This window comes from Podarcis gaigeae, assembly GCF_964106915.1.
Source record: "Podarcis gaigeae genome assembly, chromosome: 10".
In the NCBI taxonomy this organism is placed as follows: domain Eukaryota; kingdom Metazoa; phylum Chordata; class Lepidosauria; order Squamata; family Lacertidae; genus Podarcis; species Podarcis gaigeae.
Genome location: NC_139686.1, coordinates 29,365,536 through 29,433,762, shown reverse-complemented (window position 1 = coordinate 29,433,762; position 68,227 = coordinate 29,365,536). Strand labels below are relative to the sequence as shown.

Genomic DNA, 68,227 nt, shown 5'->3' with positions numbered 1-68,227 from the left:
GAAGGGATTTTAGCCCACAATTCTATATAAAGGATGACTGGCTGCAACCAATGTCAGGGCTCCAGGACCTTTAGTTGTTGTGGGGGGTGTGGAGAGAATCTCAACAGGCAGAGCATAACTATTAAAGGTATAGCAGCCTTGCTCTGTACTGCATCTGCCACAAGCCCTGTTGGTTCCAAAAAAAAACCTTCCTGGGACAGAATTGCTGAGACTGGTTTACTGCAGATTTCTTTAAAAATCAAAATCTGTATCTCACCTATCAGCACAAAAGCTGCTAAGCTGGCTGTCACAAACTTTTGGGTTTTTAAAATATATTTTTAAGGAAAATTCAAAACAAACTACAAAACAGAAATACAATAAAGAAGGCAATAACTCAGCGCTTGCAAAATGTCCCAGGATCAATTCCTGACCTCTCCAGCAGGACTCACCACTAACACTTTCCCTCCCACTCCCCTCTCATTAAACCAGACTTCCTCAACCTGGTTGTTATTTTTTTTCTATTCCACTTTTCATCCAAATCCCAAAGCGGCTTACAATCAATAAACAACAATAACATGATAGAACATCACAAATACGGCACAAATTGTATAGAATAATTAACAAATATTCTGTGAATCGATAACAATCTATTTTTTAAAAAGTAAAGGTAAAGGACCACTGGAAGGTTAAGTCCAGTCAAAGGTGACTATGGGATTGTGGCAATGGAGTTGTTTGTCCACCGACAGCTTTCCGAGTCAAACTGCTAGGTTGGCAGGAGCTGGGACAGAGCAATGGGAGCTCAACCCGTTGCGGGGATTTGAACCACCAATGAAACACTGTTAACAAAGGAACAACAAAAAATAAGCAAAACAACACAATTAAAGCAGAAGTCATATTATATGATTAACCAATCAATTAAGCATTTATAACCTATAAAACAATACTAACGAAACAGCAACCAAAAAAAATAAACTGAGCACGACCACATTCATACACACACTCTCCACCCTCCTCATGACTCAGATCACCCTCTGCACAGCCTGGAAACAGATAAGAGGGCTGCAAAACTCAGCAGCGCATGGGGTAAGATAGCCAAACTTCCTTCAGTAGCCCCTGCCTTAAGATTGCAGCCTCAGTATATAGGTAAAGTAAAGGGACCCCTGACCATTAGGTCCAGTTGCGGACAACTCTGGGGTTGCGGCGCTCATCTCGCTTTACTGGCCAAGGGAGCCGGTGTACAGCTTCCGGGTCATGTGGCCAGCATGACTAGGCTGCTTCTGCCGAACCAGAGCAGCGCACGGAAACGCCGTTTACCTTCCCGCTGGAGTGATACCTATTTATCTACTTGCACTTTGACATGCTTTCGAACTGCTAGGTTGGCAGGAGCAGAGACCGAGCAACGGGAGCTCACCCCGTCATGGGGATTCAAACCGCCAACCTTCTGATCAGCAAGTCCTAGGCTCTGTGGTTTAACCCACAGCGCCACCCGCGTCCCTCAGTATATAAAAGGGGCTTAATTCTGCACAGGATGAAACTGGACCCTTTCTAGGTGTTGTCAGGTTGGAGGTAACGGAAAGGCTCCAAGATCTGTCCTCTTGACCCCAAAGGACAGTATGGGAAGCCTGAATGCAGCTAAATGATTATTTACTTATTTACTTTGGATTGGGCAGGTGTGTGTGGGGGGGGGATGATCTGCAAGTGAACCACTTGCAGAAAGCAATTTCCTTCCTTCTCCCATCCTGCGTACATCAGCTACTACAGTGAAGAGAGGCCCTTTGTTTAACTGATGCCTCGTCCCAGCCCGGCCAGTTTGTTTAGCTGGCCAGGACAAGCTGTCCCTTCTGCGGAAACCCCTTGCATAAGAATTAAATCTAAGCTGGGTTGAGAATGATGCTGGGCTAATCCACTGGAGCATGCTGGGAAGGCACATTTCAAAGCCATCCTTTCTCCCTCTCCTCTCGCCTATATGCGTATCGCTGCTGCTGCTCTTCCCACAGAAGGATGTGAGCTTGTCTCCTCCCTGAACTGGCTGGTTTCGTAACAGCATGTGCTGCCCCATCCAATCCACATGGGGGCAGCCATGCCCACAGAAGTCCCCTAAAGCCCAGTGCCTGGCCTACTCACTGATGAGAAACAAACAAACAAACAAGCCACCACCCTGAAGCTGCCCGCCCACGCACAGCACACATGTGCTGCTGCTGTTGCTCGCTAGTCAGTAAATCCGCATTCTCGCACAGATGCTCATTGTTAAAACGTGCACCCCCCCTGCTCGCCGCTTCACAAATGTGCTGCGCACGTGAATCACATGTGCATCCCATACTCCTTTCAAAGCTGCAGCGGCTTGCTCTGAATTCAGGACATGGACACATGATGCTCACGGCCCTAGCATTAGGCCGAGGCGGATGACAAAGGGTGGAGAGTGGCAGCAAGGAATGGAAAGCGTAGAGCTGTGTGCCACATGGTCTGCCCTGTTAGCCTGCTGCCCCAGGAGCAGGAGATGTAGCTCAGAGGTTAAGCATCTGTACCGCATGCAGAACTCCCTAGGTTCAATCCCCTGCATCTTCAGTAGGGCTGGGAGAGACTCCCTTTCTGCAACCCTGGAGAGCCATTGCCTGCCAGCGCAGATAATAGATAGACCAATGGTCTCACTCAGTATGAGTCAGCTTCCTATGTTCATATGAGGACACTGTCCTCTTCATCAGGCAGTGTGACTTAAGAGTCAGTTCCCAATGGAATTCGCTTCTGTGTATGGAAAAGACTGGGAGGCCCCCATATCGCCTTTCAACTGAAGCAGTAAAATGTGTCGGGCTTTATGCACAGTCCTCCCAGTACGATTTGCTTTAATATTTGTATGCCACTTTTCCGGCAGGAAAAAACAACCACTCTGTGCCCAAATCAGCTTGCAGCAACAAAATCAGCTTGCAGCAACAGCAGCTACATCAAATAGCATTCCAGTCCAAGCAGCAAAAGCTGTAATGAAACATATCAAAGCCACAAAGGAAATATTTCTGAAATGGTAAGAATGTAAGGAGAGCCTGCTGGATGAGGCCAATGGCCCACCTAGTCCAGCATTCTGTTCTCACAGTGGCCAACCTGTGGGAATCCTGCTAGCATCGTTTAGTCGCATAGTAATAACAGCCACGGCTAACTAATGCCAATGGAATTGCTTTACAATTAGCAATAATATTTATCAGCCTTTGGATCGTGAAAGCAGGGTGTGAACCTCAGGCACAAAAGCGTGACTCACTGGCGTGATTGCAGGATGCTTTATCTGTCAGCTGATTCCCCAAAAGGCTGCTGACACTCTGAGCATTTGGAACTCAGCACATGTGCTGTCCATAAAGAAGCGCTCCTGGGGTAGGGGGTGAGGAGGTGATGCCCATACTTAGTCAAATTTCCCCTTTGTTGTTTCTTGTGTTGGTTCCCCAGACTGCTTCTTAAACAGCAGTTTGGAGATTGGTTGAAAGAAGCTACTAACAAGAAAGTGCTTATCAAAATAACATCAGAACATAGTGAATCTCATTCTTGGCACATACACAACGCTATCTATAGAGTGCGGCTGGCCAAGGGGAAGGTATGCCTGAAGGCAGTAAAAATCAGACTTAGCAGTTGCATCTTCCAGAAGGGAGAAGCCTCTTTAGCTGGTGTTACAAGCCTCTCTGCTTTGACTTTCCCCATCACACAGCTGCAATTCCCAGCACCCATAAACTACAGTTCCCTGGATTCCTTGGAGGCAAAGGAGGAAAGCAGGGGATAAGAGGTTGGAACAGAATATCCTGGAAGGGGAATAAATCCTTAACAGAAGGACTTTACATGGCACCATTTTGTTGCAAATGCAGCTTGCTAAACAGGAAGCTAAAATATCTGCAATATCCTCTGAAGCCAAAGTATTTTGATTAAGATTAATGGATGTTTAATGCCCTTTTGGTGTAATAAGCATCAACGGCTAGGGGTGGGTGAGGGTTCCTCCAGCATATGGGGGAGGGATGATGAACTGCAGCCCCTCACGCCTGGAGAGACTGGGGCCTTCTTGCCACATCTTTGAGGGGCAAGATTTGATCCTCTCACCCTTATTATGCCCAAAGGGATTTGCCATGTATGCGAAAAACGCATGAAATCTCCCAGCTCATTGGTACAGCTGGGCTGGTTGCTATTTCTAGTCGGCGCTAACACACACAGCCTGGTGGATCAAGGCTTAAACTGACAGAGTTAGTGCCTTAATCATCTTTGCCCACAGAGGGCAAAGGGAAAGGAGAGGTGGGGGGAGAGGAAGGCCGTGGTGGAAACAATGACAGCCCAGTATGCAAAAGACATCGGTGTCACACTCACACAGTACATTTAAATCACTCCTGTTCCACTTTCACAGTCATGGCTTCCCAAAAGAATCATGGGAACTGTAGTTCATTACAGATAGTGGGCTCGTAGGTACAATTCCTAGCACCCTTAACAGTTTCCAGGATTCCCCACATCTCTTAAAGTGGTATTGTTGCAGGAATTTATGTATAGGTTGGGGGGTTGCCCCTCCAGCAGATATCATGCACATGCAGCCCACTACCAAAATCAGCACATTCACTTTTGTGACTTTTGTGATTTGTCCCCACAAAACACTTCATCAGAGTTTCTTCCTATCTATTCAAAGGGCCTTTGCTGCACGATACCAAATGTAACAATGCACTGATAAATGTATCTATGTACTGACTGACTGGGAAAACTTCAGAAATTCATATAGACATGTGAGCTCAGCTACTCAGCAGCCCCTCTGCCTGAGTGATAATTCCTGGCATCCTGATACCTGAGTGCCAGACAGGTAGCCATTCCAGAAATAACAAACCCAGATGAAGACAAAAGGGTGTGATTAACTTGGCTGGGAAACAGGGAAATGTAAATATCTCTTTTCTTACACTTGATGGGTGTTTGGTGGAGGGCAATGAGAACTATGGGGCAGGATCCAGGATGCTCAGATTACTGCCACCAGACCTCTGCTTTCATAATGTAACCATGATGTATTAGTGATGTAGTTTGGGGGGGTGTAACATGGGGATTATAGGGACGCGGGTGGCGCTGTGGGTAAAAGCCTCAGCGCCTAGGGCTTGCCGATCGAAAGGTCGGTGGTTCAAATCCCCGCGGCGGGGTGCGCTCCCGTTGCTCGGTCCCAGCGCCTGCCAACCTAGCAGTTCGAAAGCACCCCCGGGGGCAAGTAGATAAATAGGGACCGCTTACTAGCGGGAAGGTAAACAGCGTTTCCGTGTGCAGCTCTGGCTCGCCAGAGCAGCGATGTCACGCTGGCCACGTGACCCAGAAGTGTCTCCGGACAGCGCTGGCCCCCGGCCTCTTAAGTGAGATGGGCGCACAACCCCAGAGTCTGTCAAGACTGGCCCATACGGGCAGGGGTACCTTTACCTTTACCTTAACATGGGGATTAGCAGCTAATAAAAGTTTGGGGCTTCCATCTTGTTCCACCTTGTGGCAGGTGGGAGTCCTGTCACGACAGTCTTCAACAAAGACCAAGCCTACTGGCTGCTGTTTTGCTCTGGTATTCCTGGCTGCTGCCCTTGTTTTTTGTCCAAGGGAGCCCTCAGATTTCTCCGTTAACAGTATAAGAAACTGAAACCGCTATATGTCTGGTGTGATGGAACCCCCTCCCGCTTCCCTCCCCCTTGTTGTTTCTACTGCCACCCACTAACTTACACAATTTCAGACAAATCACTTAGGTTTTTTTCTGTATGAGGGGGCTGGTTTGTAACAGCAGCTCTCCCACCCCACAATTTAAATCCCAAGGGAACTGATAGCGTGAGCAGAGTGGGGTGATATCACAGCTTTGCTACATTCAAGCATGAATTCAGCTGCAGTGCTTGAGCAAGGGCTTTGCAGTCCCCAGGAGGATTTCATGAGGAGACTTGGCGCCAGCCTTGAATCCCCAGAGCAGCACTAAATGGAATTGTTGTCCCCAAGACCCATCAGCGCACTGCTTTTGAACAGCAAAGGTGCACAGACAAGTGTTATTGGTGGTTGTGGTCCCAGTGGCACAAGTCTACTTGGCATAGTGCTGCAGGGAGGTAATTTTGGTCCCCGAAATTCATGATTTTACAGCCCCTTACTCTTCTGCTTTGGACAACCCTGTGGATGCACAGTGGTGAATTAACATTCCCTTTTGGCTTGCCGATCAGAAGGTCAGTGGTTCGAATCCCCGCGACGGGGTGAGCTCCCGTTGCTCGGTCCTTGCTCCTGCCAACCTAGCAGTTCAAAAGCACGTCAAAGTGCAAGTAGATAAATAGGTACCGCTCCGGCGGGAAGGTAAACAGCGTTTCCATGCGCTGCTCTGGTTCACCAGAAGCGGCTTAGTCATGCTGGCACATGACCTGGAAGCTGTATGCCAGCTCCCTCAGCCAATAAAGCGAGATGAGCGCTGCAACCCCAGAGGTCCGCAACTGGACCTAATGGTCAGGGGTCCCTCTACCCCTTTACCCTTTGTTCCCTTCCCACCACCATTATATTCTTTTGTAATTGGACCATTTCTACATTCCTGATACCTCAGAGTAACAAATAAGAACTATTTGCCAAACCTGACCAAAAAAAGAAAACAAAACAAACACTCTCAGCACATATAGTTTTGCACTACTGTCTCACTTAAATCATAACAGCATCGCGACTGTAGGAATAAAATGGGTCTTTCGTCTACTGTCCTGCTGCTACACAGTGACATTATGGAACACTCTCCATGTCAACAACAACAAAAAAACACACCATATGCTACAATTAGTAGACTTTGCAGATATTTGAAGTCCCTTCCCTAAATTCTCACCTTCCATTATAATTATTTTTAAAAGCAAGTCTTCATTTTGTTTACTTAAGAAGACATGGGGGGGGGGGGAGACATGCCTGTCTTAATTGGACCCAGCTGCTGAAAAGGCAGTAGAGTCTTCTTCCTGCTTATAACATTCTGGCCAGTCTGAAATGTAACATGAGTGACATTCCAAGGGTGGCATTATATTTTCATAAATACTTTCACGTTCTATTATCAGGAGCTCCTAGGAATGACAACGGAGACACTCCAGCTGGCACCTAAGAAGTCATGGCCTACACCAAATCTTGAATGTGAGAGACCCCATCAGGGAGAGTTATATACTGTTACAGAAGCCAGGTGCCAGACCCTTTCTCTGCCAAGCAGTGGCAAGAGCCCATGAGGTCCAAGGACACACACAGGGTCTGTGTCCCTTTGGAGAACAGAAGACACGGTGGAGACGGCCGTGCTTTAAGAAATATGGTGTATTCACCTATTTACACCTTCATTCTGCATGTAGGAAGTCCAGCTCTTACAGCATAACAACCTTCCCCCTTTAAGATGGATCTCAGCTTTTTCATCCTCCTACTTCCTCCCAGAAACCCTTGCTCAAAAATACACCCCATCACCTTGGCTACCCTTCAAACCCCTGTCTTCACACCTCAGGGCAGGGGTAAGTTCTCTTCCATTGGCAATGATACTCAACAGCCTTCTATTGTTCCCTTAATGGTCCTAGCTTGGCCAGGCTGGTTTGCATAAACCAGCCCAGGAATTCCTGGAATTCCCTGTCTGGCACACTTGTGCACTTAAATCCATATCCCAATTAATAAAAACCCTGGCATTTATTAATTTCTAGGGTTTACCCCAAATCTATAACAAGACATTAGACTCTTAGTGGTTACATGCTGGCTGGCCTGATATCCTAAATGCCTCACACCTGTTCCAGAAGCCATTATTGGGATGTTGTGAAGGATGTTACATCACCTGCAAGGTGAGATAGGCCAATAGACAGGAGCCAGCAAAGTTAATTAATCCTGCAGGTGTACTGCTGACAAGCACTCAAACTTCATCCTGCCAGCACTTATCCTTGAAGCCCAAACAGAATCAAGACAATAAATCAAACTGAAAACCCTTCAAAGTCCTAAAGGGTCTAACATCATGGCTGGTGTATACTGTTTCCCCTTCCCATTTTTGTCTATACCTTATTTCAGAAGTGAAGATTCATGAGATGTATCCCCTCCCAACACAATTTTTTGATATTAGTTGGTAGAATTATAAAAATTCACTAGAAGAGTCCCAAGAGTCCCTTTTATGGGATATAGCTCTGAAATTGCCAAGGTGCTTATTTATCAGTGGACGTGATGACCCAGTTACATAATTTTGTGTGCATTTCTTTTAAAGGAAGGATTTAGGAGGATGGCAGAAATTATATTCACATGTTCCTAGGAGCAGGTACCCTCAAATAATCCAGGCATGCACATATTATCAACTGTGAACAAGTGGGGGGACATGACAGAGGTGTATAAAAGTATTCATGAAATGAAGAAAGTTATAAGGATAAGTTTTTCTCTCTTCCATTAATCCTAGAACTTGGGGTCATCCAACCAAGCTGAATGTTGAGAGATTCAGGAGAGACGTACTTTTTCACATAATGTATAGTTAAACAATGGAACTCAATTCCACAAGAAGTTGTGACAATCACTACTTACTTGCATGGACTTGTGTGCTGGATCAGTAGCACTTGCCTGACCTCCTGACGGTTGAGTTGCTGCTGCTTACCAGGGTGAGGAAGAACAAGATGGCAGGGAAGATCAGCGCGGTGCAAATGCACCAGCAGGAGCAACAGGTTGGCTCCACCAATGTGTTCACACCATGCCAGCCTCCCCACTGCCTTGTATTTGCCTTGTCCCTTCCTGGTAAGCAGCAGTGACTCAGCTGTCAGGAGGTCAGGTAAGTGCCATTGCCCCACTATATTGTCTGCTACTGGGGTGATGACTGTATCTCCAGAATCAGAGGTGATATGACTGAAATGCTAGTTGCTGGGGAACAAAGTGTAAGAGAGAGCTAGTGATGTCTCGTTTGCAGGCTTCCCATAGGCATCTGGTTAGAACAGTATACTGGACTAGACTGGCACTGGTCTGATCCAAGAGGGCTCTTATATTCAGAATAGGAGAAACATTTTCCAAAGGGGTTGCCATGCCAGTTTGTTGCAGCAAAAGCAACAGAAAGCCTTAAGGCACCTTAAAGACTAACCCATTTATTATGGCATATAAGCTTATCTATAGGCACACACAGGTTGGTGGGGTGGCATTGCAAATAGCGAGGTCAAAGGGAAATGAAACACAGAAAGTACAGACAATGATAATTGCGCTAAACAATGGCAATTCACAAAACAGTGGCTGGTGATAACATAGACATCCTGGGCAGCTAATTAGCATGTGAATACTGATTTATAAAAACTTTATCTCAGTTCAGCCCTTAAGTGATTGGAACTGAACCTCTTGATGAATTGTAATTCGACAGCTTCAGGTTCCAGGATCCCTCTGTAATTCCTTTGTCCGAGAGGGGCCATTTTGTTTTATTGGACAGCCCCCATAGGAGGCTGTCTTGTACTGAGACAGATCATTGGCCCACCCAGCTCAGTGTTGTATATGGCAGAGCCGAGGAAATCATTTGGCTCTTGTGGGTCAGATCCTTAGCAGAGCCTAGCCCGAGGGGCCAAATTTGGCATGTGGGTGATTTGACACTTGGTGATTGGCTTGCAAAAAGCTTTGTGCACTATTTTGAAGGTGATGGGCACTGGAGCCGACGCCTGCTCTACCTTGCCAATGCACACCTTAAGGTTCCAGATTTTGTACTGTCAGCTGTGCCTCTACCAGCTGTGCCTCTGCCTGTGATTACATCACATATCTGGGGCTGGATGGATATGGTTTGGGAAATGTGAGCCCAGTATTGGCCCATGGTCTGGAGGTTCCCCACCTTTGCTCTAGGGTTTCAGAGATGCCAAGTACTAGTGGGACTTTCTGCATACAAACAAAAGCTCTGCCTCCGAATTATTGTCCTTTCCTGTAACACACCTCAGCATACTTCTGCTGGTACCCCACGGTCTGATGAAAAGCACTGGGGTACCCACAAACACTTAGTAGAAAGTGCTCACTTTATGACTAGTTCCACTACTGCCATCTCCATTTTGCTTCAGATCCTAACTTCCTGGTAAGTACGTGACCAGAGGCTGAAACTCTTGCTCCCTTAAGAACAAGGGGTCTTCCATAAAGGGACTTCTTCAAGGACTTCTTCAATAAGAAGTTTAAGTGGGAGAAAACTGGTGAATTGCTCCTTATTTTCCCAGTCACTGTGGATGCCTCTGAGTCTCCAAGTTGGCCTGAACTGCAATGCTCCCTTTTTCTGATGATTCACAGCTGTGCAGTGCTGAGACAACATATTCCACATACAGTGGTACCTCTGGTTATGTACTTAATTCGTTCTGGAGGTCTGTTCTTAAGCTGAAACTGTTCTTAACCTGAAGCACCACTTTAGCTAATGGGGCCTCCTGCTGCTGCCGCGCCGCCACCGCGTGATTTCTGTTCTCATCCTGAAGCAAAGTTCTTAACCCGAGGTACTATTTCTGGGTTAGCGGAGTCTGTAACCTGAAGCGTATGTAACCCGAGGTACCACTGTACTCAAAAGGGAAGTTTACTTGAGCATTCAGCATATGAAGTCGGATGTTATGGAATTAAAAGGTGCTGGTCTCTGGATCATATGACCCATCAAAACCCAGCAGGTAGGCCCTAAGGAGAATTGCTAAGATGCTGAAACTGGGATTTCAGTATTATGGGATTTTGATGTGACCAGATCTTAAAGATATTTGAATTCCATGTCAGCTGGAAGGACAATTTATTTGTTGCTCCACTTTGGTAAAGCATTGTTTGGGATGATCCAGGTTATAAACAGTGGTCCACATAGCTGACTGAAATGCTAGGATTCACCACAGTGACATTTTGGAGGATAGAACTATAATACAATTCAGTAAATTTCTCAAGCGGGGGCATAGGACAAGAGGAAGGTGGGGTGGAGGCCAAATCCATTAATTCACAGACAAACCATGAGGCAGAGATCTATTGACTGTTGCCTAACCTTCATGTCTACAAATTCACCAAGTATGACAGTTGCCATAGGGATTGTGATTGTGACTTGGAGTCTGGAGGGGGGGGGGGGCTGTGAGCTCTATCTCAGAGAGACTCCATGATATGAAAAGTCTGGAATAGACAACTTTGCTCTGACTAAGGAACTAGGGATGTTCCAGGCCCGGCTTGGCCTTTGTTATGATGGAAGAGCTCAGATCTTCAGAAATGAGGCCACCTCACCGATTCCTCACAAATGAAGAGCCATTTTGTCAGGTGAGTGAGGCCTAAGCTACTGATGTAAACTCAGCCTCTATGACACCACTTAATATTGACTTGGGCAGGCAATGTTGTCCATTGCTGGTTGCTTGACAGCTTGGCTTTCTCCTAGCCTCTGAGGACTACCTAGAGTACACTTGAAACCCCAAGCCCTCATTGCAGAAGATAAAAGGCTGGAGAAAGGTATCTAAGAAGCCGGGTTTAAAAATGGAAAGATTAAAAGGACAATAAGTCATTGGTCTTGGGTAGCTGAGATAGTTGAGTCTCACTCAGCTTGGCCATGAGCCAACTGTAGGCAGTGTGGAAAGAGATGGAATGTTAACTTTTATGTTTGGTGGAACTTTTACGTTTATGTAAGTTATAAGCAGCTTTGAGATTTCCCCCCCTTACAAATATAAAGCTGTATAGAGTAACATTGTGGGCATCTGTCTGTCACAAAAGACAAAAGATGTCCCTCAAGGCAGAGGGTAAAAGCAGTATAGAAATGATGATGGTAATAAGAATAAGAATAATAAATTTCAACTCAGATAGGATAGTGCACTATTAGTGCAGTCCTCACTGGCTTGGGGTGCTTCCCCACTAGATGTTTACAGCAGAACTCCCCCCACTGAAATTGTGCTCTTCCAGACAACCCGTGTCTTGAGCATTCACCCTTATTTGCTTGCACAAAGTTTCTGTGAATGTCAGATTGTATCTGGTCCTTACTGAGCATTTGTTCCAATATATTTGCAGAGAGATTATATGACAATGAATAGTCACTCTGATTTGCTTGTGGGGCATTTATTCAATTTGCCCTTCATTATTTGTTCTGCATACTTTTCAGTGCACTGCCCATCACTTTCCTAACTACAAATAGTCAATTATAATTTTTTAAAAGGGAATTTACTGTTCTAGGGGCAACAGAATGATTTAATCTGCTTCAGTTGCACAAATTTCCTGGCATACACTTGAATCTCTTCCCCAAAATACTGGGTTTGGAGGCATCCTTTGTTCAGTCACTTTTTATGGGGTATCAACATGACATCATAATCACATTGTTGTCCTCTTGTGTGTCCCCTCTCTCCCAATATTCTTTCTATCTTTTAGATCTTAAAAAAAACAGTAGTCCAACATCTCTACAGGTGTAGATCACCTTGATGCTCCTTTTCCATCCTTTTGAAGAAATGGGGTTTTGATGTGCACAATAACAAACTAGATAGATGAGCCAGTTTAGCATCATGTTAATTGTTCCCCTCTAATCTGGCACTAAAACACTTTTTAATTTACCTTTCAGAAAAGGCATTGTATTTTTAGCATTTCTTTGTTAAATCTGTATCGTAGAATCATAGAATTGTGGTATTAATTATCATTAAGGTCTACTATGAAACAAATAACTTTATTTAAACAAGCTTTCTTTAACTCCTAACTCTCTCTGAACATCCTGCTCTCTCTTTCTATACTTTCTGTGCTGAATCACTTTCCGGTAACTGTTCCCTTAACCTGTGCCTTCCCTCTGTGTCTCTAAGTTTCTCTTCCTGACTGCTGTTCTAAGCCTCTTATTTAGTTCCACATACATTGATATAATGGTGTCTTTCAAAAAGTGATGTCGTTAGAAGCAGTCATTGAACATATTGACATTTACTCTTGAGTAAACATGCCTGGGACTGCAATGTTATTTTTGTTTATAAAAAATCACACAGTCTTAATAAAGACATAATTTTATAGGTGCGTAAGATGCTGCCTTATACCCTTATTCCCTTAATAAATTAATAAATTAGCAGCATCCAGTCTGCCACTCCTGAAGTGCAGGCCACGTGTTGGAATTATGGGGTGGAAATAGATATAGATCACCTGTGTGGGGTAAATAATAAAACAATTGGCTGGATCCGTAGATCTAAAGCACAAGGCTAAACATACTCCCCATCAAGAGACCGCCCCTCCCCCGCAGTTTAAAACCACATAATTATACAGCACAGTGAAGCATGGGAGGCTGTTAGACCTTTTAAATATCCTGTTCTAGCTGCTTACAGCACTTCCCCTCTCTACCCCATTGCAGTGAACAAACCACATCCTTAGTAAATGTAAATGCTTTACTTACAAACTCCAAATACCAGATTCATGTGTTATTCCATGCAGCAGCAAATATACACAGGCAGAAATCTTGGGACACAAAATATAGTGAAATAGCTCTAAGCACAGGGGCTGAGCTTGTAAAGAACAAGCTCACACAAGTCATGTCTTAGTGAGCTCAGATGATGGAGAGCAAACAATGGGAAATACTTCCTTCCAGGTGAGGGGCATGATCTAGCTAAGTCTAGAAATAAAATTATTGGTCTTAACCCCTACATGCATTAACTAGCCCTAAGCTTACTAAGTCAGGCTTACACAGTGATGTTAGACTGCAATTCTGTTTCAGATTTTAAGGGTGCACCAAAATGCCCTTTTATCACGTTGAATTTCATGTTGATTTTGTCCCTCAAGAATTCTTTTTCATGCTTCCTTCTCTCATAATTCTGAGTTAGGGCTTGTTATTGTGCAGTTTTATACATGTCTACTCAGAAGCAGATTCCCATTTAGCTCAATGACAGTTACTCCCTGAGAAGTGTACACAACATTGTAGCCTTAGACTGAAACCCTAAACACAATGGGCGAATTATATTCACAGTAGACCCATTAAAATTAATGGCTGCAATTCATTTGGCTCCATGAATTTCAGTGGGTTTACTCTGAGTAGAACTTAGTTCACTGCAACCCACTTACTAGAAAGTGAGCCTCATTGAACATATTGACACTTACTCTTGAGTAAACACGCCTAGGGCTGCAATGTTATATATATATTTTTAAAGCTATTAATAAAGCATAATTTTATAGCTGCATAAGACGGTGCAGGATTTCAAACAGGTCTCTTTCAGCCCAACCTGGATATGCTGTGCATTGAAACTGTGATCTCCTGCATGCAAAGCACAGGTTCAACTACCACTGAGCTACATCCCATCCCTTTCCCCAGTGTTTTTCCCCACACATCCCTCAATAAATTGATCCAGTTTTTAAAAAGTAAAAGGCATGGAGCACAAAGCCTTAAGACAGAGTGGTGCAGGAGTCAGATTTAGCTTCTTGTGAAAGGAATTTGCAGACAAAAGTAACAGTGTCCAAACTTACCATTAAAAAAATAAAAGAAAAATATCTGTTTAATCCGGGCCAAGGACAAGACAACAGGCAATTAGAGGGACAATCCAAGACTGCTAGCTTTTTGCCTCTTTTGTTCAATGCTGTGCAAGTCTTTGTGTTAAACATAAGTGGAGCACAGTGACAAATCTTGTGGTACAGTGTGAGTCCCTAAAACTAATGCTTGCACCTGAAAATCATAATTTTGAAGTAAAATGAAACCATATGGTAAAAAAGAGTGGGGAAGTCTATGGGGGGAAATGCACTTTTCCTTGCCTTTCTGCCAAAATCTTCTAATGCATAGCCTTCTCCTTCTAGCCATGCCAATGGCTAGCGTTTGTCAGTGAACTTGTTGTGGTCTGGTCAATATATCCTAAACTTTGCCTAGAGCAATCCTGACACATTTACACAATTCTGCAGGCGCCAATGGTTAGATGTACGTGTTGCACAAATTAATAACAGATGGGTTTCTGGAGTTTGTGTGAGCTGCTATGCTCCCATGGGCGAAAGGTGCCTAGGAACATTGGGAGGTGACAGAGTAAATTGTTGCAGCATTACTTTCCTGTAGGTGTGGCTGTCATTAATTTTGTCTGAGGCCAGCTTAGCTTGCATACAAGACAACCAATGAGGGGTTCTGGGTGCTGATAACAGATCCTGCTTGTAGATATTTTTAAATTCCTCAAGAATCTTCTTTCTCTGCTTAAAAAGCGTAAAGCTGAGTAAAAGAAATCCAAGTAGACTCTTAGAGCTTTGTCAACACATGCCATACTTGTCACCTCAGTTTTCTGTTGCCCAGAAAACTAATGCAAAGCGCTGTGAAGAAGTCTGGAATTGTTCCAGATGTAACAGGGCAACCAAAATATCCCCATATTAGCCACTGGTGGATAGTTAGTTTTATGATGTCTTTAACATGAGTTATTTGTTGGATTGTCATGTTATGTCACAAAATGATATGGGTCACATTCACTTCACACATTGAAAGCTCAGAGCTTTCCCAGAGAATCTTGGGACTCTTAGTTTCCTAGAGGTGCTAGGAAATTAAGCTCTGCAAGAGGTTTGACTACAGCTCCCAGGATTCCACGGGGAAAGCGATGTGTCTTGAGTCTTGACTGTGTTTGAAATGTCTGGTGTGAATGTCATCTTAGTATTTTGTTACTGTAATGATATCTTGATCTGCATTTTTGTTCTGTTGTGAGTCACTTTCAGCATATATTTATATGGAAAAGCTGCATACAAATGTACATATATAGCTTGACTTTCAGCCTTGACATATCCTCCATGAATTTGTCAAATCCCCTTTAAAGTCATCAAAGCTACTGGCCATGACCACATCCTTGTGGCACTGACTTCGAGGCATTAATTATGAATTGCGTGTAAAAAAAATACCCCTTTTTGGCTGCATTCACACCACAGTTTATTCCATTGGCCTGATGTTTCCCTAACTAGTTAATTTTTGTGTTATAGCTGAACTGTCACACCACATAAAAGCCACTTCTGGAAATATAGCAGAATATAGTGCAAGTTTAATATTCGTGCCCATGTTATTTGCTTACAGAAAGAAAGAAAAACCATATGTAAATAACAAGGAAATGGGTGGGTGCTAAACCTTCTACAGTACTATATTTCCCCAAGTGGTTTTTACACTGTGGGAAAGCTCAAATATACTGTGGAAATTAATAATTTGGGAAACAAAATAAACACTGGGAAACAGTGTGAGTAAAGCCTTTGTCTGTCCAGTAGCCACTGTCAATCAGCTAGAATCATAGATTCTAACCTTTGAAGTTATCTAGCAAGCCCAGCCTCTTGTCTAGTGCAGGATTCGCAACACAGGGTGATGCAGCAGCATCGTTGACAGGTGGCTTTACAGCCATTGTGTGAAGCTATTTTCACATGTATAACACATGAAGCGGGTCCTTGACAGAGGGAGAACTTCCCTCTATCCACTTTGAACCTCAAGTGTAGTTTTATAAATTTGCTAATTTCATTTTTGTGTGGCTACAAGGACACCATTGTGGAATCCTCACTGTATTAACACACATACACATTAGAGACCCAGGTTGAGTTTTGTCACCAGACAAATTATTAGCCACAGGCAACAGGGCTTGCTGAATCCAGACCAAGCTTTGTGTCTTCACTGGTTGTTGGGTTTTTTTTTTGTAGGAATCCTACTTTGGCCATTGATTGATTGCATTTATATCCTACCTTTTTCTCGAGGGAGTGCAAGGTGACGTACATGGCTCCCCTCCCAATCCCAGGTCCTATTCTGACACTACTCTGACACATTGGCTTCCTCTGGTTACCACAGACTGCAGCCACTCCCAGATGCTTAGGGAAAGGGAACAAGGGTTGGGCACTTCAGCCGAATTACATGAGCATACATACGCACTCCTTGGTTTGGAAGGATGGCCAAGCTAGAATTGGAGTGACCAAGCTGAGAGAGGCTGTGTTCTAGGAAGCTACTCAGCACCTCCAGTTAAGCAAGACAAGGATGTCTAATGGCCCCTAACCAGGGCAATTGCTGTATGAGAGCATACAATTGCCGTGTTGGGCAATTATTTGATGATAGATGCTACCAACCTTCTTATCTGCTCTACTTTTGTTAATGGAGAGGTCACATCAACACCATACATTTAAAGCACACTTAAAGTACATGTTTTTCCCCAAAGAATCCTGGGGCAACTTGCCCCTCACAGAGCTACAACTCCCAGCACCTTTAACAAACTACAGTTCCCAGGAGTCTTTGGGAAATGTATGGTATGGATGTGACCATAATCCCCAAGTGGTGTGCAGTAAGGTTATGAAAGATGCAATAAAGATACTGTAAAATCAGTTAAAGACAACAAAAATCATAAAACTTAAATTGCCTGCTGAAATTAAGTGCCGGAAGTTCAACAGGGAGAGGGCCTGTCTGATATCAGCTGGGTGGGGGATTTCACAGAATTGGATCCACAATATTCAGGAAGTAGTAGTCATTGCTTCTCTTGTGACCTTTGATCAAACGCATCCAGAGAAATGTGAACCATTTCAGAACATTCATATATAGGTATGTATATGAATGATCCAAAGACTGATGGTTCAAATCAAGTAAATTTTGTTTGATAAAACTATTGGCTGGAAGATATGGGGGAGAGGAAAAGCCATTCTACAGGCAATGCAAATGACAGAATGCAGCCTGAAATGTTTATGGTTTGGATTTTGTGTTTGACTTTAAGCTGAGTTTTCAAGACAAGCATACAGCCCATTCCTAAGCGAGTTTCTTGGGATGTTCCGCCCAGCACCATGAGGCAGATTGAAGCAACTGCCTCAGGCAGCACATGATGGCTGCACAGACATGTCTGAGAACAAGCACTTGCAAATGGTTCAGGGTCCAATAAGTAAACAAAAGCAAATAAATATTGTAATGAGTGTTAAAAATATTTTGGTGTGGAGACTTGAAAGAAACATCTCATATTCTCTAGAATACAGGCTGGATGTTATGCAAAGCAAGCCACAATCTTGAGATTTTAGGAAACACAGGAGGCTGCTTTACACTGTGTTAGAGGCCTTTAAAAAAAGGAGAGACATCACCTTGCCAACAAAGGTCCGTATAGTAAAAGCTATGGTTTTCCCAGTAGTGATGTATGGAAGTGAGAGCTGGACCATAAAGAAGGCTGATCGCTGAAGAATTGATGATTTTGAATTATGGTGCTGGAAGAGACTCTTGAGAGTCCCATGGACTGCAAGAAGATCAGACCTATCCATTCTGAAGGAAATCAGCCCTGAGTGCTCACTGGAAGGACAGATCGTGAAGCTGAAGCTCCAATACTTTGGCCACCTCATGAGAAGAGAAGACTCCCTGGAAAAGACCCTGATGTTGGGAAAGATGGAGGGCACAAGAAGAAGGGGATGAGAGAGGATGAGATGGTTGGATAGTGTCTTTGAAGCTACCAGCCTGAGTTTGACCAAACTGCAGGAGGCAGTGGAAGACAGAAGTGCCTGGCATGCTCTGGTCCATGGGGTCACGAAGAATTGGACACGACTAAACAACAACAACAAAGAGGCCTTTGGTCTTTGCGCTCAGCACAATGGCAGGCAGCAGTTCTCCAGGGTTTCAGACATGGGTCTCTCTTCCAGCCCTACCCCCTGGAGATGCAGAGGGTTGATCCTGGGACCTTCTGCATGCAGTGCAGATGTTGCCCTACTGAACACTGCCCTTTGTTTTCAGAGGGATACTTCCAGCTGGATCCTGAGCATGTTTGGCTTGGTAGGAAGGCTTAATGTTATTTACAAAAAGAAAACGTGTGAAAGATTTGGCTGTTAATGCACTCAGTACATTGGGCCAGGCTTTAGGACTATAAGCTCCCACATCTCAGCCCTCTGTCCAGAATGCGCAAAATATAACTTTTCTGATCTTGAGGTGTTTATCTGTCTGTGGATTATTGATTTACTAAAAAGCTTTGAGCTGTGCAACAGAGCTGGATGCGTTGGACGCCTACCTAGAAAGTTAGGATGAACTCAGCTCCCCCTCCAGCTTAATATGTGCAAAAGCTTGCAGCCTCTCTTGTCCTGAGCCGAGCAATGGGCGCCTTTTCGTTTACCCCGACGAGAGGCATTTGGCGCCCGTTCTTCTGGATTCCTCGCAACGCGATAGCGATGCACTGCGGTGCAGGTGTGAGCTAGACAGCTGCTAACAGTTTGCAGAAAATTGCGCCGGTACATATTTTTTTGGGATGGGTAGCGGGTCATTTCAGAACCCCCGTCCCCCGCGCGTGTATTTCCCCCCCCCCCCCGCCTCAAAAAAAGCGGTTGCCAGCGTGGGCGACCAGGAAGCCCTCGCAAAGCAAGAAGCAACAAAAACAAGCCGCTGCCCCTTTAAACCTCCGAGGGAGGGCCCAGGGCTTTGTAGGATGACATCAGTGGGTTTGGCCCTGAGACTCAATGGAAACTCAATGAGCGAGAGCCTCGGCTGTACACACACCGAGGGAGGCTGGAGGGGAAGGAGGGAGGCAGCTGAGCAGGCACAGCGCAGAGAAGGAGGAAGCGGCGGCGGCGGCGGCGGCGGCGCTCAGAGCTGGCTACGGCCGCCTTTCCCAATCCTCCGTCATCCTTCCTTCCCCGGCGCCTTTCCTCCCTGACAGCCCCGGGAGCAGAAGCGGCAGACAGGCTCCTTCCAGGCGGGGTGAATATTGTGGGGATCCGGGCAGGTTTTGGGGTGCAAATCCGGGGGGAAAGGCGGCCCCTCCGTCCCTTTGTTTTTCTGCTGAGAGAGGAGGATAAGGCGGCGGGGGGGGGGAGGGGGAAGAGGCTCTCGCTCGCTCACACACAGCACACAACGCGCACATACACAACACAACGCACACTTACACAACACGGCGCACACAAGGCTGGGCTGGCATAGGGCTGGGGGGGCCCCGTGGAATTTGGTGACAGGCGAAGGAGGAAGCTGTAACCGAAACGGGGACAACAAAAGGCTCGTTTTCTCTCTCTGTGTGTGTGTTTTAATTTTTGACGGAAACAAAGGATTATGCAGGCATCTTTCTCCCCCCCCCCTTTTCCCGGCTTCACTTTCGGAAGGACACATTGAGGGGCTCCTGTATCTCTCCCCCCCCCCCGTTCCTCTCCCCCCCCCCTTTGCTGTCTACATGCAGAAATGGCTCCACTGACTTTATATATATATATTTAAATTTTACTTACTGGGGTTTATGCTCAACCTAATGTCCAAGTCAGTGTGTGTGTGTGTGTGTGTTTGTTTTTGAGAGGAGGGGGTGATTGCTGCTTCTCCGCCCCCCCCTTCTCCCTTTTCGTTTCCTATACTTAACATCTGTGTATGGCTTCACAAACAATTGGTAGTGAGTAACGGGTATCTCTCATTTCTCCTCTCTCTCCCCCCCCCTTGGCTCCAACCTTTGGCTGTTTGTGAGGTTTTTTTTGGGGGGGTAGGGTGGGGGGACACCAATAGTAAACACTGTTGAATTTCTAAAAATGTTATATTTGACAAATAGGGTGGGTATTGTGAGGTGGAGGGGGAGGAAGTGGCTGTTATTGTAAATCACTATCTCCTTTTGTGCACTGGGAAGGTTCGGTATTGTAGGGAGGGGGGTGAAGAGGGGGGCAAGATCTCACCCCCACCCCCACATCTTTTCTGAAATGTTGCTTCTTTGTACCAGCTCAGGGATTTGTAATGAGGATTGTATAGTAAATAGAAGTTTTGCTGCTATATCTGCTGCCTAATTCTCATTCCTCGCTGCATTATTCTCCCCCCTCCCTATTTTATAAGATGCTTCTGGCGCTGGAAGAGGGTGATTTAATTTTAAGTTATACTTGTGGCTGAGTGATGAGGTGATCTTATCAGTTTTTATCTCCTTTTAATGCTTGCATTTGTTGTGTGTGGTTGATCTGCCTTCTTTAGCTCCTTTTCTTTTTTGGTAACTGCTCTGAAGGGAAATGGAGAGGAAAGAGAGAAGGAAGCAAATATCTCTGTTGTGGCACATTGCTTTTTAGAAAAGTATTGCTATATTTATGTGCACACTCCTGTTCCCCAAATCCTTTGAAGCTGATATGGAATACCCCCCCCCCCCCAATTCTTCAAACCCAGAAGCATCCATTATATATCTGGTCAGCTCTCGCACAGTGTGGCCTACTGTGGTCCTCATGCATCCTTGATTTCTAGCAAATCAAGTAAACCTGGTATGGAAGTCCTCTTGTTTACAATAATTGCTTGGGGGGGGGGGGTTGCTTATGCTGTATTGTAAAGTGCTGAATGCTAGATGTGTGGGGCCTGCTGTGTGTTTGCACACATATTTTTATTATATGATTGCATTTACATAATGTAGAGTAGGTTTGTGTGTGGTGCTGATTCGAATACAGCTTTCTAGAATGTGTGTGTGAGAGAGAGAGAGAGAAAGAGGGAGAGAGATAGAAGTGGCTATTAATATAGTATAAGCATCCACTCATGCAGAGTATATGCATTAGAGTGTGTGGGAGTCTTTCTAGTTTCAGGAAGAGGGAATTCTTGGCTGGCATCTTGACTGCCTAGGGCTGTTGCTCTAGTTTGAGGAAGGCCATAGAGTTGGCTTAGTTCCTTTCTGTCTCTCTGGATGGAGGAGGTGAAGGCCTGAGAGTTTGGAGAGAAACTGATGTGGCAGCAGGGTGGGTGGGTAAGTGTTCCCATCCTCAGCACCTGGAAGCAATTCCTAAGGTGACTGGTTGATTTGTTGTTGCCCTTGGCATGAACAGCTCTTGCTGCCTTCTCCGAACACTCTGTCCAAAGCATTGCTTGCCTTATTAATGTTTCAATCATATGCATTCTTACTAGGAAGCAAGTCTGATGAAACTGGAGGTACTTAGGTGTGTGCTTCATTATTATCTTTATGAAAGGGAAATTGGGAGATCTCATTCTTTGTCTCCGCGCGCCCCCAAACAACATCTGCTTTTTTAGAAAATGAGTTTGAAGGCCAGTCAGATGTAAAGCTGTGTGGGGTACTTCTGAATTAAGCCCCAATGTTCTTGCAGGAAGTTAAAAGGTCACAACTAACTGCAAACCACAGTGAGCAGCTGGGCCCCTGCTTGCTTGAGCGCAGTGCTGTCCTGAGTGAGATGGGTTACTAGCTGCTGATATGCCGGTCCCTACTTCTGCCTGTCCTCTTGGGTTATGTGTTGAAGAGAGCTGGCACAGAAACCTAGGAAACTCCTAACCTTTAGGGATCAAGCATCTCCAGAGTAACTTCTGAAAACTGCTGGCTCCTTCCGGTTCGTGTGTCACCAGTGTTTATAGGAATAAAAAAACTTATCTTGTATTGAGAGCAAGTTAGAGTATGAGTCAAATGTATATGCAGTTACATTCCTAGTTTGATTGGGGTAGTGGAAGGGATCAATCCTATCTTCTTGCTCGAATATAACCTCTTGATTCCTGTTTGTTCCCCAGAGCTGTACTTCAGTTGTGTATTCTGCTTGAATTTTAAGACAAGAGAATAACTCTGTAGTCCTTGCAGATTAACAATCCTGCATGCTTGGGTACATGTTTTAGCAGGAGACTCTGCCTTCTGTTGTGCTTTGAGTAATTGGAACTGGGTATTTAGGGTTCATGATGCCCTGTTAAAGCTTACAGTGAAATGTGTGCCTTTAAGCTCCACCGCTTCTCTTTTTGCAGTACATGATTAGTTTGGATATGACTAGAACTCCGCTTTATTCTGGCATATTGTAGACCTTGGGGTGCAGCAGAAAGGAAGCTGTAGACTCCATCAAGCAAAAGGACCCCCTGTCTGCTTAATCCTTGCCTGTTCTTTCAAGCAGTCTACCCACCCAGGAGAGCAAAGCCTGCATACAGTACATTAATAAATATGCATTACATAAATTAACCATACAGCAGCATCCTTTAAAAAGAGCCACAGTCTTTCAAACAGATCCACGTTAGTGGAACAGTGGTGGGGCGGGCAGAAGGAGACAGGAGAAACACAAGATGGTGGTCTTCTGGGAGAGGATATTGCTGGGAGTCTCCAGAACAACATTTGGCACAGGCCTAAAGGAAGAAGTTGGCATGCATGGCTGAAGTGAAGGTGGTAGTGCTGGGGTTTGGATGGATCTCTCATGTTCATGAGTGTGATGTGTGGAAACATATGGTGTGCCTAGTGTCAAATGTGGCATGCAGATGTGCACCTTGGGCCCAGTAACTGGTTGTGAACCATGTGATTGAGGAATTTGTCCTGTACTACCATGCTACTGCCTAGAAGGAAAGCGAAGCAGAGTAGAAATGTTGTGAGCCCCAAATCCCAGTTCATTGGAACGCATGCCAGGTGTAGGGTTCTCGCTTGTCCTTGAGATGGGTTCACTTTCTCCACCATAAAGTTCTCTGCTATACATTTTCTTTTAGCCAGAGACCCGCATCCTGGTTCCAAGCGTGTTTTATGTTCAAATCTGTCTCACTGATTTCATTGAGGCTTTTTTCTAGGTAACGTTGCAGCCAAAGTTGGCCTTGCAGTCAAGGTTACTTTAGGTGACTGGTTTGGTTGAACTGTTACTTCTGAATGCCCCCCAGCCTGGAAAAAAACCTGTTAAGAAATATCAGACTACTGTTTACTAAATTGAAGGTTTTACTATGACACTGAGAGAGCCCCAAGGGTTTAGGCAGCAAAACTGGACCCAAAAACTTTAATTGAAGAAGGAATAAACCAGGGGTAGGAACCTCCTGATGCTGCTGAACTCTCATCACTTATAGCAAGCATAGCCAGTGGCCAGGGTTGATGTGGAGTTCCCCACACCAGGAATAAATATTGGGTCCCTCATATGGTAGCTGAATGTGTTGACTTAGGTCATCTTTCTAATCTTACCCTGTATGTCCTCTGTTTTATTCCCAGAGCAACTGAATCATGGAGCTTCGAGTGGGGAACAAGTATCGGCTGGGAAGAAAAATCGGTAGTGGATCCTTTGGAGATATTTATTTGGGTGAGTTTGTCCTAACTGTAGGAATGCATCTTCTAATAGCTTGGAACATTTTGGAATAGTGAGCTGGTGTGTGTTGGTTCTTATGTGTTTCTTCAGCCTTGTATTCTCCTCTTAACTAAGGAGGCTAAGGGCCAGAGGAAAAACAACTCCTTTAGACAGAGACTGGGGGGGCATGCTCTTTTTATCTGATGCCTGGAATTTGTGCTATTTTAAAGTAAGATTTCGGTACTACTGTAAAGGCGGCAAGCATTTCTCACAGGGCTTCTGTTCCTGGCCCCTGCATTCGTGTTGGTGGAGCGCGTATAAATGTGCTCCCCTTTTCCCTCTTCTGGGTCCAAAAGGACCATGCATTGGTGATTGTGCCAATTGGACGCACCTAAAATAGTCGCCGCCTGTATTCATTAACAAAGATGGTGGTGGAAGTTCTCAAGCTGCAATATGTTCAGCATTACAAAAAAAATTCATTCCAGTAGCACCTTAAAGACCAACTAAGTTAGTTCTTGGTATGAGCTTTCGTGTGCATGCACACTTCTTCAGATACCACGAAAGCTCATACCAAGAACTAACTTAGTTGGTCTTTAAGGTGCTACTGGAAGGAATTTTTTTTGTTTTGACTATGGCAGACCAACACGGCTACCTATCTGTAACTGGAACTATGTTCAGCACTGTATAACAAGTCAGACCCAACCTGGTGCTTTCCAGATGTTCTGGACTTCAACTTCCATCAGTCAGTAAGAGTTGTCAATGATCGGGGATAATTGAGGTTGTCCAACAACATCTAGAGGGCATCTGGTTGGGGAAAGGTGCTATAAAATCTTGTATCTGTTTTTTGGATTTTGTATATAAAGTACATGTTTGTTATTTTATGAACATTTATAACCAGCTGAATATAAAAGAATTCAAGCAGTGTATAAAACATGATATATAAAAGCAACAATGTTTTCTTTAATCCCCACATTATCATAATAATGGTAAAGTCAAAATAGTTGGTACAGGTTTCAGCTTTCAACAACCTGATGGATTACTTAGATCAGAGTCCTTGCTGGTAGCGCCATGTTTAGCAAAGCTAGGGCAAATGAAATAGGTCTTTAAAAAGATGTCTACAACAAAGAAAAGAAAAGGCAACACATATGGCAGAAGGAAGAGTGCCAGGGTAGTGCTGTCGCTACCAAATGATGGTCCATAAGACATGGTGCTACTGGTAAGGAATTCTCAGATAAAGAAATCTAGCAGGTCTGTGTATATGGGCAGGTGGTTTTCAGGTAACCTTGTTTTAAAAACCTTTATATCCACATAACCTTTCTACCGCAAGGTATTAAAGATAGCTTATAATCCAAAGCAATCGGTTAACAAACACACCACACAACAATGAAAATGGCAGCAGCAAAACAGGCAGGCAAGAAACATCAAGGGCCTGTTAGTGGCCGAATAGTTGTGAGAGTATACTGGGACTTGACATCTAAAAAATAGAAGGCCAGGTGTCAAATGTGGGTCTTCCTGCAGAAAATAAGCCCTGCCCTTAGTCTCAGCTCACCTGTCCCCTCTGACAGTGGGGGCACCCAGTTCAGGACTGTAGGTGTTACGCTATGTTGCGTGCGTGCGTGCGTTCCCCAATTGGGAAGCCCTTTTTGCTAGCTTGTGGCAACTAGGCTACGCAGCTGGCTGCTCTCGGGAAAACTGGCTTGTGTGACAAAACGTGCTTTGTCACTCTGCTGTGTTGCACATCCCTGGTGTAGAGTATGCTTGCAAGGTTATGACAATGGCGGTCTTGAGGATTCCTCCTCCTATATGTCTCATGTAGTTCTGATCACTGAGGGTGTGCAAGGGCCAGAGAAAAGAATTCAAATGCTTACCACCTGTATTTCTCTGATTGGGGGGTTGGGTGCTTGCCTTTTTTCTTTTTTTAACTTTTGAGAATGGTGGACTTAATTATGTTTGTCAGTGCTGTGACTTATTTTTATACTGCCAGGCTGCATATCTCTTATTCTGAATGACCCTACCTTTTTGTGTGTGTGTGGAAATATATAAAAAAAATAAAAAATTGTCCAGTAGCACCTTAGAGACCAACTAAGTTTGTTCTTGGTACAGTATAAGCTTTTGTGTGCATGCACACTTCTTCAGATACACTGAAACAGAAGTCACCAGACCCTTATATATAGTGGGAGGGTGGGGTGGGGTTTTTTGTGTGTGTGTTCACTTAATGGTGTGCCCAGAGGTAAATAAAAAGCCCTAGGTGCGGCTTCCCTTCCCAGGGCTGCATCCGAAAGGGCTACCCTCTGAGTGATCTGTAAGGTGATGCCTCTGCATGCATAGCTTCTGTGTAGCGTGTAGCTGGCTTTCCCAGCTCCTAGCAGGGTGTCACATTGCAACCTCCCATCTCCAGTTTCCACTCTGGCATTGCCACAAGATTTGCCAGCCCCACTGTTTCCCAGATTCCTCCTCTTGAGTGTGGTTGCTTTGGGTTGTTTTCTTTTGAGCTGCCCTGCCTTAGTTTTCCAGTGTAAACCTTCCATTTTCTGCTTATTTTATTGATATATTTATATATATTCAGATTTTTATAAGCTGCTTTTCCACCTAATAGAGTCCTCAAAGTGGCAGGTGACAATGCAGTTATTAAGGACACAACTAAATTAAAACAATACAAATTAACCTGTGTTGTCATCCTTCTGGCTGTGTTTTGAGTCCTCTTGTGGGTGGATCATAATACTGGGCCTGTGTTCTTTGCCCACTGGAAAATCCTGTTCCTCTCTGACACCATGGAAATGGACTTGTTTGATTTTAAAATTTTATATCCTCTTCATTTTACTTAAAACCAAAAGTTTAAAAAACAATATTTTTAAAACCCAGTTTGTTATGGTATTGGGTGAGGTGGATATGGTGTCTCTGGCTCCATCCTTCTATGCTTAGGCCTCTTAACATGTACCCCATCTTGTCACCTTTTCCTTTGACTATTTATTTCCAAGATTCTGGTTTCCACTTGTCAAAAGCCCTCTGCTCCAACTAGATATCTGCCATACCTATTTAGCAACTAAACTTGAATTTCTCTCTCCTTCCAAGGTCTCAGGGTAGTTTTCTCACGCTATCCCTTTTTACCCTGTGAAGTAGTCTAGCCTGCAAGAGATTTTGTCTAAGCCCTGGTGAACCTTGTTGCTCAGCAAGGATGCTTTTCTGTGTCTGCCGAGTATGGTTTGAACCATACTTGCAGTGAGGTTTTCTGATCTACTCTTTTAATGAGGTTCTGGAAACAGATGTGACATAAAGTGACATGGCTTTTAAAAGCAGTTCCCCCCACAATAGTAGTATCTAATAATAATAATAATAATAACAACAACAACAACAACAACAATACCCTCTATGTTTGTGTGCCTAATAATTGATGCAAATTGCTTTCAGAATACCTTTGAATGAAGCAGGATATGAACATTTAAATTGGGTGTTGAGTCCACCATCTGTGTTGGGAGAGCCACAGGTTCCTAACTCCCGCCAGGCCTCATGGCCAGTGGTCTTGGATGGTGTGACTTAAGTTCAACATCTGGAGGGCCACAGGTTCTCCACTACTGGATTAAATAAACAAACACAACTTTGAATCCAGGTCCCTCTGGTCCAAGCCCTAGGTTTTTCCAACTGCATCCAACTGGACTAGCTTTTTCTTAAACCTGAAAGAAGACCCCCCACCCACCCAACAGGCTACTTCAGCAAGAGCTGTTGGGCCCTATTCTACTTGCACCTTGAATGCCTGCTGATTTCCTTCATTTCCTCTGAAATGTTCATCCATCCCTTTTATTCCCAGCCCTGTATTGGTTGTATATTTTTGTTTGCAAGCCCTTGCTTAGCTGGTCTGTTGTGCAACAGCTAGGAACTTGCTGCTATGTTGCTCAGTAATATGTAATTTGTAGTTATCAATTGATTATGGTAATTTGATAGCACTTCACTGGCAGCTACATATTGTTTAGCTTTTTCTGCTATTCCAGAACTGGCGCACAGGTGGGGAGCTGCAATATTTATTGCCTGTATTTTAAGTTCAGCATTTGGTACAGGGTTGACAGGCTTCAAGCAAGAGATGGTGGTCACTGACACTTCACATATAGTGGTTGTACTGCAAATGCATGATTGCTTCTAAGATGGGGGTCAGCAAGTATACTTTGGGCACTGCCATGTTGAACGTAAAGATGAAGCAAGGTGCAGTGTGCCCTCTAGGAATAAAGATGGCAGAACTGTCCATCCCTTTTTCTTGCACTTGTGAAAGTATGGGCATAGGCAAAGATGGAATATGTCTGGCTTGAAGCCTTTGCAATTTTGCAGTATAAGATAAAGGCTGCATATTCTTGATTAGGAGTATTTCATTATAGTTTTTCTGTTAAGTAACAGACTCTTAAGTGATGGCAGCTTGTTTTTTCATTCCTCCTATTTTGAATTTTTTGGCGCTGCTCAAGTGATGGGGGCACCAGTTCTCTGGCCAACCATGAGTTTTGGAAAGCTTCAAAAATTGATGTCTGATGAGCTGGTGTATTTGATCCTTCCCAAGATCCAGTAGCCATTCTATCGTTTCATCTCAATGTCAACATGAGCGGATTTGAAAACGTCTCAGTCTGCTCAGCCCCCACTGTTCTTTCTGTCCACTTGCATCCTTTCTCTTGGTCTTTCCACCTTTTTTATTCCTCTGTCCAATAAGTGCCAAGTGAAGTGTATTTCATTAAATGCAAGCACTTGTATTTCCTACCCCACCACAAAATAACTGAAAGCGAAGTAGGTAAATCAAAAATTGGCTGGCTGCTTCTGCACATGCCAACCACCGTGTGGATTTATTGAAATTGTGCTCTCAGGATGCCAGCCCAGTTGTGCAAATCAGACTGGAGTGACTTACCCCAGAGGGAGGTTGCTTGTTGCTTGGCAAGCCTGGTATTGGAAAAAAAGAGCATTGGAGATCAGGCTGAGAGACTGGGGTGTCCTGGACTAGACACCCTATAAGCCTCTTTTGCATTCTATGATTCTGTAATTCAATGGCTTTTATAAACACACGTCTGGAATGTGGAGACTTTGCTTTCTGTTGTGAAGACTGTTTGGTTTGGGAGGCTCAACTGAGAAACACTGGTGAACCAATGGTGTGCGTGTTGGGGGGGAAGAGGTGGGTGATCCTGAACACAGTAGCCGCTTGGGGGTGGGGTGTATTGTCACTGGATCCAGAGGCAGAACTTTTATCTGCAGGAGTTGCTACAGGTTGGAATAGAGATTTTTCTCCATCAGACACGGAAGGCTGTTTGGCAAAGCAGGGCATGCTGGGTAGCTGGTGGTGTCTGCTTGGACAGTTCCTGATGGCAGGCCCCTCCCTCGGAGGGAGGGGGTGCATTCCCTTTGTTTCCTAGCTAGTTAACTCTCTCTCTCCCTGCCTGACTTCACCCATCTGCTCCATTCCCATCCTTTTCTTTCGCTGCTCGGTAACAAAAAAGGACAGGGAGGAAAGGTGGTGGCAAAATGTCGTTCTGCTCTTGAATGCCAATAGGGGTGTGTTGAGTGTATTTATGTGCCCCAACAAGTCCATGCATCTAAATTTCCCAAAAGGGTCCCTCGTGAAGACTGTCATTTTCACTTAGGCTGGTGGCATCAATCTTTTTGTAAGACCTTCTCCGTTATGCCACCCCCACCCCACATTTGAGCAGTTTGAAACAAATGGATTTTGAAGTACGCGGCCCACACGATTGAATGAGACAGGGGGTGGATGCTGCGTAGGATTGTTGATGATTTCCAGATTTCTCAGATCACTGAAGCATAAGGTCTTGGTAGCATTTGTATCTATATGGAATGAGGCAAAGGAACGGGATTGCTTCTAACTACCCTTTGTTGTCTTGGCTGCTTCATAATCTTATTTGTAATAGCAAAGGCATGATTATGATTGGATATGGTTTCCTGGGGATTTGTCTCGTATGGTGTTCGCTTGGCTCTTCCTTCTGTGTTTGAACAATGAGGTGGGGATTATGGGATGGGCTGGGGAAAGACAGGAGAGCAATGGAGGGAGTTGCAGGTAAAGTAAGATGGTTGGGGTTCAGGAAAAGGCTGGCTGAAGAACTGGGGTTCGAGGAGGAACCTAAATGGAAATAAGCTTTATAAATGAGCCTTAGGTATAAGCACCAGTATGGTTAAAGACCTGGGTATTAAATGGGGAGAAGTATGCTATTTTCATTTTTAATGTAGTCTTTGTTTTTGAAAGCATTTCTGACTTTTAGCAGGCAAGAGGTTATTTATCATTACATTTATATCCCACCTTTATTGCAAGGAAGATCAAAGTGACACACAATTACACTGAGAAAGTGTGATAGTGAACTTCGTAGCTGGGTTCAGGATTTGAACCCAGATCTCCCAGATTCTTGTCCAACACATTAACCACTACTCCAAATAGGTAGAGTTCTTGTACTCTGAGCTGGATTTAATTCAGTCTTCTTCTTACCTTGTTCTCTGGTGTAGGCAGCAGGGGCTTCTGTCATGATTAGCTGGATGGGACCAGGAAGATCTTGGACTTGGCTATGGCAGAAAGTTTGGTCTTTGCTCATGCCTGCTGCTGCCTTTTGTATTGTCCACACTACTCTGGGCTCCTTGACTGAGCAGTCCAGAGAGAAAACCACTCCAAAGAATGAATGCTACATAGATACAGTGGTGCCCCGCAAGACGAAGGCCTCGCAAGACAAAAAACCCGCTAGACGAAAGGGTTTTCCGTTTTGGAGGCGCTTCGCAAAACGAATTTCCCTATGGGCTTGCTTCGCAAGAAGAAAGCCCATAGGGAAATCTCCGGGGACCTCTTTTAAATGCTAGCGGTGGGGAGCAAAGCCTTTTCCCCCCCCTCCGGCCTTCAGAAGAGGTCCAGGAAGGCCGGCGGGGGCCGAAAGGCTTTGCTCCCGACCGCCAGCATTTTAAAAGCAGTCCGGGATAGCAGGGAAGCGCTTCCCGCTATCCCGGATGGCTTTTGAAGGCAGGCGGCGGGGGGGGGAGCAAAGACTTTCGCCCCCCACCGGCCTTCAGAAGAGGTCCTGGACCTCTTCTGAAGGCGGGCGGGGGGCAAAAGTCTTTGCTCCCCCCTGCCTGCCTTCCGGGAGAGCGGAGAAACGCAGCGCTGCTCCCCACTGCCTGCCTTCCGGGAGAGCGGAGAAACGCAGCGCTGCGTTTCTCCGCTCTCCCGGGAAGGCAGGCGGGGGGACAAAGACTTTTGCCCCCCGCCCGCCTTCAGAAGAGGTCCAGGACCTCTTCTGAAGGCTGGTGGGGGGCGAAAGTCTTTGTCCCCCCTGCCTGCCTTCCCGGGGGCTTTTAAATCGCCCCGGGACAGCGGATAATTCCTCCACTGTCCCGGGGCGATTTTAAAATGCTGGCGGGCAGCAGCGCTGCCGCCCGCCAGCATTTTAAAATCGCCCTGGGAAGTCTCCGCTGTCCCAGGGGCTTTTAAAATGCTGGGGGACGGCAGCGAAGGCTTCGCTGCCGCCCGCCAGCATTTTAAGACCGCCCCGTCTCCGCTGTCCCGGGAAGGCAGGCGGGGGGGGGGAGCAAAGACTTTCGCCCCCCACCGGCCTTCAGAAGAGGTCGGGGGACAGACTGTCCCCGGACCTGGTCTGAAGGCGGTTTCCATAGGAACGCATTAATTGATTTTTAATGCATTCCTATGGGAAACCGTGCTTCGCAAGACGAAAAACTCGCAAGACGAAAAGACTTGCGGAACGAATTAATTTCGTCTTGCGAGGCACCACTGTACGTAGAATGTATGAGTGTATGAGTGTAGAATGTATGAGTGAGATAATGACACCATCTCCTGTTGTGGATTTGACTTGTGAGGCTTTTAAAATATATTATCCTCCCCATATGCTCTGCTGCCATTAAAAAAAAAATCTAATTAGTGAGTCACAGCCTAAAATACAGTTTTTAGGAAAAGGTAGGCAGCTTATGTAGTAGTAGTAAGATGTTGGCGAGGATTGCTAAATAAGCAGTTTGCATACAACTTGTGTTGGGGAAGGACCCCCATGGCATGAGGGCAGAGCACTATGCTTTGTATGCACAAAGGTACAGTTGCTCACACTGGTATCTCCAGGAGGAAAAAAAGAGGTTTGGGTAGCAGGTGATTGGAAAGATAGCTCAGCCTGAGTCTCTAGAGAGCTGCCTGCCATTTCAGAGCAGACAAAGCTGGGCAAAATGGACCAATTAGCTGGCCTGGTCTAGAGCAGCTTTCTACATTCTGCTTACAGACTCTTTCGAGGTAGAGGACTATTCTGAATAGCTGCTTGGAAAAAAACAGGTACCTCCCCCCCTTCAAGATGTGTGTGAGGCCTCCAGCCTAAAGGACAGGCATCTTGATACAACTTCTCACATGGCATTCTCAATACTGCCTTAACACTTGTAGGATTCTAGACCAGCTTACAAAAATACCTTGCGTGTGGCCACTGATGTTATAAATGGATGCCATTTTTCCTGAGTCTGCAGACGACAGACCTGAAGCTGTGACTCAGATGTCAGCTCCTGTGTGCCCACAGCCTCCCTCCTCCCGGCTAATCTCATTGGGGTTGTAGCTTTAAAGCCTAGTGACAACACTCTTTAAATGTCAGCATTAACTTTGGTTTGCTGATCATTTTAGCAGATGGAGTGAGAATAAAGCCCATGGGAAGGGGGGGGGGAGAGAGAGGACTAGGAGTTCCTACAGAGAAGGAAATGAGAGAGAGAGAGGCAGGCACCGCAGGTTGTATAACTCTGGTCCTAAGGGGGAATGTATCTTCCTAATGAGTAATGCCGGGCATGATGATAAGATAATGGCTGAGAATTTAAAAGCGGAAATATGTGTTATGCAAGTGCCATGCACTATCCTATTCAAGTGAAGAACTGAATTGGTGGATCACATCCCTGAATTTACACCTTGCCCTCAGGGCTATGACTAAAATGGAGTGCAACTGCTTTGCCAAACAAAGTTCACTGACAGGTTGGTGGTGGCAGTACTTTTGTCTCTGTGTATGCTTGCTTCTCTTCTCCCCCCCCCCCCAAGACCTGTTCAAATGATTGCTTCACACACATGTTCCCGTGGAAAATGAAAATCTTCCTTTCTCTGACTGGTATATCAGAACATACTATATCCCCAGCCTGTTGTGCCTTGTTCTTCATTTCCACTAGAGAGAGAATGTTGCTGATGTATATAGAGTAAGATAGGGGCTAGGGTTTTTGTTTTTTTTTTGCTTTGGCCATTTTTGGCCACAATTGCGGAACTGTGTGCTTGTTGGCTATTCCTGCAGCCTAGATAAGGACAGAAGTCTTTTACTAGATGGAGTTCAATCCTGTTGGGAAATCCTGTCCACTATTCCCAGATGCATAGGAGCAGGCTGCTGTTGCACTCTGCACATACACAGAGGTGCTTTTTATTGCTTTACATTGTCAGTACCAACTTCCCAGAACTGTACACAAGTTAAAGGTCTTTCCTTGTTCCAATCTGCTCTGTGCTGCCATACCTGTGCCGTGAGGTGACTTTGAGGTGGTTCACACATAATGCCAGACCATGGTTTGTTCCGACATGAAAGAGCAGTTAGAAGCCTTGGAATCTCATGCTGCTTCTCGTGTGGCACTTCCCATAGCTTGTTTTGCCCACTGAATACTTAGTGTGTTCTTTCCCTACAACCCTATGTTGCATGATGGGGAGCCATCCAGATGTTGGACTCAACACTCATGAGCCCCAGCCGGCATGGCCTGAGGTTCAGGGGTGATGGGAGTTGTAGTCCAGCAGCATCTGGAAGGTCATGGGCTCTATATCCCTGCAATATTGGAATTGGGATCAAATGCTGATTTTCAATCCTGGTTTGCAAGTTTAGTGAAAACTGTGGTTCTAATGCAAATGATGCTTTGTCTCAAAGTAGAAGGGCAGAGATCAGGCCGGAGAAGAATGGTGGGAACTGCTTCACATACGCATTGAGGGGAGCCCAAGGCTTACTACGCTCTACTCCTTTGAGTAGGTCTAGTGAGAGTTTCTGCAGCATAGGGTGAGTGGCTAACTGGCAAAGTGGATCACTCCTGAAGCCCCAAACTAGATTTGTTTTCTCGGAAATTTGCCCCAACGTGTCCCTTGCATACTCAGACTTTGAAAGTTCAAGAAGCAGCGACACTACAATATATAGAATGGCAGCTGACCAGATTATGGTAAGCCTAAAATACTCATTTTGTGTTCAAAGCTGTGACCCTCCTCTTACTTTTCTGTTCATGGAGGGAGGTTAAATCAAATATTGCTGCTCTCACTGTTCACTTATCCTGTGGCCTGTTGATTTGCCAAGCCTCTGTTTTGCATGGGTCATTCTTTACTGAGCACTCCAATTTGTATTTGAAAGAAACAGTACCAAGCTTCAACTACATTCAGTATCCTGCTTTTGACTGTGAAGTGTAGGGTCTAGGTCACCTTTGAGCTTTGCATAGAAATGTCTCTGATAGCATTCCATGGCCTTGGGCTCCGTTGTTTACATCATTTTTCTTATATCCATACGTGTATAAAATAAAAACATGCATAATATGTAATTTGATAAAAATATAAACAATATATATTTACACTTTGCAGCCTTCCCTTCTCCTAGCATTCTTACCTTTCACTTTCTACATAGTCTCTAAGCACCTTACAACGTTTTAATAGCATAACAACAATACATTGCAATTTTAAAAATCCAAAAACTTGTAGAATAGACCCAGTAAAGCAGCAGCAAATAACTTCAGTAGCAAAATATCTTATCAAGCAAAATAATCAGAATCAGACAAATGTCTGGGACAAAAGTTCTTACCTGGTGCCAAAAAGACATTAATGACTGGGCCAGGCAGACCTTACTAGGGAGACCCCTTGCACAGACAGGAAGCCAGAAACAAAAAGGACCTCTTCCTTGTTACCACTCTTCAAATCTCTCTCCAAGGAAGCACCCAGGTAGGGCCTCTGATACAGATCTAAGAGCCCCTATAGGGTCATGTTGGGACATTTCTGAAAAATACTGGGGTCTAGATCCGTATAAGGCTTTAAAGATCAAAACCAAATTCTTGAATTGGCCTTGGAATGTAAAGGCAACCAGTGCAGCTGAGCCAATATCAGCTTTATATGGTCATTTTGTCTCAAGTCTGTTTGCAATTGGGTAGCTGCATTCTGCACTATGCTGTTTCTGAACAGTTTTCCAAAGCAGCCTCATGTAAAGCACAATGCAGCTAGGTTACCTGTTCATATAGGGTTGTAGTTGATCAGCAGCCTAAGCTTCTGGAAGGTGGAACTTGACACCACTGAAGCTACCTCTTCAAGTAACAGCAGTGGATCAAAAACTATGAACCTGCTCTTTCAAAGAGAGCTCCCCATCTCCAGCATGCTGCACACCACTCAGCTGAACAGGTGAACCACCCACCAGCAGCATCTCAGTCTCATCAGGTTTAAGCTTCACTTGATGGACACTCATCCAGTCGGTTATTGCAACCAGGCAGCAATACAGCACATCACTGCATCACCTGCAGAAGGTGAAAAGGCAAACTAGAAATGAGGCCGTTTCTAGTGACAGCACGCTTCAGAGCTCTGTAGGACTCCTGCTTTTGTGTATGTGTTAAATAGCATGGAGGACAGAATCAGCCCTGTTGGACCCCCTCACTGGAGAACCCACAGGGGCGTGCTGTATCCTCCAAGCACCACCACCTGGAGCCAACTATCCAAGTAGGAGTGGAGGCACTGCAGCATTGTGCCTCCAGCCCAGCAAGTCATCCCAGAAGGATACCATAGTTGATGGTATTGAAAGCCGCTGAGAGACTAGAGCATCAAAAGGGTCACACTCCTCTGTTTCCACTCCCCCTCGACACAGGTCATAATCCAGAGCGACGAGACGATTTCTGTACCCATACTGGGCCTGAATCCTGATTGAAATGGATGTAGAAAATTAGTCTTCTCCAAAGAGTGCCTGGATCTGCTTTGGCAACCATCCTCTTGAGGAACTTTCCCAGAAAGGAACCTCTGCTGCTGTTCTGAAACTATTTTGAACTTCTGAACCCAGGGGTTTCTTTAGGAGTAGTCCACCACCACCTTCTTCCGGTGGCCCAGGCATTAATTACCCCCCTGGCTCAGCCAGCTGCCCCCTCCCAGTCAGGTTTTGTAAGCTAAAAGGGACAAGGGTCCAAAATGCAAGTAGTTGCATAAACCTGACCATGTACCTTCTCCCAAGTCCTCAGGCTGCAGGATCTGAAACTCATTTAATGATCTTTTACCAAAAAAAGTGCTCCAGGCCACCCCACCAGAATTGTTTGTTTGTGTGTAATTATCTCTGCTGACTGTTGATAACACTTCATGCATCTAAAGTGGACGCTAATCCATAAAACCTGTTACAATGGTACCTCGGGTTACATATGCTTCAGGTTACAGACTTGCTAATCCAGAAATAGTGCTTCAGGTTAAGAACTTTGCTTCAGGATGAGAACAGAAATCGTGCTCCGGCGGCGCAGCAGCAGCAGGAGGCCCCATTAGCTATAATAATATAATAATACTAATTTATTATTTATACCCCGCCCATCTGGTTGGGCCTCCCCAGCCACTCTGGGCGGCTTCCATAAAAGCCAAAAATACAGTAAAATATCACACGTTAAAAACTTCCCTGAACAGGGCTGCCTTAAGATGTCTTCTGAATGTCAGGTAGTTGTTTATCGCTTTGACATCTGCTGGAAGGGCGTTCCACAGGGTGGGCGCCACTACCGAGAAGGCCCTCTGCCTGGTTCCCTGTAGCTTTGCTTCTCGCAATGAGGGAACCGCCAGAAGGCCCTCGGCGCTGGACCTCAGCGTCCGGGCAGAATGATGGGGGTGGAGACGCTCCTTCAGGTATACTGGACCGAGGCCGTTTAGGGCTTTAAAGGTCAGCACCAACACTTTGAATTGTGCTCGGAAACATACTGGGAGCCAATGTAGGTCTTTCAAGACCGGTGTTATATGGTCTCGGCGGCCGCTCCCAGTCACCAGTCTAGCTGCCGCATTCTGGATTAGTTGTAGTTTCCGAGTCACCTTCAAAGGTAGCCCCACGTAGAGCGCATTGCAGTAGTCCAAGCGGGAGATAACCAGAGCATGCACCACTCTGGCAAGACAGTCCGCAGGCAGATAGGGTCTCAGCCTACGTACCAGATGGAGCTGGTAAACAGCTGCCCTGGACACAGATTTGACCTGTGCCTCCATGGACAGCTGTGAGTCCAAAATGACTCCCAGGCTGCGCACCTGGTCCTTCAGGGGCACAGTTACCCCATTCAGGACCAGGGAATCCTCCACACCTGCCCGCCTCCTGTCCCCCAGAAACAGTACTTCTGTCTTGTCAGGATTCAACCTCAGTCTGTTAGCCGCCATCCATCCTCCAACCGCCTCCAGACACTCATACAGGACCTTCACTGCCCTCACTGGTTCTGATTTAAAAGAGAGGTAGAGCTGGGTATCATCTGCATACTGATGAACACCCAGCCCAAACCTCCTGATGATCTCTCCCAGCGGCTGCATGTAAATTTTGAAAAGCATGGGGGAGAGGACAGAACCCTGAGGCACCCCACAAGTGAGAGCCCAGGGGTCTGAACACTCATCCCCCACCACCACTTTCTGAACACGGCCCAGGAGGAAGGAGCGGAACCACTGTAGGACAGTGCCCCCAGCTCCCAGCCCCTCAAGACGGTCCAGAAGGATGTTATGGTCGATGGTATCAAACGCCGCTGAGAGATCCAGCAGAACTAGGAAACAGCTCTCACCTTTGTCCCTAGCCCGCCGGAGATCATCAACCAGTGCGACCAAGGCAGTTTCAGTCCCATGATGAGGCCTGAATCCCGACTGGAAGGGATCCAAATGGTCCGCTTCTTCCAGGCGTGCCTGGAGTTGTTCGGCAACCGCTCGCTCAATCACCTTGCCCAAGAATGGAAGATTTGAGACTGGGTGATAGTTGGCCATTGTGGCCGCATCTAAAGATGTTTTTTTAAGAAGCGGTTTAATTACCGCCTCTTTCAGCGGGTCTGGGAAGGCTCCCTCACGGAGGGAAGCATTCACCACTCCACGAAGCCCATCGCCCAATCCTTCCCGGCTAGCTTTTATAAGCCAGGATGGGCAAGGATCCAGGAGACAGGTGGTTGGTTTCACTCGTCCAAGCAGCCTGTCCACATCCTCAGAGGTAACAGATTGGAATTGATCCCACTCAACTTGACTAGACAGAACTCTAGCACTCTCCTGCCCCAGCCCTGCTCCCACGGTGGAGTCTACTTCTTCCCGAATCTGAGCGATTTTATCTGCAAAAAACTTAGCAAAATCATTGCAGGAGAACATGTGGCCCGTACTGGGCCCCGATGTTGCAGGTGGTTCCGCTAAATTGTGAACCACCTGAAAAAGTCTCCTGCTGCTGTTTTCTGCAGATGCAATAGAGGCGGTGAAGAAATTTTTCTTCGCCGCCGCTATCGCCACTTGGTAGGCTCGACGTTGAGCTCTAACCTGTGTCCGGTCAGATTCGGAATGAGTTATCCGCCACCGGCGCTCTAGCTGTCTCAACGATTGTTTCATTGCTCTCAGATCCGTGGAAAACCATGGGGCTCTCTGGGCTCCATGCAATCGGAGAGGGCGCTTCGGAGCCAAACAGTCAATAGCCCTGGTCAACTCCACATTCCAGCGGGCCACCAGGGAATCGGCTGAAAGGCCATCAACATGGGATAAAGCATCCCCTACCACTCTCTGGAAACCATTTGGATCCATTAAGTGGCGGGGGCGGACCATCCGAATCGGTCCCACCTTCCTGCAGAGGGGATGGGTCGCAGAGAAGTCCAGTTGCACCAGGAAGTGATCTGACCATGGCACTTCTTTCGTTTCGCTTTTACTTAGTGTCAGATCACCAACATCCATAGAGGTAAACACCAGGTCCAAGGCATGTCCGCGGCTATGGGTTGGGCCAGACTTATTCAGGGACAGCCCCATGGAGGCCATGCTTTCCACGAAGTCCCGAGCTGCCCCTTGTAAGGTCGTGTCGGCATGGATGTTAAAATCCCCTAGGACGACCAAGCTAGGTGTCTCCAGGAGAACATCCGCCACGACGTGAAGCAGCTCGGGCAGGGAATCCTTGGTGCAGCGGGGAGGTTGGTACACCAAAAGGAATCCTGTACTGCCCCTATTGCCCAACTTCCAGAACATGCACTCGGAAAACTGGGTCTTCCCAATAGGACGCCTGGTGCAAACTAATGACTTTCTAAAAATCACTGCAACCCCCCCTCCCCGCCCACATGATCTGGGTTGCTGTGCGTAAGAGAAACCTGGTGGACAAGCAGCGGCAAGGACAGGCCCATCTGCTTCATCCAACCAAGTCTCTGTTACACATGCCAGGTCAAGTCCTCCATCCATGATCATGGATGGCAGTGGTCTTATGAATCATTGACCTGGCATTGCACAGCAACACTTTCAGGTCATGTGGGTATCCCTTGCTGATTCTAGTATCCATCCGGTCAGGACCAGACCCGGAGGCAGGGATAGTCCTCAGACAACGACTAAACCTGCCTCCTCTGTAATGACATGGTCTGGTCTTAGCGTAACTCCTCCTCCTACCCGTGATCACTGAGATCGGTTGTCCCAGTGCACCCCCCCCCCTGTGGAACATGCCCCAGCCATTTTGTGGGCTGGGGCCCACTCCCCGGCAGCCCTGACCCCTCCCCCTAAGAACAAAATAACAAAACAAGAACAAAAAGCTAAAGTGGTGCTTCAGGTTAAGAACAGTTTCAGGTTAAGTACGGACCTCCGGAACGAATTAAATACTTAACCCGAGGTACCACTGTATAGTCTTCAAGGTGTCATACAGCCTCTTGCTTTGGCAATATCTAAATGTAACTTTTGATTGTAATAGTCAGAGCTGTGCATTCTCAGTGACTGTCCAACATGGGATTTGGAAATGGAGCAAATCCCAGTATTCTAAGAGTGGTTTTGTGTTTTTTTAAAAAAAGCTATAGGACACTAGAGGGGTCTAGGAAGCTCTGTGTGCATAATTTCCTATGGCTGAGAGCCTAAGTTTCAGACCTCTGTAGAACTTCTTCCCCTTTCACTTGCCTTATTTGGGGCAGAATAAGATATGCAAAACATGCATAATATATCCAACTTCTAGAATGCTACTTCCTTTGTATAGGCATTCTTTAGCCGCTGAGCGTTGCTAAGTGTAACAAGCCTGACACATTTGTGGCAAGACTTAAAGTTAAGATTTTGCAACCCTGGAAGCCCTAATTGTGTAAGCTTGTTATAAGCAAAATAAGTGGTGCTTCTGATCTTACAATAACTGATTTCTTTGACATAACACTGTCCTCAGCATTCACAGGCAGGCTAACAGCTTAACTGGCACCAAACCGCTCGAGCTAGGTAAACCAATACTGATTACAGAATAAAGCAGGACCAGAAGGGGAGAAGAAACGTGATTTAATTATAATTTTTATAAGTGGTAGGTAGAGGAACTGAGAGTGGAAACTGCAAAGAGTGAAAATGGTTTCCTGGTCATAAAAAGCATATTCCAGAGTCTCACTACTTCTTCCTTCCCTAGCTTCTCTGTAAATCAGGGTTAGATGTTTGTTTATATCTTACAAAAGTGTTTCTATACTACTGTATCATACAATGTCAGGACAGCGTACACCATTAAAACATAAAGCACTTTTAAAACAATGCAGATACTGAGGTTCCAAGAATGCTGGAATGCACCCCCATGACTTCTGAATGACACATCCTAGAGCAGGATTCCTCACCCTCGGCCCTCCAGATGTTTTTGGTCTACAACTCCCATGATCCCTAGCTGGCAGGACCAGTGGTCAGGGATGCTGGGACTTGTAGTAGTCTCAAAACATCTGGAGGGCCAAGGTTGAGGAAGCCTGTCCTAGAGAAATCTGCTTCTTCATTACAATTTTGTATAACCTGTGCTAATTTTAATTACGAATCTTGCTTGTTTAAATACAGATGAACTGAAACTGAGCTAGTTTTGCACAAGGTGACGAATCAGTTCCTTTTGGAATCTCTTTCATTGGGGCCGTCTCTCTGTTTGCTCTCCCTGACGAGCAAGATGAGCCTGTTGCCAAAATGAATGGGATGATATTCTGCATCATGCTGCAGTGAAATCACTACAGCACAGTGTGGCGAGGTGGGAAGCATCCCTGTTTCCAAAGCAACTGGGGCAATGCTCTGCCTTACTAGTGTAGTGCAGTTGCCATGACAACTGGCATGTTCCCTCCCTGTGCTGAGGGCGCAAAGCATTGACTATCTTCTGCCCTCAATGTCACAGAGCCAAAACATGGGTACATAGCCTCATGATGTTATGTTCCCCACATGATTCCTAACTGGTTGGGATCACTCAGAAGAAAGCAGAGCCCTCTACCCCAGTGTTTCCCAACCTTGTGCCTCCAGATGTTTTTGGCCTACAACTCCCATCATCCCTAGCTAGCAAGACCAGTGGTCAGGGATGATGGGAGTTGTAGGCCAAAAACATCTGGAGGCACAAGGTTGGGAAACACTGCTCTACCCCACCCAGCTGCAGTGACACCACAGCAGAGGAATAAATTGAGAGCTGTGAATCATTGCCAACAGTACCAAGAAATATACTATATACATGCATTTCAGTCAGGGACTTAGGTAGGCCCAACCTGCCTTGTTACGTTATGGGGTGGGCTCCCTCCACCCAAATAAGTAGATTGTGAGGGGTCTTGGTACAGTGGTACCTCTGGTTACGAACTTAATTCATTCCAGAGGTCCGTTCTTAACCTGAAACCGTTCTTAACCTGAGGTACCACTTTAGCTAATGGTGCCTCCCGCTGCCGCTGCACCACCCCCAGCATGCGATTTCTGTTCTCATCCTGAGGTAAAGTTCTTAACCCGAGGTACTACTTCCAGGTTAGCGGAGTCTGTAACCCAAGGTGTTTGTAACCTGGGGTGTTTGTTACCTGAGGTACCACTGTACATGCCAAAAGGATGTCCTGGTCTTAGGGTCTTTGTGTTTAACCTTTTGTTTAAGGGGAGGGGGAAGCTGAAATACTTAGAGAATTAACTTTCATCAATTTATTGTAATCAAAAGATTATATGCACACACCATTACTGCAACAGCTTCCAAAATACTATAGATGTTTTGTCATATGTATGCTTGATTTCGGCGGCATTTGACTAAGCTTTACTCAGAGTAGACCCATTTAAATTAATGGACTTTATTAATTTCAGTGGGTCTGCTCTTGAGTACAGTCTTGTTTAATACCATCCATTATTTCTTAGCTTGGATGCCTTATGCTCAGTGATTGCCCACAAGGAAAGACAATGGGATGTATGTGTTGGCTGGGGATTGCCACTTTATTGGGTTAGAATTCCACCTCTGAATGTTCATAAAATGTTTTTCACCTTCTAAAAGCTCTGCTTTTGCCTCAAACTTTTGGGAATGCAAATTTAGCACGGTCCTAACATTTAATTGTTAAATAGTTGGACATAATTTAGTATATAAACTGAAAATAAATGGCACCAAGAAAAAAGGAGGTCTGCCACCCAGGCAAATTTTGCATTTTGTTGATGGGAAATGGTAAGGAGTTACACGGGAAATCACTGGAACAACTATTTTTAGAGCAGCAGAGAGTCTCGGCCCGGATTCAAGTAAGCCTCAGTTCTGGCCCTCAGCTGCACCTGGCTCCTTACATGAGCACTGCACAGGAGCGCCTAGGAGCCAGGAGAATTGGTTAGAGATCAAGGCAAGAGAGGCTGTAGCCTTCAGAGTTGAAGAGGAGGCAAGACAGGAACTGGGCAACAGTCAGAGTGGTCAGGCCAGTGTGGGGAAAGGAAGTAGGTGAAAAGGATGGGTAGGCAGGGAGAGGGGAAAAAAGCCTCTGGAGGGAAAAGGGCCAGGAAAGCCAGTGAAGGAATTTTGAAAGAGGTACGGTTAATATTTATTTATTTTTTAAATAAAATAAACAGTGCATTGAGAGGCAGGGGATAAGAGAGGAAAGCTGTTGTAGGAGGAAAAAGTGGATGTAAAAAGAGCAGGGAGAAGGAATAGGGTGAAATTAAAATGTGAAAGGCAGAAGAAGTGATGGGAGATGAATTTAAAAAAAATTATTTTTTTTTGAGAGTTGGAGGGAGAAAGAAATAGAAAATAAAAAGCTTTCTGTGTTTAGAGCATCTAGATCTGCAAATTCCACCAGAAGTGTAGAGGATTGAATGTTACCTTTATTCTAAAACCTGCCATCCAACCAGTTGATTAAAAATGTGCCTCTGTAGCAGTGCTTAAAAACTAAAAGAATAAAAGAATAAAAAGCCTTCTTAAGAAAAATTGAGGTCTGGATTAACCCCCTCAAGGCCTGGTCAGAGTGAGTCTGGTAGACCTCATTGGGAAGAAAATTCCATTGGGAAGGCACGATCACTGGTAAGGTTCTGTTCTTTATAGATGACAGCTTAGCCACCTATCCAAATTAGGGCCACAGCAGCAGATTGAAGGCTGTGGGAATGTTTGCATGGAAGCAGGTATTTTAGCACACCCTTGGATTTGGTTAAGACTTGGGTAGGCTTTTGAGCAGATTAGGAATAATGAGGATGAAAAACGATGTGCTCTGAGAGGGCTATGTGAGAGTAAGATGAAAGTGGCTTTTGGAGGAGTTGATGGCCTGAGGGTGTTGAAGCAAATACTTGAGTTGATAGGGTTAGATACTAGTGGCCCAAGGTCTCTCTTGAACAGGGGAGACAGCCACTTGCTTGCCTAATTTGTGAATTAACACTGCCCAGAATGGCTACATGTGATTGGGAGGTGACAGGACACAGAGAGACATGGGTGGACTTGGAATGGTGTAGCAAAACCTCCCCAAGGATATGAGGCTACTGTATTCAGGTATGCTGTGGAGCCTCATACAATGAGGCCCAGCAACACACACACTCTCGTTTTTGTTAGCTTCTGACCTACAGAATTGGAGTGTCCTGAAATAAAAGCCACCTCTTAAAGACATATTTGACAAGTCTGAGATTGGGAAGGAGATTGTGGCGTAATCGTTGCAGGCAGGCTGAGTGCAAATCTTGCTGTTGTAATTTTTGGCTGGTGGAACCTCTCTGTTCCCATAAGGGGGGGAAATGGCATGCTCCACCCTCTTCTCTCGCAACCAAAAGAACAAAACAGAAATGATTTATTTAAAAAATAAAATAGGGTGGTGTGCAGCACTTAAGCAATTTCTTGTTTTGGTGGCAGCTAAATTTAGCTCCACCCGTGTCAACATTTAATTAAATGAGAAATATAATGGTACCCTGTGTGTCGTAGTCTCTGTGTGGTTTAATTTGCTAGTGAATCTTTTTTCTTCATTCAGAGTGTGTGAGTTAATTGATAAACCAAATGGGATTTTAAAAAATATTTCCAAAAGTATAATTGCATGCTTCGTTGTAGAGGAGGGCACCTGAAGTGAGGGAGCAGGTGGGACTGATTGAGGGACTTAACAAAAAGAAGCCAGTTGATTGTTAGCTTGCTTGTAAATGGTTTCACTGCAGAAATAATAATATGCACATTGTTTTGATGGCAGTGGCAAGAGTCCTAGGATACAAGGTGTGTGAACAAGAGCTACTCCGCCAGAAGGATACCTCAGTGCTAGGAGAATTCTGGTGTTTACAGTGCTTGCAAAGCTACTGTGCTTTTGCTGCCAGTGGGAAAAAATGGGGTGTTCCATACATTTCTGGGGTACATCAGCATGGTGTGTCTGCAGTCTTGTCAGTCATTGATCCATGATGTTACTGGCTCCCTCTTTTATGTATGTTGTCCTCGGCCCTTATTGCTGCCCATTCTGATCCACACTCCTGATGTGAAAACACTTTTTGGTGTGTGCTCTCATCCCTGAAGGCCATTTTGCACATTGCACAACAGCGAGTGTAGGTTTGCCCTCAATAAGACACTCAGCAGTAAGGTGTGCAACCAGTTGCATCTTCCTGAGAAGTGTCCCGGCATGATGAATGTGTCTCTTTCACACTTATAAAATGCAATGTGTGAAGTTCCAGGTTTTTTTACCCTGTGTAGCTAGGGTTAGATAATTTCCCTGCCCAGTGCCGACCTAAGAATTCCTGGCTAAATTGAGATTGTAATCTAGTTATTTATTTAGGTTCATGCATTATCTGCTTGACCAAATTTAGCACCTTGGGCTGTGTTTTTTTTTAGTAATTGTGGGCAAACTGGTGCGCCACTGTATTCAGATCTCTGCTTGTGGCCTCTGATGCATCCTTTTAGGAATGGCTTCTTTACATGGATGGTATCCCAATACTTTAAATGTCTCTTATGCCTGTGGTATATTTATTGCAGCTGATACATGGCTTATGATGAATGTGCTAAAACCTTCACAGCATCAAACAGCCTCTGTGCTTTCCATGCCATTTGAGGCTGAAAAGTGCAAACAAACATTTAGCTAATAAAAGCCAACTGTTTGTTTATACTTTTCACATTCAGAAGGCTCCATCCGCTGAGTAGTTCATCACCTGAGGTTTTGAATGTTTTTTTTTAATCAAATGCTTGCTTTGGCTTGAGAGTCTTAATCTCATCCTAGCTTGACTAATTATAAAAGAAAAGATTTGCCTCAAATTCTTAAGGTGGATCTGCTACCCAATATTAAAAAGGTTAGCACCATAACCTTTATTTTGTGAATAATATAAGCGTTTTCACCCAGGTCATGTGCAATGGAGATCCAGTGTGGAGTGAGATTAAGAAGTGTGTCAATAGGACCAAGGAGACATGGAGTTCAAATCGCTTGCCAGCCATAGCTTGATGGGTGACCTTGGGCCAGTCATATAGTACCCACCCAATCTACCTCACAGGGCTGTTGTGTGCATAAAATAGGGGAGGGGAAAGAACTGCCCTAAGTTCTTGGATGATAATGATGATGGTGATGATATTTATACCCCGCCCATTTGACGCTGTTTCCCCAGGATGGATGAGATAGAAATGTACTAAATAAATAGTCATCCCCCCTCTTTGTTTTCATGCAGGTGCCAATATTGCCACTGGGGAAGAGGTAGCCATTAAGTTGGAATGTGTGAAAACCAAGCACCCGCAGCTCCACATCGAAAGCAAATTCTACAAGATGATGCAGGGAGGAGGTAAATTCAGCGAATAATGAAATACGAGTTGCTGTGAGGTACAGTGGGGTTTGGATATTAAACCTTGGTGCCTGCTTCTTGGTTTCTCATGAGGGGTGTGTGTGTTTCTCTTCCCTCTTAGTGGGCATCCCTTCCATTAAGTGGTGTGGAGCAGAGGGCGACTATAATGTGATGGTGATGGAACTTCTGGGACCCAGCCTGGAGGACCTCTTCAACTTCTGCTCTCGCAAGTTCAGCCTCAAGACTGTTCTGCTCTTGGCAGATCAGATGGTGAGTTCTTATAATCTGTTCTTTATGCTCACATGTGCCTTTCTTCTCAGTTCCCTTCTTTGTAGCAGTAGTTCAAGATCTAATTATCCTAAATTATTACGCTTGAGTGGGGAATGGAGAAAATGTGTACAAAGGGTGTCTTGTTCTGCAAGAGCTGGAGAAGCATAAATCCTCATGTAGGAGAGATGGGGTGTGTGTAGCGTATGTGCTATTGGCCAGTGTTGGAAGATGCTGAGGGCAATGGGGTGTGTTGCTAGAGTTGGTAGTTTGTGATGCACTTAGACCTGGCCGACCCCTGCCCCATGTTTCCACACTCTGTTTGGCAGCAGCAGCAAGGAAATCCTGCTTCTGGCTCCCAATTTGAAATGTTCTTTTTGAAAACTTATTAAGCTCCAGAGGTCCTGTGATTAGGCTCACATTTTCACTTTCCTGCTACCGAAGGACAGAAAGTTGGGATTAAAAGAAAACTTGAGGTTCCCTGATTTCTCTTTCAGATAACATTGCAAGTTAGAGGTTAACCCTCTTGTGTGTATGCAGTTTGCTCTGTAGCTTGCAGTGCTATTTGTGGCCTTGGTTTCACAAATTTCTGTGTATGTTCTCCTTCTTGGCACCATTTCCCAACCCATTTTCAGATCAGCCGTATCGAATACATTCATTCCAAGAATTTCATCCACCGAGATGTGAAGCCAGATAACTTTCTTATGGGGCTCGGCAAGAAGGGCAACCTTGTGTACATCATCGACTTCGGCCTGGCCAAGAAGTACCGAGATGCCCGCACTCACCAACACATCCCCTATCGGGAAAACAAAAACCTGACTGGCACAGCCCGCTATGCCTCTATAAATACTCACCTTGGAATTGGTAAGCTTGTCTTGTTACTATGGCGAACATGGTTAGGTGGAGAAAAGTTGTTGTGGCCTTCTGTATGTTGCTGGGCTCCCATCAGCCTGCATAGCCAGCGGGCAGGGATAATGAGAACCTTGAATCCACATGGTCTCCACCTTTCCGTTAAACAGTATTCCATTTCATAGTGGTTATAATTTTGCAAACTTGTGTAATAACTGCAGGGTACCACTCAACACTAAGCTGAGCTTTCTTAGTCTACAGTTGTGTGCTTTTTCGAAGTTCTGACATGCCCCAGGCCAAGGGTCATTTAACTGGCCCACAAGCCGCCCCCAAACAGAGCCGCCCGTTCGGCGAGTCTCCGCGCGCTGCACTAAACCAGCGCAGCACAGGGACTCGCTTCCATGGCGCTGGAAATCGCATCTGCACAGATGCCGGAAATTGCAGGCACGCAATCGCGATCCAGCCCACGGGGGGATTCCACTGGAGTGAACCGGCCCAGGCAAGGTAAACCTTGCTGACCCCTGCCCCAGACACATGAGGCCACCTTTTTTTGTACAGCAGGCCGAGGGCATTCTCTTACTTGGCTCCTTTTAGACTCCTTTGTGATGCTATTGGGTAATGTGTGAGCTAGCAACCTAATAACTAATAACACTTAGCAATGGAAGCCCGTGGCATTAGTATCCAGTATGAGGTCTGTGTTTGAAACTTCAAATGGTGTAAACCATTCAGCATTTCAAGGAATTGATTACTCAAATTTTACACAGTGAAAAGAATTCTAATGCGCTTTTTTGATATGCCATGTGAGGCAGTCTTTTCTGAAATGCCAAATAACTATTTTGAATGCCTTCCTGTGTTTGGATAGAGCCAGGGAAAGAATGTCATTTTTCTCCCCCCACCCCCTCCTCCCAAAAATGGCACAGGGGAAATGGACTAGCAGATCTGTGTACTCTATGTAGGCTGGTCCTTCCAAGAGTTCTAGAGGTCTTACTAGCCACACCCAGTTATTCAGGGGAAATGTTTTATCTCTTACGTTTTAGTTGATTCTGCTCATTAATCACAGTTTGCAGCCCATCCTATGAACTTAGTCACAGTGTCCAACGGTTAGGCAGAACATTTTGTTCTATGCTGGTTACCCTGTCTCAAAAAAGGAATTAAGAGAGCTGGGGAAGGCTTTAAGGAGAGCACAACTGAAATGACCAGGGACTTGGAGGATTGGAGAAATTTTTCACCTTTAGTTTAGGGGGAAAGGATGGCTTAAGGGGACACGGGAGGGTATAAAATCATGAAACATTTCGAGAGAATCTGATAATTTATATCTTTCAGAGTACTGATAATTTATATATTTCAGGTCCTTCAGGTTGCTAAAAATTCACCTAAGGTTAATTATGTTCATGCAATGCATAATTAACTTTAGATTAATTGCTCAGATGGCTTTTTTTAAGGGGGGGAGGATTAGACAAACGTGTGGAGTCTTTGAATGGCAATTGGCTATGAAAGCTAAAAATGATATTTCCTACCAACAAGGTAGGTACTGTTAACATCATGCTCTGCTTGGAAGCTTACAAGGGGCTTCCTGCTGGATATTGGATCTGTAGCGTGGCTCAGAAAGACAAGTTGTTGTGGGAAATTCCCATCCTCTGCTAGCCTTTAACTGTGCTGCTGAAGATGAAAGGAATGCATAGCAGAACTGAAGTAACAGTAGAACATGTTTTTTGGGCCCTTTGGCAGCTTAAGCTTCTGGACAATTGGCCAGTGACCTGGTCAGTGCATGATTAAATGTCAAATGTTAAACAGTCTTAAAATTTATCTGCCATGATGACTTCCTTTTGCTGCCTTGCCAAAAGAGAGAAAGAGAGAGAGAGAGAGAGAGAGAGAGAGAGAGAGCGAGCGAGCACTTATACCACATGCGTCAAGACCTGCTGTTGCCCCCTGGGAACTTGGAACGTGCAAATAATTTTTAGGCATGCTAATAATTTTTTATAGCTGCAGGAAAGCTGCAGAATATCTTCTTCCCCATTGTGTTGAAAACAACAAAGCAGTAGTCTTGCTGCGTGGAAGATTGGAGGATCCCAGTACTGTAAATACGTTCTGCATACCATTGAGATCAATAAGAGGGAAAAGTTTCACGTGCTTTGTGTTTTGAGATACATTTACTTGCATTTTCTTTAATGAGTCTGTTTCTGAGTGATTGGAGGTGTAGGGAGTGGGCTTCACACGCTCTTCCTTGAATAAGGGGTTGTTGTTGTTTATAGTGTTTGCTAACATATTTACCAGCTGAGCAAAAGTGACCCAATTCTGGACAGAATATGTCTAGTACCAGTGTCCACTGGTAATGGGGTACAATCCATTCTTCAGCTTTAAATAATCCTAATAAGCTCCTAGGGAACAATGGGGTTCCCAGGAGTAGAGCTTTAAAATAGTATTATTATCCCCATCACTGGTCCCTTAGAGAAATATTAGTTTTGGCTTTTTGTATGAAATTCTAGCTGAAGGAGACTCTTAAAACGTGGAACCTCATAACTAGGTATTTGCTTTTGCCATCATGGCAAATTGTCTTCATGCCATTTGGTTGGTTGCTGTGTTCTTTTGATAAAGATGCATATGTAAGAAACTTGCAATGATGAGCTTCATCAGCGGTAGCCAACATGGTGCCCTTCAGATGTTGCTGGACTTTAACTTGCATCATCACTGACCATTGGCTGTACTGGCTGGGGCTGATGGGAGTTGTAGTCCAGCAACATCTGAAGGGCACCATGTTGGCTACTGCAGTGTACATGCTCTGTAAAGGCTGATATTTCAGACAGCTTGGTCTTTTTTAGATAGCAGTACAGTACTGTACGCTGGCTCCCTTGGCCAATAAAGCGAGATGAGCGCCGCAACCCCAGGGTTGGTCATGACTGGACCGGTCAGGGGTCCCTTTACCTTTACAGTATGAAACAAAAAGCAAATTATTATTTTTTAAATGGTGTGGCGAGTCTTACACAACTATATTGTGAGGACTAGTGCTTATTACTGATTCAAACAGGAATCTGATAAAGAACTTTCCTAATAAATTAGTCATCTAATTAGTTTCATGAATGTGAGAGACCAGTTGGTAGATTAATATTGTTTGGGATGCTGTATATGCTCTTAAAAATCATTGGGGGTATTGGTAGAATATGGTTGCTATTTGTATATATTTCTCTTATTTATTGTGTAGATGCTCTGTGCTTTGCACATTGGAATTTTTCCTTCTCATTGTAAACCATTTTGGGTACCTTCTGTAGAAAAGCAGAATACAAATAATAATCTTGAGTTGTGGTCTGTGATAGTTTATGAAAAGAGCTGACAGACCACGGTTTGTGATCAGTCAGCAAATTAGAATCTGAAACCATGGTTTGAAATTGCGGCTCATGCTGTTTTTTGGCATGCTGCGTCCCCCTTGGCCAACCATAGTTAAGGTCTCTGATCTGCCTCCAGAGGTCATTATGCCTGCAAATGGGGATGCTGAATAGACGGAAAATGAAATCAGATAAGCAGCCCAAACATAGTTGTGAACCGCTCTGAGATCTGCGGGTGAAGGGCACCCACAAAACTATGGTTAGTACAAAGCAAGATTTGCCTGTTTTTAGTTGCCTGGATTGCTAAAATGTGTGTTGGTCTTTATCTGTGCCTGTTGTGCAGGCCATGTGTACGTGCAGCAAGATTAAGAAGTTTACAATTGTCATGCAGGTTGTGTACAACTTCCTGCGTGGTGTTTTTCGTGTAAGAATTTTTTCATGGCTGAGAGGTTCCTTAGTCAAGGTTCTTTCAGCAACGCTAACTGCTAGACTGTGGATGTAGTAGCCATGCATAAATCAGTCCCAGCTGCTGTTTGCATGAATGGATCTTTTGGACTCTGCAAATAAGCAACTAAAGTGTGTGTTTGCATGTTGATTGGAGGGACCTTAAGACTCAGAAGTCTGACTTGCGTATTGTTATGAATGTTTTGACATTCCTCTTAGAAAGGCATACTGTATAAACCTGACTGATCTGGATATTTCAACCTTAAATAGTAACCTGCTGGAAATTCTGCTTTTTTGTTTTTCATTTAAATGAGTGTCTTGTCTAATTCTTACAAGGCTAAGTGATCAGAAGCTTTAAATTAAAAAAACAAAACTGTCGTGGGGGAAATCAAACTCAGGAAGCTGTAAATCTGTAAGCTACATTGAGCATGCAGATTTTGGAAATGTATTTTTTATTTTTTATTATCTTTTATGTTTGGATATTGTGGTACTGAAGGGCGGGGTGTAAAACACCTTCACTATTGCCACTTTACTATGCAGGAATTGTGTTTTACTTTAAATGCACAATTACAGCCAGAGTAATTGAAAACAAGTTTAAAGAAAAACAAGTTTAGTGACCAGAATCTCATGTTAGATTATGACACAATATTATGTGCAGTACTATGTACTGTGATCTATTTTGAGGCAGGCCTACCAACTTGGAAGCCCCTGGACCAAATGCAGCATGCCAGTCATAGATTGCTGGCGGTCTGGGGCTGGACAGTCGCGCCCCCAGGATGACCCTCTGTGTTAACATCATAATAATAATAATAATTTTTATTTATATCCCGCCCTCCCCAGCCGAAGCCGGGCTCATAAACTCTGCACTACTGAAACCTCGTAAATAAAATGGGCTTCAGGCTCTTGTTGTATGCAAGGCCTAGTGGATTGTCTGAAGTCTTCTGAGGAGTCTAGGCAGGAGCTATAATTGGAGCCGGCAAAGCTTTTAAATGGACTTTTGACAAGTTTGCCATTATTCAGAGTCTAGAATTTTGTGCTTTAAAAATACCACCTTCTGAATTGGCAAATGTGGCTGGTTGACTTCATTTTGGCTGCCCAGATTTAGCAGCGATTTTAATGAATGAACCTAGTGCATCTGTAGTATACTTGTGTTTGATTTTTTAGGAAGGAGGGGGGGAAATGCATTCTGTTGAACTTAATTTGGCTACAGTGTTCTAAATTTGAATGTGCAGTGCAGTGATTCCAGTGTCCAGAGGACATGCTGGGTGTGTATCTATTCAAACACTGAGTCGAGCGCTTCACCTGGACCTTGCAGGAAATAATACTAGGAGGAACAATTTGGAAAAGGCAGCTCTCTAGTCAGCATGGAGCCAAGCATTCCAGTCAACTTTCACATGCTCAAAATATGTCTTCCAGCATATCCTGCACCCTTTAGATCTCGAGATATATGAAACAGACACCCAGAAGTGCCCAGAGAGATGGCCTGTAGCAGACTTTGTCTAAATAGCTGGAGGAGAAGGGCATAAATATCCGAATGGTGATTCCTCCCCTCTCCTTGCTCCAGCTGGGCCCCAGAGCCTTCCTGCTGATCCTGCCTTCTAGCATCTATAGTTGATTTCATGCTAAAGTGTAAAGCATTATCCACACACTCCAGGTCAGGGAATCAAAATTTACTGATTTATCTGATTTTTAATGCCAGTCAGCAGTAGGCAGGATCAAGCCCCAAATTGGCGAGATGTTGCCTGACGCTGCCGCTGCTTCTCCAGTGGGGTGTGGGTGGCGCAGGTGGCTGTGGCAAGGCAGGGCCGCACTTCCTGTTAATGCTCCAAGTGGCAAAATGGTTAATCATGAGCCTGGGCCCCAAGCACTCCAAAGCTCCATTCTGATTTATGATTCAAAATAGCTTCTGGTGCTGCGGGAAGCAGTGAAAAAGTAGATGCATGCCTGCTTCTCACGGTTTTTCCGCTGCCATGGTGAAACCACCTACAGTGTCTGAGGCCAAGTCAATGTGAATAAACATAAAACTTTCAGAAGTTACATTAAAAACAAAAACAAAACCCTGCTCCTCCCTGTTAATGTGTTGATTTAACATTGTTCTCACAGAGAGGATTCCACAGACAGTTGAACGCGTCTGTTCAGCTGAAGGAGCTGTATGACTTGAGTTGTGCCACAACAAATTTATTAGCATCCTTTAATGTGCCTCAGGACTTTGGTCCTCTGCTGTAGCAAAAACAAACCAAAGGAGGCAAGCTTGTGTTTAGAATACAGGATAACACAAAGTCTCCACCCAGGAGCCCAAAGGGTGCGCAGGTGCTGAAACTTCCCCTTGAGGCACCTCCCTGAAGTCTGTTGCTTTTCTCTGAGGAGAGCTCTGGTGATAGTTGTGAGCTCAGCTGGAAGAAAAGTGCTGGGGTGAGTGGGGGAGATGCTGTGGCAGGCACAGGCTCAGGGTGCCCCTGCCAAATGAAGAAGGACCTTTTGGGGGGGAGTAGCATCCTGGCAAGAGGACAACATTCCCAGGCACTATCCTGCTGGTCTCCTTTTGCACCAAGTAAAGGCCTTTGTGTTCACCCAAGCCCTTTAAAAAAGTCTTATGAAACCTGGACTATCTGTGTTTACCTCTTGGGGTGCGGTTTAAATGTTCGTTGCATTTTTCTTTTTATTATGTACACACACACACAGAGTGAGAGTCAGTGAGTAAACTGACCAGGTAACATTATATTATGTTAGAAGGTGCATAGAAGATATATATGCATATAGATAGGTAGAAACACATAAACATACCTCTGCTTTATATATGACTGGGACAACCCCACTTTTCAAGATTCACATTTCTGTTCCCTTTGAACCTAACAACTTTTTCACTTTTCGTTTACATTTTTTTTTTATTCTGCCTCTCCACCAAATAGTCCTTAAGGCAGCTAACAGTGATAAACTTGTTTGTTAGCTTGTTCATTTCATTTGTGAATTGCTTCTCATGAAGCATCCCAAAGCACTTCAGCAATAAAAACAAATATAAGAACAAGTTTCAAGTCCAATAGGGAGACACATTGGGTTTTTAAAAATACCCAGTAGTTGGGGAGAAAGGTCTTTGGTGCGTACTTGAAAGAGTGATAGAGAAGACATGCCTGCTTTATATGAAACACAAATGAGTTCCAAAAGATGTAAAATGCAAAACATGGGTACTTCTCTGGGGTTTGTGTGGTCTGTTTTTTTTTAAAAAAGAAAAAGCTACAAGCTGCTTTTCTCCTGCTGTATTTCCCCCCTGTATCTGTAAAACTTGAGTAGTTTAATTTGTGGCGGCTTATAGCATTTTGTATGGTAGCGTTTGTTTTAGAATATTGAGTTTTGATTACTTACTTATTTGTAACCTGCCTTTCTTTTAGGAGGCTCAGGGGACTGCACACAATTCCCCTCCCTGCGTATTTTGTCCTCACAGCAACCCTGTGAGGTAGGATTGGCTGATGGAGTGTCTGGTCCAAAATCACCCAGTGAGCTTTGTGACTATGTGTGGATTAGAACCAGAATGGCTGTACAGTACTTCACTTTGAGACAATGAAATCCTTTCTCAGTGATTAAAAATTCACTTGGGTCGTTGCTGCTACTTAGCCGCAGCACGGGTGCCGAGGATAAAATTGGATCAAGATGCATTGTAACCTGCCTTGAACCCTTATAAGCTAGCTGAGTTGTTATTAGGGAATGCTGGAGAAATTAGTACAATAAGAAAACAGCCAAAGGGAATGCTGTATCATTTTTCATACTGACAGTGTGATGAATATTGCTCAGTCTGTATGCTAAATAGATCTTTTGGACAGGAAGCTCTTTTCTATATGGACAAATCTTTCAGAGACGGAGCTTCTTCTGTAGTAACATCCCCCCCCCCCCCACTCCCGTTCCTGATACAATCCAAACAAGGAAATGGCACAGATACAGGGAAGAGAAATCCAGCCACAGTAGAAAGATATTTCGGCCAAATGCACGCTAGAGGCCAAGTAATAAAGGTCAGGGCCACAGTCCATCACAGTTAAGCATGCTTAAGCCCATTTGATATCAATGAGCTTAAGAGTGCTTACCTCTGTACTAGATTTTATTTTTCTTCTCCTCAGCTGCACACTGAAATATGAACAGTTTCTGTTCTGTTCTTGTTTTTTACATTACTAGTGCTATCTGAGAATTTTTCTGCTATTCTGTCATACGGTAGGGTAAAAAGGCAGGGTCAGCTGAAACTTTAGGGAGCAGGAAACATGAAAAAGCAGAAGGATAGACACTTGGTGCCACATACGTTTTGGTCATGTGTGTTTTTCTCTCTATATATTTATATTTATATAAAAAATAGGGCAGGCAGACAGAAGTTATCCCTTTATCAACACACTGTGGTCTTGATGAAAATCACTTCCTTGAAGCTGCAATTTGCATCAGGAGGGAGTTTGCATTTAGACAGCGGCTGCTATTTCAAAAAGACAGGCCAAACCCACATGCGTTAACATAACACACAGTTTCCCCCGCTCTGAAACCAGTGCTAAATGCGGGTGTGCCATCCTTCTTAGCATCTGAGGAAGGACAAATCATATACAAAAGATAAGTTGAATTCTAAAAAGCATCTAGAATTGATTTGTATTATCAGTTAGTACAGAGCCTTGTAAATAAGTCCAGAAAAGTTACAAGCCTTCTACACACACACACACACACACACACACACACACACACACATACACATGGGTGCCTGCTAAGGGCTAGCAGAGGAGAGATGACTCTGTCCCCCTCCTCCAGCAGGCTGTTGCCTTGCTTTGATGGGAGTTGAGGAGATGGGTTTCTTCCTCTGGCCGCCTGTTTGTTTTCTACTGGGCACCACCAACGTGATCCGTTGTCTGCATGCTATTCCTTGTCACCCATGGCTACTAGGCAAGTGATTAAATACAAGCCTGATTATACATTTACTTTGGGTTATTAACTTTGGCTTCTGTTGGGTCATGGGGAAAGGTAACTATCGAAGCCTTGATTATAGGAAATCTTTGCCTACAGCAGTTTCCTCAGAATCTCTTCTTTGCAGTATTGAGTGCCTACTTTTTCAGAAAAAAAGATAGCTGAAACTCCAAAGATCTTGAATTGTGTACCAGTTTCAGTACCTCTTTTCCCTTCCATGGTTTTGTGCAACACATAACCCTGCCTGGATCTCAGTCTTGCCACATACTTGCAGGACTCCGTCAGAGGGGATGAGCACTGGGCCTGCTTTTTAAAATATAAATATAAACAAATCTTCATTTCTTGGCAGGATAAGCCAAATTCTCTGTTCTGTAGCTTGTCTAGATCATCACCTTGACTTTTCTGACGTAATGCAAGCTATTGCTGGAATAGCTCTGCTTCATGCATGTGTGTGCATCTGTTTCCAGAACAAAGTCGCCGTGATGACTTGGAGAGCTTGGGCTATGTGCTGATGTACTTCAACCTTGGCTCACTGCCTTGGCAAGGCCTGAAGGCTGCTACAAAGCGCCAGAAATATGAGCGCATCAGTGAGAAGAAGATGTCGACGCCCATCGAGGTGCTCTGCAAAGGCTACCCTTGTAAGTTCTTCCTTTGCATGCTCAAGTTGCACGTGCCCTTGCATCTCCTACACTCAGAGATTCGTGTCTCCATAAACATACTCAAATTTGTCTAGATGCCATCTTTGCATGTGCTCTGTGACCTTGCTACCTATTTAGGATCGAGATGAATGTTGTTCCTCTGATTGCAAAATATTGGGTGAACAATCTGAGTCTTTCAACAAGTTCTGCCCCAGTAGTCTAAAAACTGTAGCTAAAGGGGCTGCCTCAAGAGGTAAGGGACAAGCCTGGGGAAGGGTCATAGCTGAGTGGCACAGTATCAGTTTTGCATACAGACAGTCCCAGGTTCAATCCCCAGTTAAGATCAGGAGAGAGCTGTCCGAAACTTTGGAGAGCTGCTGCCAGTCAGTGTAGACTCTACTGAGCTAGATGGCTTAGCGGTCTGACTTGGTATGAGGTGGCTTCCTATGTTCCTAAAGCCTTGCTTGTACCTGAAGCAGTCCGCTGGGTATATGTTGGGCAAGCTCATTTCAGAGTCTCCAAATATAGGCCTCTGGGGCTTATGCAGAGCAGGATTAAGTCCATATGCTATCCCCTTTATAGAGGGAATTGGAAGCCTTAAATGTGTGTATTCAAGTATGTTAAGTCACAGAGTGTGATGGACAAATTTCACTGCCTATGAACAGATGCACAGCAGTCTGTCTTTCCTGCTTAAAGCATGGCCTCTCTCTGTACAGCATCAATACCAGAGGTGCATGCCCTCCCAATATACAAGTCCTGAGCCTCGATGGGCAGACCTGTATTTGTGAGAGAAAGGACTGAAAATCTGGGAGGAAAGTGGAAGGGGTGGCATGCAAGCCTGCCCGTTGGTTATTTCTCTCTGGTTTTGGGGAAAGGGGGGTGAATTTGGGGGCATGTATTTAGCAGGTTTCTGTGAGAATGAACTGGAGTAAGAAGGGATAGGAATAGCCATGTACCAGCTACCTCTGCAAATGGACGAAATAAAAAGGGTTTTTGCACCAGGTGGGCTTTAGGCTTGATGACAGAAGAAGCACCACAGCTGAAAAGGTCTTTTCTTGGGTCCATAATATGACCCCAAGAGGATAGACAACAAAAATCTTAACTGCTAGCTAGGCTTGTTTTCCTTTCCCAATATTGCTGCCTAAAGTTGGTGTGAGAAATAGCCAAAATATGAAATGAACACAACCATATAACATGTTCATGCTCCTCTGGCTCTTTGAAGTTGGAGAATTTATCATTGTTTATTTAAATCCTGAAAAAATTAAAACATACATAAAATAGAAAGACAAACAGGAAAACTGAAACATAATAACAAACCATAACAGAGTAATATTAACAGCAGATAATGTATCTAAAGATCTAAAATACATTAAAAGATATTAAGTCTGGTGAAATTTCTGGGGGAAACGAAAAAAGGCTTCACCTGGTGCTAAAAGTTGACAACTTAGTGCTGGGTGAGGGTCTCAAGGGAAGGCATTCCACAACTGCAGTGGCACCTTCAAAAAAGCCCCTCTAGTAATCTGTAACATGAAGACTTTATGAAGGCAAAGAAGAGAAGAGCAGTGCCTCATTGGGGGGACAGCTGTGCTTTATGGCAACCAATAATCTCTCCCTACTTTTCTCCCAGCTGAGTTCTCAACATACCTCAACTTCTGCCGTTCGCTGCGGTTCGATGACAAACCAGATTATTCTTACTTGAGGCAGCTGTTCCGCAACCTCTTCCACCGCCAGGGTTTCTCCTATGACTACGTGTTCGACTGGAACATGCTCAAGTTTGTGAGTAATTCCAGTTCTGAGCCTTTTTGTTGTGTCCTGGAGTCTGTGTGTGCTTGTGAGCTGCAAGTGGAGGCGAGTGGGGTGAACAATAGGGATGGCCATGCTTGAGGGTCTCTTTTTTATTGATGGACTCTTGTGTTCACACATTATACTACTAATTCTTTTTAGTAGCAGGGTTCTGTGTCCTGACCTCAACTGCTGTTTGTTTGTTTTTCAAATTAGAAGCAGGTTCAAAACCCTGTATGGCTGTAGAAATAAGCTTGGAAACAAGTGCATAAAGATCACACCCACACAAATCATTTAAATAATATTTAAACTGCGTAGCTTCTTCCAACAAATCCTGGGAACTGTAGCTTGCCCCTCACAAAGCTACAATTCCCAGTACCTTTAATAAACTACATTTCCCAGGATTCTTGGGGGGAAGCCGTGTGTTTTAAACATATCACCAGGATGTGACCACAATCTCAGAAGACACACGATGGGGCTTCTTGTTCTGCACTGTTCCTTGTTGGACCATAGCCAAATCTTGTTGTGATGAGGCCTAAAGATATGCTGAGGCGGCACTGTAAGTTAATGGAAAAACTTAAATATTTAGTTGCTGTGTTCTTAGTTTTGGCCTAACCATGAGAGGGAGCATGGGTTGGTGGGTGGTGTACCCTCTCGCTCCTCTTCCCTGAATGTTCAGCTTTCTTTTTTCTTAAGTGAAATCAGTCTCTGTCCTCAAACATAAGTTGATTAGATATTAGATAACAGCATAAGAACAAACCAAGCCCCTGATCTAGCAGGTTGTAGGGGGCAGTTGTATACCTGCACCTGGCCTTGCCTGGCCTCCTCCTGCAAAGGAAGCTTCACCCATCAGCAGGAAAGCCCTTCTGCTGAGGAGCAACCACATGCATCTGCCCTAACAGCCTGGGAGCTGGCACAGCGAACGGGCATTTACCACCACTTTCTGTCCTGCCTGGCATGAACATTAGGTCTGTTGATGCAGCGCTGGCTGCGTCACTCCACTAAGCCGCACCACTGCCCCCCATGAGTTATGGTTGCAGCATAAATTCTAAGCATTTGTCTCTCATCTAAGCGCCTTTGCACTCTATGTCCAGAACACTGGAAGACAGGGCAAGTTACCATTTATTGAGCAGCAGCAGCAGCAGCAGCAGAACATTGCCTAAACTTTTACTTCTTTTCAGCGTGAAAAGGGTAGAGACTCATTCCACTTTTTAAAAAAAGAAAGAAAAGGAAAACTGAACATTCAAGGAAGGAGCCTAAGGGGGTTCACTGTCCACCCGCCCACACTCCCTGTCATGGTTAGAAGAAATAAAGAAAGCAAAATAAACCAGCATATGGAAACTGTCCTGTATGATTCAGCATGACGGTTTTCCTTCCCCCCTCCCCTGAACTCTTTATCTCGTTGCATGTGCATCTAATTCTGCATATGAATAAAGTGATTTTTACCCCTTCCTTTTTTAACCTGCTTCTAAAATCTGGATGCGTTCTGGGGTGTTTGATATTCCAGGGAGCAGCCCGGAATCCTGAGGACATGGATCGAGAGAGGCGAGAACACGAGCGAGAGGAGCGGATGGGGCAGCTCCGGGGTTCAGCTACGCGGGCACTGCCCCCTGGACCTCCTGCCGGAGCCACAGCTAACCGCCTCCGCAATGTCGCTGAGCCCATGGCCTCCACACCCACCTCCCGCATCCAGCAATCTGGTGAGTAGAGGGAAGGTCACATGCAAACCTGTTCTCTGCATAGCAACGAATTGCACAGCCATGGGCTCGTTCCTAAGTAAAGTAAATCCTCTGTATGTGTAACTACAGCTGCTCACCTTCTTCACTGCTGCTTGCTCATTCCTTTCCCATTCCTCCCCCCTCTAGTGGCGGCAGCAGTGGTGGTTGTGGGACTCTTACCCCGTCTCCGCCCTGCCTTTATCCTGCTCAAAATTTAGAGTTTGAGCTCCAAGCGGAACAGGCTCTTCCTCACCCCTCTATTTCTTACATTGCTCTGCAAAAAGCATCAATTTTACAAGTTAGTAATTTGCCCCTTGCCAGGAAACACGTCCCCCAGGGCAATTTCACGGGTGGACAGGGAGCGGAAGGTCAGCATGAGGTTACACCGAGGAGCCCCTGCAAACATCTCCTCGTCTGACCTCACAGGGCGGCAAGAGGTGTCACGGATTTCAGCGTCACAGGTGGGTTCCTACCAGCGGCCAAGTGGGGCCAGAACTGCTTCCATCTGCTTGTGGGCTGTGGCTAGAATTAAGAAAATAGTAGAGTTAAGAGTCTCACCAGGTCATGTTAATCTGGTAGCCACCCAGTTGGCGCAAATCCTTACTCTGCTTCTTTGTGGGACTGCGTTAAAAATGGCCTGCTCCTCTGAAAGCGATGGCAATTACATCCTTGTGTGAAAGGGGAGAAATTCCCAACCTTCCAGCTGTTGAGAATTTAAACATTCTGGCAGCCCAGCGTGAGAAGCAGAACAGCTAAGCTAGCTGTGTTGCAGGGCTTGTCATACGCCGAAGTGAAAAAAAGAATCTTTAGTCTGAATTCTTGCGTGAAGTGCTATCAGAATAGTCACGAGCCACCAAATATGTAAAGCAAAAATACATTACGGCTGCTAATCTGCTTTTCTCCAGCCAAGATACATATGGCTCAGACCCATGGGGTATTTTGTAGATTAATAATAGTTCATTGAATTATGCTTGGGAGTCAGTGTTGCAGTTCAGCCTATGTGCATTCTTGTCTGCTGATGTCAATAGGAGGCTCTTGCGTTCCATACTAGTTGAACTTCCCGATTCTTTTCAAAGACACAGCCCCATTGCAGTGATGTATTCAAGTCAACAACCAATATGGATGATTTTAACTAGGGAAAAAAGAACAAAATCCTTGGACTAGCTGGAACTGGTAGAAAAGCACTCATGGCTGCAGCAACTGCCTGCTTCCCCAAACTGGGAACAGGATCAGCCAAAGGATATCTATCATAGCTGTCAACTTTTCCCTTTTCTTGCGAGGAATCCTATTCGGAATAAGGGAATTTCCCTTAAAAAAAAGGGAAACGTTGACAGCTATGATATGTGTGTGTGACACTGTCTCCTTGGAATCTAGGAACCATCAGTAGTCATCATTGCCTCCTTTTTTATGGATTTAGTTATAGCTTTATTAACTAATCATCAGTTAAATGATTCTTGAATCTGCTGAAAAAGAAGTCAACTGGGAAATAAGGTTGAAGTGCATTCAGTGGCAAGCCAGTACTACCAGTACTTTGATGAAAATTATCCTGTGTTTGTAGGTTGTTGAATGTATTCCTTGGAAGGAGGGGGTGGGGTCTTGTTGAGACAAGGGTGGGAGAAAGAACTTGGATGACATCTCTTTACCCACCCTTGCTAAAGTCCTCTTCTGCAGCCTACTCACTTCTCTGTTTGTTTGTAGACAAGTGTGCCATTTGATCACCTGGGGAAGTGAAGAGAGGATTCCACCGGACCAGTGTTTGCTTAGGTGAGTCTCTGCCTAACCCCTTCTCTTTTGTCTACGTGGATAGTGAATCTTCATGGGTTGATATTCTTCCTTTCTGCATGTAACCCCAGCATAATGCCCCATGGTTATAGAAATGGCACAGTCTGTGAACAAGTGGGATGTTTGAACAGCTCCAGCTGTTTAGAACCTATGACATGGAGATCTAAACCTTCATTCTCTCTGTGTCTCTTGGTTGGTAAATGTTCCAGGCCCACCCAGTATGACAAGGCCATTTTTGAACATTAATGGGCATGGCTAAACTTTGGCTAACATGCCACGATTAGCAAACCGTATAGTTTATTGCTGTGGAAACATGTAACCCTAGATGGCATATATTAAGATACTGTTGAGGAATGCATTCACTCTACCAGCTCAACTGCTAGGCGCTACTACCTAACAGTTGTAGACCTCACCCTTGAGTCTCACTCACATGGGACTCTTGAAAGATGCAATGTGCACAATTCTTTAGCACACCATAGCTTGCTTTATTGTCCCCATGGTTAGACTGCCTTTTCCAAAAACAGCTTGCTCTGTACTTCCTTACTTGGTTGGAAAGGAATATGAGGCAGGTTGCTACTTGCCTTTATTGCAGAGGGTGAAGGAAGGCAGCAGTTTAAGGGGGAAGAGCAGTGACTTGAGTCCTCTTCCCAAAAGCATGCAGATGTTGATGTAGGAATTAGCCACTGCTGTTTTTAAAAGGAGGCGTTTATCTAGCTTACTGGACTTGGTCCTAACACTCTAGTGCTCTTTGGGTGTTCTTCCCTGTGTAATTACCATTGTGTGGGTGGCGGGGCGAGAGTGCGGATAAGTTCCCTGGCCTCACCTCCCCATCCCCATAAATTACATCATTGTAGCTTTTCCCATCACTCCCCTCCACATCTTAGGGGCTGAATTTCTGAATCAGGAAGCCTGCCCTGCTTCTGTAGAATCCCTCTGCCATCATGAACTCTGATCTGAAGAAGTGTGCATGCACACAAAAGCTCATACCAATAACAAACTTAGTTGGTCGCTAAGGTGCTACTGGAAGGAATTCTTTTTATTTTGTTTTGACTATGGCAGACCAACACAGCTACCTACCTGTAACTAGAACCCTGATCTATCAGGGTTCTCAATTGTGCCGGGAGCATCTTGTGGAGCGGAGCAGCCTGCCGATTGCAGAAGTTCAGCCCCCAACCTGTTCAAAGCTGCAGGAGTGCTGATGGTGTTGTGATCAAAGGAGAGGGGTCGTGGAGTGTGCCCCTAGAATCGCAACACCCTTCTGATTTAACCCGCCTTTCTTGCTGTGTAGAATTTTGACTTTTCTTTGGGAGGTGGGAAGAGGCTAACTCTCCTTGTCGGATGCTTCCTGCATTAACTAAGGCGAGCATCTTTTCAGTTTTGGGGCTGCTTCCAGGATAAAGCAGTGCAGGTACGTTGTGAAGCTGAGGGAAGGAACAGCAAGCACCATGTATACTGTTTCACAAATGTCCTTTCTAAAGAGGGTCAGTGGCACAATTGGCTGACACATTTTCACAAGAGTTGCTGCTGTGTGTAGTACTAGTAGTAGTTATTAGTAAGATTTGTCGTAGGGTCTCCACTGTTGGATGGGGGGAAACGTTTTTAACAATGCTCTCTTCTTCCCCCCCCCTTTTCTTTTTCTAGTGTCTTCACTGTATTTTTCTTTTAAAAAACAAAATAACAAAAACAGATTTAAAAAAAGAAAAAGAAAAAAAACCCCAATTTCCCCCCCCCCCCTGCCAGCAACAAGGAGAGGAGCTGCCCTATGCTGGCGTCCATGTCTTTTCTGAGATCGTTGCCTGCGTTCCCGAGCCCAACTTGCCTTGGACAAAGTCACAGATGCAGGAGGAGCCTTGCCGAAACACCTCTGCTGCTGTCGCGCAGTTTCATCTCCGTAGGCCTTGCCCCATTTCACGCCAGCAGGCTGTGGCCAGCCACCCCCAGCTTCTTGCTCCCCCTTTTTTTTTATCTGTTTGTATCATTGGAAAAAGGAAAAAAAAACCACACAACACAAAAAATCAACCCCCCGACTTCCATATTTTTTAAAAGTTCGGTTTGTGTAAGATGAAATTTGTTTCCAGCATAATTTTAAATTCCGTTGGGATTTGGGGGGGGGGTTGGGGAGGGGAGGGGGCGGAGGAGGAGGCAGAGGAGGATGTTTGCGGCAGACTTTTACAATTCCAGGCCAGAGTGGTGTCAAAAGCTGGCTTTAGCATTCATTTTAAATGTGAACTGCGGTTTCTAGCAGGCGCTGCCTGTGTGGGTGGCAGGGGCCGGGGTGGAGCAATGGTGGAAGAAGCATTCAGGCATTCTTTCCCTAGGGGACACCACTGCCCCTCTGTGCATTCGCGGGCATGTTGGGAGATGCAGACCAACGAGTCGAACTGTACTGGCACAGCGGCAGTTGCGTGCGAAGGGTGTGCATATGGGGTGGAGGCATGTGCTACACAAGGCAGGAGCAAATGTGAAGGACGTGGAACTGTTGCCTGCCTCATATGCAGGCAGTGGGGTGGGGGGTGGGCGTCTCTTCTTTTTTTTAAAAAAATTGAAACAAAACTGTTTGCGTGTGTTTAGTTTATATTTTTTTAATTATTATTTTGTACTTCCTCAGGAGCCGGGGAGGGTGTTGAGGACAAAGGGGGAGAGGTATGTGAAAATAACAGTGGGGGGAGAATCCCTGCTTTTACTTCAGGGGTTTGAGCCTTGTGTTCCAACAATTTCCCAAAGGACAACCCCAGCTCAAGACGCACAACCTCTCCTCACGAAAAGGTGTCTCCCACCCTCTGTATTCACCCCCCATTACTATTTTGTTTTTAATAAAGACTTTAGGCTTTCCTTAAGAAAACCGATCCATCCTGGGATGTGCATCGCCGCAGTCGTTACCATGCCCTGCAGTCCCTTGCTTGGCACACTTTCTTAATTTTATTTTTTACTTTGGACAGTGTGGAACCATTGGAAGTGGGGGTGGGGCTTGGCATATTTGGTTCTTTTTATTCTTTCTATTTAACACACGGCTCTTTTTATTCCCCCCCCTAATTTATTTACCCTGCTTACTGTGTCTTTCTTCCTTTCTCTCTCTCTCTCTCTCTCTCTCTCTCCTTTTTTTAATTAAAGTAAAAAAAACAAAACTTTTTATTACTTTTAAAAAAAACAAAAACAAAAAACCTTGAAGAACTTTGGGGGGGATTTTGTACTTTTTTCCTGTGTAAATATTGGACTTTTTTGAGCTTTATTGTGGTTGTTAATTTGAAGTAATAAAGTAGAAAATGATAAAGTGATGGAAGCATCTGCCTTTTTCTTTCTTCTCCTCTTCCCCTTCCAACCTGGCTGTGATAATGTCATGTCGGCAGGAAGTTTCATCTTACATATAGCCTCCCTCCTGCTCTGTTTCCAAGTTCCAGGAAAAAGATTGGCAGGGAAGAGAATGTACACCATTTGTACACCTAAAAATAAAGCTGATCTGGCCTTCAGGTTCATAATTGATATTGGTCTGATAGCAGAAGAGTCATCTGAAATGTGATTCTCCTGAAGAAATGCTGCCTGCGTTTTGGGCTTGAAGGAAGAATAGTGTGCAGAACTAGAAATCTCCAATTTGGTTCAGGGGCCCTTCACTTTCTATTCTTTTAGAGTTCCAGATGTTCAAGCCAGTACCACAAATACCAACAAACTCAAAATGACACTTCCAAGCCTGCAGCCGTGAACTCTATTAGAATTTAAATAGCATAATTGTCACAAGTTAAAGAGCAAAAATGTCATTGAGCACTAGTAATTTTGGTTCAGCCATAGAAAGCGTGTGATTTTTAAGCTAATGCTGCTAGACTCTTCAGCTGAATCTGGATGCACATTTTTAAACCAAAACTAGCCAGGCAATTGCAGATTTATTGGGAATATGTCATTTGTATTGAGATTGAATCATCTCTTGTTGATGCATTTTCGACAACCTTTTGCTTTCAGCTTGGGTTAACTTCATACAAATTCAATTATTGTAAGCAACATTTTTTTAAAAAAAAGATTAGTGACAACAGGTAAGTTTAATTATTTCTTTACACCATATGATATCCTAAAGAAATAATTTTCTGTTAATTTATAAGAATGGGACATGCTTGCTAATATGCTTGTTTTTGTGTGTATGTGGAAATAGGGAGTTTTGAATTCTTTCTTCGTCATTAAATTTGATGCGGTAGCACTAAGAGCCACCATTCATAGTTTGGAACATAAGAAGCTGCATTTATACCAAGTCGTGACTATTGGTTTATCTAACCACGAATTGCCTCTTGACTGACACCAGCTTTCCAGTGTCTCAGGGCAAGGTCACTTTTATGTGGAGGTGCCAGAGACTGAACCAAAATCTCATCCCTGCAGAGTCCCAGTCCTTTCTGCAGTTGTGAAAATGATAGAACAAGAATCTGAAAAGTTTTTGCTGAAAAGCAGTACAGAAATAACCAGGCTTCAGTTGTGCACCTTGCTTAGCTCCAGTGCCCATGCTAAAAATATATCTCCTGGCTAGAGAAGAAATCGGGTGGCATGCAACGTTTTGTGTGAAAGTGATTGGATACAGTCCTTTGGGCTGGATTCTCTTTGAACATGTACTGTGGTTAGTAAATCTGTATTCAGATGTGGGACTGTGCATCAGAATTAAAGGTGTCTAATGTTTACTTTATTGAAAAGAGGCATTAACTTATCAAAAGCATATTAGTGCAAAGAGCTATGAGGCTTTCTTTCCTTCCTGGTTTGTAATCTACTTGGAGAGATGCTAATCCTAGGATGCTGTGTTTAGTATGGGAGAGGGCTCCCATTATTGTAGTAGCTTGTACCAGTGGCAGCTGTGGGAGCATTTTGGCTTTGTAGGGCTGCAATTTTTAACCTGGCTGTTTCCATCACAATAGGACTTCGTACAGAACCTATTCAGGAAAGTGTGCCATTACATATGTGCAGAGTGCCATTGTTTTCCTCTTTTTAAAAAGCCACTCAATTATTTTCTGCACATCTATGGACAGGGAAAAATTTTTCCACATAAGAGTGCCCAAGTATGATTTCTAGTTAAGATTGACACCATACCACATAAGTTTTTGAATTCATGTATTTTCACCTACATATTTCATTGCCAAAAATCTAAACACACACAAACTTTTTTAAAGTGAGGAAAACCTGCCTCTGGTTGCATGACATTTTCTTCCCCGCAAAATAAAAAAATAAAAAAATCAGTTTTAACTATTATTTACCCAAAACACTTTTTTCCTCCAAATTATAAAAGACCAAAATATTCCAACCAATAGACAAAAATGATGAGTTCATATGAACCAGGGCATCTCTGAGCACAGCAAAACATATTTGCAATGCATGGCTCAATTCTGAAAATGTGAACTGTTCTTTTCTGCTCATTTACAGAGTTCATCACAACCTCTTCTATCTGAGATGTGGGGGAATATATTCTAGGTTTGGGGAACGACGTGGAGTCACATCCAGACACCAGAAAGCCAGGATTGATTTTCCACCCCCACCCTGCTTAGGTGGCGAGCCAATTTGGGCTCGCCCGCAGAGGCTGATGGATCCTGATAGATTCCGTCAGGCCTTGCGGGACCTTGCTCCCCCTGGCGACTCATTGACTGAGCTTGTTGAGGGCTGGAATATACAGCTCCTAGCAGCCATCGATGAGATCGCACCTAGGCGCCCTCTGCGACCCCGCAGAAACCGGGCTCCCTGGTTTACCGACGAGCTTCGGAAAATGAAGCGGGACCTCAGACGGCTCGAGCGAGTATGGCGGGGTGCCCGTGACGGAGCCTCAAGAACATCTTATAGGGTTTTTATGAAAACCTACGAGATGGCAGTGAAGGCCGCTAAGAAGTCCTACTTCTCGGCCTCCATTGCCTCCGCTAGCTCTCGCCCGGCACAATTATTTAGTATAATTAGGTCTTTAACGTCCCTTGAAGGACAGCCAAATTTAAATAACAATTCGACACACAGCTGTGAGGCATTTGCGAGCTTTTTTGCGGAGAAGGTCCTATTGCTCCGCCATGACCTCCCTGCCAATTTGGATACAATAAAGGAACTGGAGGCCCCTCGACTGTCCTCGGGTCCAGTATTGGACCACTTTGACTAGATATCCCCAGCCGATGTGGACAGACTCCTCCAAGCTGGAAAGCCCACCACCTGTCCTCTTGACCCGTACCCGTCTTGGCTGATTAGAGCGTGTCCAGACGAGGTGCGGGCCCCCCTGGGTGATATCATCAATTTGTCCCTTGGCACCGGGATATTCCCAGGGGAACTGAAGGAGGCAGTGGTGCGTCCGCTCTTAAAGAAAACATCATTAGATCCTTTAGATCTATCCAATTACCGCCCGGTTTCGAATCTTCCATTCCTGGGTAAGGTGATTGAGAGAGCGGTTGCTGAACAGCTTGGTAGGTTTCTGGATGAAACATCGGCTCTCGATCCATTCCAGTCCGGCTTCCGCGCTGGTCATGGGACCGAGACGGCTCTGGTCGCCCTAACAGATGATCTCCGCAGGCAGCTGGATCGAGGTGGGTCGGGGCTGCTGATTCTTCTAGACCTGTCAGCAGCCTTCGACATGGTCGATCACGAACTCCTAGACCGCCGCCTTGCCGATGTGGGGATCCAGGGCACAGTCCTTCAATGGCTGCGCTCGTTTCTCTCTGGTCGGGGACAGAGGGTGGCGCTTGGCGGGGAATTGTCATCGTGCCACTCCTTGGTGTGTGGAGTGCCTCAGGG

The 68,227-nt window shown here is 44.9% G+C and overlaps 1 protein-coding gene across 6 annotated transcripts; it reads left to right on the top strand.

Moving 5' to 3' along the window:
• The first annotated feature begins 10,967 nt into the window (after positions 1–10,967).
• Positions 10,968–64,779, top strand: CSNK1E (casein kinase 1 epsilon). 6 transcript variants are annotated; one of them, XM_083699589.1, is made up of 11 exons: positions 10,968–11,157; positions 23,637–23,724; positions 45,671–45,781; positions 45,903–46,051; positions 46,684–46,912; positions 56,052–56,222; positions 57,850–57,998; positions 59,512–59,704; positions 60,044–60,183; positions 61,421–61,486; positions 63,146–63,285. In XM_083699589.1, exons 2-10 carry the CDS (start codon positions 23,649–23,651, stop codon positions 61,451–61,453), a joined length of 1,251 nt encoding a protein of 416 aa, XP_083555715.1. In that variant the 5' UTR covers positions 10,968–11,157; positions 23,637–23,648; the 3' UTR covers positions 61,454–61,486; positions 63,146–63,285. The 6 variants fall into 6 exon arrangements, 5 of the variants coding, with proteins under 5 accessions (XP_083555715.1, XP_083555717.1, XP_083555716.1 ...); XM_083699591.1 differs by having other exon boundaries at positions 10,995–11,157; positions 63,245–64,779; XM_083699590.1 differs by lacking the exon at positions 10,968–11,157 and adding an exon at positions 11,197–11,343.
• The last annotated feature ends 3,448 nt before the right edge of the window (positions 64,780–68,227 follow it).

Bases quoted from the DNA above. Each gene is read 5' to 3' on its own strand.
- CSNK1E (XM_083699591.1), top strand. From the start codon at position 23,649: ATGGAGCTTCGAGTGGGGAACAAGTATCGGCTGGGAAGAAAAATCGGT. The intron at 45,782-45,902 runs GTAAATTCAGCG...CTTCCCTCTTAG, and splicing joins CAAGATGATGCAGGGAGGAG to TGGGCATCCCTTCCATTAAG. The intron at 57,999-59,511 runs GTGAGTAATTCC...TTGATATTCCAG, and splicing joins ACTGGAACATGCTCAAGTTT to GGAGCAGCCCGGAATCCTGA.